Source organism: Rhinopithecus roxellana, chromosome 4, assembly GCF_007565055.1.
Source record: "Rhinopithecus roxellana isolate Shanxi Qingling chromosome 4, ASM756505v1, whole genome shotgun sequence".
Taxonomy (NCBI): Eukaryota; Metazoa; Chordata; class Mammalia; order Primates; family Cercopithecidae; genus Rhinopithecus; species Rhinopithecus roxellana.
In genome coordinates this window covers 164232572-164304660 of record NC_044552.1, presented here as the reverse complement: position 1 = coordinate 164304660, position 72089 = coordinate 164232572, and the positions used below count along the sequence as shown (strand labels likewise).

Here is a 72089-nt window from a genome sequence, read left to right as displayed (position 1 = left end):
AGGATGCCTTCTCTGTTTCTCCTCTTTAAAGAGGAAAGTTTCTCAGGGATCTTCTTTTTGTTCACTGCTCTGGCCAGTCTGTGTACTCTCCCTAGGCAAAGAACTTTACCACTTATAGTTTTAACTAACACCTTATCTTAATGACCATCAAGTGCATACTTTCAACTTTTAGAGTTCCCCTGAGTTTCAGACTGGAAATAAGCCAGTCCAGGCATGACCTCAAAGAAACCACAAAACTGTGTGAAATCATTATGTCTCTTGTCACTCTTCACCAGAATGTCTCCAACATAAGGGCTACACTTCCTATACTTCTTACTCAATTATTGGCCTCACCACATACCTTTTCTCCAGATCAGTCCTTTTTGCTCCCATCTCTCTTACTACCATTTCCCTCCCCAGCATTCAATTAGTAAGTGTTTTAAACCTATCAAATTCATCACAAGAGTTGAAGCCTTAACCATCTTTTACCTGCAGTATTGCAGTATCATCTTCACTGATTATAAAAATTATTATAGCCCAAGGGATTCCAGGCAATACACACAGATTTTGTGTGTCACATAGGGTTTCCTCCCATGAGTTATTTGTACTTCAGCAGAAACACAAACACAAGAACCTGCCTCAGAAAAACCAGTTCAAGTAGGTTTTTCTGTAGGTTTTCTCCTTAATATAACTTTAAAAAGTATTTGCTTGTTGGAGGTTATTTGCGCTGACCGTGAGCAGAAATTTGGATTTTATACCTTAGGAAGGGATGTTGAAGATGTGTCTGAACGATTCCTTTTATCTAAGGGAATGCATGATAAATCTAGCTTTGAAAGCAGAAGGCAGATGAGTTGCTAGGCTATTGAGAGGTGTGTTTACATGGAGAAATAATTTCAAGGGAGGAAGCCATGTGTTTATACCTCATCAATATTAACTGAACTTGAAAGAATGAATTGTATGACATTGCCCTTGATAGTGGATCAAATCATGACCTCCTAGTGTCTGAATTTCACTAAGCATGATTGCTTAATGGTATTTCCCCTCACTTAAATTTTACTTGCTCATGTTCTCCATTGTGCATTGTGTTCATCTTCTCTTACCTAGACTGTTGCCATATTCTCATGCATCCCCCGTCTCCAAAGATATGCCCATAGTTAATTTGAGTGCAAATGAATGTCATCTTTCAAAAGGTCTTTTTTTTTTTTTTTTTTTTTTGGAATTTAGGCCAACAAGATTATTTTGCTATATCTACCCTAAAACTATCACAAAGCAGGTTCTCCTGACATTCATTGTGAATAGAAATATATTAATAGAGTTGTTGTGAAGACTAAAAGAATGTATCCATTGACCAATATTATTATTTTGGAAAGAATTCCCATTTAAGAATATTTAAACAATTTAATCATCCCCTAAGAATTTCACTTGGAACAGTTTTAGTGTGGCAACCCTTTTCCCTATCTCCAAAGTAGGCAGATAAAAATCACTGTGGGAATGTAGTCTTACCCTAGGGATGCCAACTTCCAGACATGCCAATAGGTGGCCGGGGTGTTATAGTGGTTTTGTCTCCTGGACATAAGACATGCTGAAAATACATGAAAAATTTAGCTCATCACCTGGATAACTCCTTATGTTAAAAAAAATCAACTCTGTGTATTTATATGTTGGTGCTCAATAAATAAAATGCAGGGATTGAAGGATCTTCTAGACCATATCATTTCCAATGAACCAGGAAATCACTACATTTATATATTTTTAAGTCTAGAAATCACTTAAATATCCAACAGTAGGGAATTGGTTAAGTAAGTTATAAATATCCATATTTAGAAACTCTACACAGCTACCAAAATTTTCTGTCAAAGGAAGCTAGTTAATATAGAAAAAAAGGTTCACATATAATACATAAATGTAAACCAATATGCATAGAATCATGTTGTTAAATCATATGCGCACATAAGCTTATATGTGTATGTATGTAAAATTATGTTTTATAGTCTTTACTTATGAGAGGTCAGTTTATGCATTTCTGAGCGTCTTTTGCTTTTGTATTATAGTTAGAAAAAATATTTATTTTGTCAAAGGAAAAACAGTTTTCTCCATCTTCTCTAACGAAACATTTATTACTGCTTAATCAGCCTCCCTGGAGATATAAACGTTTGCTAATGAGACTTAAATAATCCCTTAACTCTCAATAACATATATTTTACTCCACTTACTGCTGTCCTGTTCACCTAATATCAATGGGTAAATTACGTTTGAATTTTTGAAACTGAATAGGATCTCTTTTCTTACAGTTTATTTTTATTTTATCTTAATAAATAATTATGAAATATTTTGTTACCAAAAGTACACAGAAAAATATAATAGACATCAATGTATCCATCACTGTACTTGAACAAATATGTAACATTTTATTATATGTTTGTATCTTTGTATCTTTTTAAAAATGAAACCAAGTCTTTGACATACAAATCTCACCCCACTGCCTCCTTTCCCAAAGGTAATCATATACTGACTTGGTTTCACCACATATGTATGTTTATAAACAATAGTTTTATTTTATGGTTTTATTTTTAAATTTATATAAATACTGGACTTTAATCTTTTGAACTTGACTTCTACTCAACATGAACTTTTCAAAATTTATTCCTAATATGTAGAGATTTCATTAATTTTGCCTCAAGTATAGTATTCCATTGTATGAATACTTACCCATTTTGAAAATACATCCGTTGATGGTTATTTAAGATGTTCTAATTTTTTGCTATGAGAAATAATGCTACAATGAACATTCTATCATCTGTCTCCTTGAGCAAAAGTACAATCACTTATTTAGGATGTACACCTGGGTTTGGTGACTTACAAAGACATCTTCCAGGCCTCCCCAATCAATCAAACAAACAATTAGTGCATTAATCAGTATTTTCTGAGAGCCTAGTCTATGAAAATAAATAACTAGACATTAGTTCTTAGAACCCCCTTGTGTTTCAACCTTGCCCTTGATTCAAAATAAAATCAAATCTAAAGACAAAACGTAGGTAAACAAAAATTTATGTGTATATATAACACAACTTTCTTCCCTAAGAAAAGTGTTAGAGTGGTAATTATGCCATGGCAAGTCCAGCCTCGGTAAGTTTCTATACTTTGAGCAATTCTGGTCCCGTTAGATGACAATGATTGTTGTCCAGATTGTCTCTGGCTTCAAGATGTTATTTGGTGCACAGCATCTTGAGTGATGAACCCAAAGGCGACTACTCTTATTCTGAGTTTAAAGGTGTTTACTTGCAATTTTAATTAATCATGTATTTATTGTGGGATTATATCAATAAACATGAAAATTGCCTCAGCCATCCCAGAGCGTATAGTGTAGTTCAGGATACAGAAAAATATCATAAGTGCTATGTTGGGGAAGGACCTAATGGGAGCTTATGGGAGGAACACTAACCTGGACTTTAGAGTTTCAGGAGAGACTTCTTTGGGAATAAGACACCGATACCGGAAGATTAAAAAATCAGCCAAGCACAAGAGGGGCAGAAGAGAGACTTTATTAAATTCCTGTGTATTAATTTTCTTATCTCAGCCTTTGCCTCAATTAGATCTCGATATGCCTTTATGTCATGGGGGTCTATCAGGGTATTTCCTCAGCTTTTCAATATCACTTTGTCACACATTTAAGAGACTGAGAATTGAGCCAAAAACGTCCATTAAATAAGGTTTCTTTCAACGTTGTTTGTGTCAAATGCTAATGTCCTGAAATATTTAAAGCCATTAAAGCTATTGATTTTTATAAGCAATTTCGTCTCTATTGATCCTTTATCATTATATTCCTACACTTTCCACTCTGGCCACAAAACATAAAGGAAATCCCAGTACCTACAGTGATTATTTTTGCCATCCAAAAATTCTGTAAGCCTTCCAGTTGCAGATGAAGTCCTCAAAAGCATATACATTATAATGATTAATACTAGCTCCAGGTAGGAAAAGTGAAAAACCTTAGACTCATATAGATGAGAGTGGGCCTTGTTTTGAGGTCAAAGAGGAGCAGGTGAGCAATCTTGAGCAGAGGTGTAGTTTGTGTTTAAGAAAGATCTCTCCAGATACGATGGAGAAATTGATTGAATTGGGCTAATATCACAGTCCTAACAAGAAGAGTTTGCACTGGGTTATACACGAAGATAAAGAGAGTGAGAGGGCTCAGGAAGATAATTAGAAGGAAAAGATTGACCAGAAGAAGGGGCAGTGAGGGAGCGTTTAGGATAATTTCCAGGTTTATGGCTTTTGTAGCACTATAACAAGGAGAGAAATACATGGTCAGAATGCAACAAGAATGAAGCAAATGACTCCAAGTCTGTACACACTGAGCTTCATGGGCCTGGGGGCATTTTGGGGGAGATTTTCAATTGACCGTTGGATGTACAGTTTAATGGCTTGGGAGACTGGCCTTTTGACTAGGGTAAACGTTTCCCTTATAATAATAAGGAAGAGATAAGATAGCATCTCGTCCCTAAGCAGTTATGAAGGTATTAGAAATGTCCAATTCATTAAAATTTTTTATTATAAATTGAATCACATATGCTTGTAGAACTATGAATTTAAATGACTTTTAAGGAAGAAAAATTAATCCATGAAAAATATTTTTTTATAATAGAAATTTTCACAGACAAATTTCATATTTTTATGACTTTATTGCAGGTCTGTGAAAACAAATACAATTAGACTGAAATAAACATTGACAATTCTCCTTCTAGAATTACTGATTAATAGAGAGAATTTGGATGATTGTATGAAATCAGTAAAAATATATGTATAAAAATAAATTGTTTTAAAATATTGCATGTAATCTTGTTTTCATATCTAACAATTCAGACCATATTGTTACCCCATGAGTATCACCTCTTTGAAACCACATTGGAGTAGTTAATGATTTACTACATTTTGCTTTTTTCCCTTTACTTTTGCATAATGAATTCTTATTTAATTGGCACTGGCCTATGTTATCTTACTAGACAACTCTAGCAATAGAGCAGTTCATGTTACACATAAAGACACAAAAGAACAGTTCGCATTGCTTTTACCACTGCTACTGATTTCATGGGATTTGGACAGTAATAATGATAATTAGCAACCATTGCTATTTATTGAGCCTGTACAATGTGTCAAGAAACATCATGCTATATGGCTTAATTAATTCTCACAAAGACCTTCTTTGATAAATACTGTTATTAAACCCATTTTACAGATGAGAAAAATGGTTCTCTGAGAAGTTTTCTAAATCGGTCCCACAAATAATGTGTCAGACAGATCTGTCTGACTCTGTGGTAAGAGTTTTAAAATGATACATATTTGGTCTCTACTTTAAAATCATATTTTAGCTAATTCTGTCTTTATATTTTAATAGAAACTTCAATAGCCACTTCAAAGCTATGACACAGAGATGACTGTGGGAATCTTGGAGAGGTGTCTTTCCTGGGAAAGCTTGAGACTTGCCTACATCATCCTGACACATCTTAGTGCCTGCTGCACCCCCATCTGACTCTCAAATCAAGGAGCCCGAGAAAAGCTACACTAGACTTTCACTAGGTCAAGCCATCTAGCACTGGATCATGTGCCAAAGACAAGCAATTCTTTCTAGTTTCTAGGATTAATTAGTTAGTTCTTGGCCACTGTTCCCTTTTACTCCCTGGGGAACATCAGTACGTAAGAGAACCACTGATATGCTAAGGGCTTATCTTTCCTCCGAGGTTCAATGTTCCCCCGGTGGGCTTCGTTCTGTTAGCTTGATGTCCAAGTGTCTGTAATTCCCCAGCCAACTGAAAACCCCACTTCCTGTAAAAATGTTGACATCAGGTATCACCTTCAGGCACATCTTCTAGGTGAATCTTCCTTTGGGGAGTAGAAGGTCAAAATGGGCACAGTACATTGTACAGGGGTCCAGACAATAAGAAACAAGTGGAAAACAGCATGTGTGTGGCAGGGAGGGGTAGCAGATAGTACAAATACATTACCCCTGAAATTCACAGGCAAGAAATGTTGCCATTTTTAATGTAAAAATATTATAGCAAAAAACATGAAAAGTTTTATTTTTTCATAAAGGCCATGTGTAAAGCATTAATAAGCTAAAGTACACAAAGCCAAATGACAAAGCTTGATTAACAAACTGCCCACAAAGCTCATATTTGCTTCGGTGTGTTTAAAGATGCTTGCAGGCTGTAAATCTCTGACCCTCATTCTGACTATTGATTGGTAAGAACTCCACCCTTGTTTTTAACTAATAAAAACAATGGTTTCTCTTTACTTTAGACCAGGTATCATATTGGGTAGTTAATTTTTCACTTTTGCAAATGTGTTTCTCACCCAAATCTTACTTGGAGGCTCTATGACATCTATTTTGAGAAAGGAGGTCAAGTCACCACATCACACTGAAAAATCTTGGTTTTGACCTCTTCACCTTTAGTTCTCCTCAATTTTAGGGTTAAAATCAATCATGCCAGAAATACAGGAAAATACCATTTAAAAGAATTCACATGCTTTTTCCTTTTCTTGTTATCTAAGTGTGTTTTTCAAGAAAGGATGTCTGGGATTAAGTTTGTTGGGGGAAAGAATAGAAAATTCTACTAAAATTTTATATTGGCTGAAACCATTTTAAAAAGAGATCCAATTTGAAACCTCCACAAAAAAACTCATGAGATTAATTTTCTTGATTATGTGTTGTCTTTGGACACATATAAGGAATTTACAGCCTATTAAATAATTGTTAACTGTGAAATCTAGGAGAGCAAGCCTGTTCTCATCATGAAAATGTTTCAGCATTTCGGAGTTTATAAAAATCTCAGTTAGGCGTTCTTACCAGCCTCTTCTAATTCTTTATAGATCTTCACAATCACACAAGTTTCTCACATTTAACAATAAATCGCTAAGATCACCGTTAAAGTTTGAAAGCCTCTGTAGTTGCTCTCGCGACTCGTTCTGGCCGCTCTTCCTAGCTCTCTGTGATCTGCCACATCTTTTCAACTTTGATGACCAGTCTTTAGTTCCTCATATGTTGGATTCTTGTCCTGAACAAGTGGTTCTGCTGCTCACCACCACTCTCTCTCCACCAAAAAGTTTCTCCCCATCACCACCCACTTCCTACTTATGCTTCAGGTCTCAGATTGGACATTGCTTCTTCCAAGAAGCTTCCCTGACCAGCTATCCCCGTCCTATACCTTGCCCTGCACACACCTCCATGAGCCTAATTCTTGTTATCATTTCTCTGAGCAGCCTTCACTTTTCACACTTTCAATTAATTATTTCTTAATTGTAATCAACTGTGTAAATGTTGAGCTTATTGTCTGCCCTTCCTCATAACTATTAGCTTCATAAGGGAAGAAATCTTGTCTGTTCTTGTTATCACCAGTATGAGCAGACAGATTCATTAAAATGTGGGATGAAAGAGACTATTTCTTGGAACTTTCAACACATTAATTTCTTAACAAAACTTAACCAAGCCTGAGATCACTGCAATGTTATCTCATTACAATATTCATGCATTGGCTTTTCTAATTCTGTTATTTATTTATTATTTTTTGAGACAACCTCACTCTGAAGCCCAGGCTGGAGTGAAGTGACAGTCTCGGCTCACTGCAACCTCTACCTCCTGGGCTCAAGTGATCCTCCCACCTCAGCCTCCTGAGTAGCTAGGATTACAGGTGCCACTGGGGCCAGGTAATTTTTATATTTTTAGTAGGGACCATGTTTCACCATGTTTGCCAGGCTGGTCTTGAACTCCTAACCTCAAGTGGTTCACCTGCTTCAGCCTCCCAAAGTGCTGGGATTACAGGTGTGAAACACTGTACCTGGCTATTTATTTAATTTTGAGAAGAGGTCTTGCTCTGTCACCCAGGCTGGAGTGCAGTGGCATAATGTTGGCTCACTGCAGCCTTGACCTCCTGGGCTCAAGTGATCATCCTAACTCATCTTCCTGAATAGCTCAACTACAGGTATGCATGTGGCTGACTTTTTTTATTTTTTTGTAGAGACAAGGTCTCACTATATTGCCCAGGCTGGTCTCAAACTCCTGGCCTCAAGCAATCCTCCTGCCTCAGCCTCACAATATGATAGGATTACAGGCGTGAGCTGCTGTGTCCAGCCTAATTCAGTTTTTTAAAAAGAAAGAAAATAATACTCAAGCAACTGATAGACTTTAAATATTGATATCAAATGAAATGTTTGTAAAGAGTGAGATAGTGTTTTTAATAGGAACAAGAATCTAGAGTTATTTTACATTTGTATGTCCAAAGCTTCCCATGCCATTGGATGGACAGAGAGTCTTCTACTACAACCTCATCTTATGACAAGTAAAAGGGTCAAACTGACAAGGGGCCAATTTTATCCTCATAAACTTCATATGAATATTTTTGAAAATATAGATGTTTTTAAAGATATTTGGGAAAAATCAGACATCACTCCAACTGGATTAGATTCTTTAAAAAACTAAATAAAAACTGATTTTGCTTGTTCTGGAAAATAAATTGTTTTTATAATAGAAAACATTTATATGATGGTATTATATAGCCAAGATCAGTCAAAAGCAAACTCTATTTATAGGGTTTTGATATTAGAGAACTAATTAAATCATTTTATCAGTAAGAACAGAGAGACCTTGTTTTGTGGTTAAATGTCTCAAAATTAGTGAATACATCATTCCTCAGAGTCTGCTTACAACTACCAGTCTTTTCCAGTCATTGCTAATGCCTATAATCAAGGAATAACTACAATTTATTTTCTTTTCATTTAATCAGTGTGCTTTTGGAACAGACAGGTTGTGTTCTCTGCCATTTACAAACTCAACTCAAGGATTTAATTTAAAATTCAATAATTGAATGAGATGGTATAATAACCTTTTATATAAATTCATCATTTCTTATCTTTCCCAAAGAACAGAATGTCCTGTATGCCATAATCACTACTGTTTACTTTTCTGGAAGGTTTTGTATAAATTTCTATATCTCACCCTGGATTGTAAATCTGTCCTCAAAATACAGCGTGAACAGTTTACTACTCCAGGCCTTACAAGAGCTCATAGCTGCTATTGTAACATTTGTATGGCAATTAATTCCACTCCCTGTTATAAAGAAACTGAAGTCCCTGTAATATCCCTGTCCGGGGAGTTCATACATATCACTCTCATTTGCCTCCTGCTTTATAAAAAAGTTGGAACTTTGGGTTTGGGTTTCACAAGATGTATCTCAAAGGTTTTCTTCCCCTCCTGCTTCTCTTCACTCCCTTCCTTTTCATTCCCCTCCGCTCCTTCTCCTGCCTTCTCTCTCTCTCTCTCTCTCTCTCTCTCTCTCTCTCTCTCTCTCTCTCTCTCTCTCTCTCTTTCTCCTCCTCCTCTTCCTCCTCTTGTATCCTTTTTGGAGGGGTAAGGAAGGAAAATGCATTACCTAGGCTGACTTTCAAGAATTAGCAGTATTTTTGTCATATTTTAATGGACTGCATTTGTATGAGATTTATTTGTTGAAAAATAAAATCAGTGAACCACTAATGTATTATTTATCAAGATTTTCTGCAGAAGAGGAAACATACTGTAGTATACCTAGTAGTATAGTTAAAGCAGCTGTACTTTGAGTGACTATATGAAGACCAAGTCCATTTAAGTTTCCAAGGGCAACTGCAACTAAGTGGGCAGAAGCGAACTGGGCATTATCATTGGTCAAGATGGCATAGCTGCAGCTCTGGTTTCTACTGCAGGTCTGGGAAGCTGTCATTTCAGTGTCCCATTAGAGGGGGCCAACCATTGCTGCCCAGGGCCCTACTCACAACTCAGCTTCTCTCTACCTCTGCTTCTCTCTGTCTCCCTCTCCCAGCCTTACTCTTCTGCCTGTTTTTTTCTCTAGACTGTGTGTGTGTGAGTTTTGCAGTCACAGTTCCTGAGGAGATTTTTTTTAATAATAATTATTATTTTTTTAAGTTCCTGGGTACATTTGTAGGACATGCAGGTTTGTTACATAGGTAAACGTGTGCCATGGTGGTTTGCTGCACCTATGAACCCATCATCTAGATATTAAGCCCCGCATACATTAGCTCTTTTCCCTAATGCTCTCCCTAATGCTCCCCTTCTTGCCCCCCGCCCAACGGGCCCCAGAAAGTGTTGTTCCCCTCCCTGTGTCCATGTGTGTCTCATTGTTCAACTCCCACTTATACATGATAACATGCAGTGTTTGGTTTTCCCTTCCTGCTTTAGTTTGCTAAGTATAATGGTTTCCAGCTTCATCCATGTCCCTGCAAAGGACATGATGTCGTTCCTTTTTATGGCTGCGTAGTATTCCATGGTATATATGTACCACATTTTCTTTATCCAATCTATGACTGATGGGCATTTGGGTTGATTCCATGTCTTTGCTATTGTGAACAGTGCTGCAATGAACATATGCATGTATCTTTATAACAGAATGATTTATATTCCTTTGGACATATACCCAGTAATAGGATTGCTGGGTCAGATGGTGTTTCTGGTTCTAAGTCTCTGAGGAATCACCACACTGTCTTCCACAGTGGACTAACTAATTTCCCAACAGTGTAAAAGTGTTGCATTTCTCTGCAACCTCACCAGCATCTGAGATTATCTGATTGGATTAGTTAGATGTTAAATAATATGAAGTGTCATTATTGGGCAAAGTTTTGTGGAAACCACCTCATAGCGTGCTGGTTGGCCTTCACTTCCTTATAGAAGTGTTATTGGCTTTTGAAGTAGGACAATTCCTCATTGTGCAAATCTGACCCACACATTGTAGGACATTGACATGGATGGTCTTGGCAACTAAATGCCAGTGTGCCTTCCCTGTGTAGGTATTGTGATAATCATCCCCTCTCCATTTGCAAAATAGGCTCTGGGCATGTTAGACCTTGAGGGTCTCCTGGATTCTTCTTTGAAAGGGGAACAAAGAGAAAGGCTTTTACATCCACAACTATAATGAGAATTTAGCTTAAATTTTTGTTTAAATGTTCTGACCTGAAAGCATACTTGGGAGCATATAACTGATGAGAGCTCTAATTTTTATTAGTGCAACACTACCTGCAGAGAGGAAAATAAACCAGGTCCATTGTGATATGTGATTCTATGTGAATGATATAGCTGGGTTTTAAGTTGTTATAAAACAGGTTCCTGGTCTCTAAATTCTATTACGAATTTACTGAAGCCAGGATTGAAGTGGCTCATTCCTGTAATCCCAGAACTTCAGGAGGCTGAGGCAGGGGGGTCACTTGAGCTCAGTAGTTTTGGGAGGATCACTCGAGCCTAGGAAGTCTAGGTTGCAGTGAGCTGTGATCATACACTGCACTAGAGCTGGGTGACAGTGAGACTCCGTCTAAAAAAGAAAAGAAAAGAAAAGAAAAATCTACTGAGTTAATTGGAGCATTCATTTGTCATTAGGTCTTTTATCTACAGCAGCCACCACACCATAAGATAAGATTTGAAAAATACTACTCAAGGATTGAGTTATAGGTCTGGTACGGTGGCTTATGCCTATAATTCTAGCACTTTGTGTGGCAGGAGGATCACTTGAGCCCAGGAGATCAGGACCCATCTGGGTAACATAGAGAGACCCCCATCTCTACAAAAAGTTAAAAAATTGAAAAAGAAAATTTAAAAAATGGATTATAAACCAAGCATTTTTTGAATTCTGATTTCTAACCTTAATTTCGCATTTCACATAAGCATTAGCAGAAACAGGACACTTTATAATTGATACTTCACAACTTCTAAAAACTACTTGAGGAATAATATACTTACTTTTGGAAACAGAAACACTAAAATGCTAGGCAAGATCCTTTAACCTATTAAAATTAACAAGAATATCAGAAAATGCCTTGAGCACTCAGGCTTAGATCCATGAAGGAAACCATTTTTAAATGATGAGTGTAACTGAAGGGCAGAGAGGTATTATGTTGTCTCATGTCTCATAGTCCTTTAATTCATGCAGAACTAGCACTGCCTCTCCAGAGGCATTTGAAAAACTGTGAGGTGTTTTTGGTTGTCACAATGACTGGGAAAGGGAGTTCTATTGAGATTTAGTGTTTGAGAGCCTGGGATGTAAATCTTGTCCAATATTCAGAACAGTGAGATAAAAGAACTGTCTTGCCTGAAAGCCAAGAGTGCCTGCATGGAGAAACACTGTTATGCATTTAACAGAGATAAACTCAAATCCCACTGCCTGACAAAAACAGCAAGTTAGTCATCTGTCTCTTGGCATCAAGATTGAGCACCTTGTTATCAGCCAGGTGCAGATGAGACCCAGAGATGCTGTTCACTTGTCTTGTAAGCTTCTCCCTGCTCCGGGTCATTTTCTCTCATTTACAAAGAGGGTATCGATATATGGCAAATTATTTACACTGCAATGCTTTACAAATAGGGTAGGGAAATCCTTTGCAAACAGGGTTAGAGAAAATCCTTAAATACATTCTTTTGAAATGATGCTTCTTTCTGTCTCCCTGATCTTATGCCCTCTGCTTCCAAGTATTCTCTGTGTTTGTCCACTAGACATCTAGATGAGAGAAACAACCTCCAAATAGCCTCCTTTTCAGGCGAATTTCTCCCCTATCCGATTCAGTCTCTCTCTCCAACTAGTGTTAGATATTCCCTAAACATCACTTTCCCCATGTTGCCTTTCTACTCAAAAATCTTCTGGGAGCTTCTATTTTCTATCATGTTACCCCTTCGTTGTTACACAAAAATGTATAAGGTATGACAGTGTCTTTCCCATCTTTGTACCTTCCACGTTGTTATATGATGAAGTGTCTGACACATAGATGCTGAACATATATTTAATTAGTATACGTTAAAATTTTGGTTAATTTTCAAGACTTATGGCCAAAAGCCTTTTAAAGCTGTTTTGTTTACTACTTAATTCCAAGTCTTTATTACTTTTCTCCCTGTATTTCTACAATATTTCTAGAACAAAGAATAGAACATTTAATTTGCTATTCTTTGTGATTTGTTACTGTTGCAATCTTTTTCTGTTCAATTAATTAGATTATAAACTGCATACCGTTGAACATACAACTAAGCAAATGGTAGCCATACTCTGACAGGTCCACAGATAATTGGTTGTTGCTTGCTGAAAAAAATTCTACAGTTTGTTTTACCAAATTCCATCATGATGTATAATGAGTATCTGGGGCTTATAGATCCTTTTATGATGTACCTGGGGTTTATAGTATAACCTAATCCTTAAAACAAATAATATGAGGCTTGTCATAAGACTCTAGGAGAAGCCTGTAAAGCTAATGGAAGTCTCCTGCCACAGGCCATGAACTTTACAACAGACCTTTCAGTGAAGACATATGGAAAAGAAAAAGAAACAGAGCTAGAAAGATAGTATTATCAAATTGTATTAATTTATATGTAATGATTCCTTCACTTCTGAATTAGGCTTTGCATCAAGCTAATCCCTGAACACTCATTTACTTTCAATGTGTAAGAAAGTACTTGGTAAAAGACTGCTTCTAAATCTGAAAAGTTTCAAATAGTCTACAATTCACAATTTCTTTATATTTACAGACAAGGATATGATATGCAAATGTTTTAAAATTATAGTGTTTAACCAAACAACTTTACTCCTTAATCTCATATCCAAAGGAGCTGAGATTAAAGAGTAAATCCCCAGCATTCTTCAGAAACAGTACCAGCCCCAAGAGCACCACACCTTTAAAAATATTTCCATACATTATTTCTTTTATTCCTTTTAATCTTTTTTAAATAAAGAGGGGAAAGCACTTGTCATCTCCATTCAGTTACATAGAATCGGAATGCTGCTATGTGACAGAAATCATCACACTAATGCACAGGAATTGAAAGTCAAGCAACTTTGGTATTGGTTGAATTGAATTAAATCTTGACCTTGTAAACATTTCCATTGGAGGTAGAACATACACATTTGACTTTTTGTCAAATAAGGGATAGTAAACAATGATTCTGAGATCCCAATAAATTAAAGGTATTGTAAAGGCATTAAATATACTTTTAAAAGAAACCAAAGATAAAAGGGCACACAGATGTTTAATAAATTAGAAAGTGAAATGTAAGTCTTCATAGCTGAAATGTTTGCATCTTCAAATCTTCACTGGTTTTATTTGATAATTTTTGAAATTATGATTAATAATTAGCTCACATTTTAAACTCTTAGTGTGCAGGGCAAACTCTACAAGTAACTCCATTCACTATGGAGTTGTCCATAGTACCAGTGACTTAAAAACAATGTCAGCCACTGCATATTCATTTTTCTTTACTCTTATAGAAGTCTGAGTGAATAATGATATTTGCACAGTAGAGATTTTTTTTTTAAGTTTTAGCACCCCCTCCCACATTGGTGGTTTAAGTGCCTCCAGCTGCTGTTCCCATGAACACAGTGTTGATAGGTGGTAAACAGGACACCATTTCTCTACTGCTTGTTCCATGGGAGTCCAGGGTTTCTTGAGCTGGATACTGGTTGGAAGTTCCATACATACATTGGGATGAGGAAGAAGGAATTGGGGTTTGCAAACTGGAAGCTGTAAGGGAAGATATAATCAGCAATTGAAAATGGATCGACATTTTCTTTTCTCTGCAAATGCCACTCATTTTAATTCTTTGTATTTATTTTTGCACTTAGCACACATACCTATTCTAAATTTGAGTCTGTATGGTTTACCAGATCTATCATCTTTTCTTCCATTTTTTTCCCACTTGCTAGTCTCCCAGAAATTATTTCCTCTACATATTTCACAAAGAAAACTCAATTTCAACTTAAGTGCTATCACCAAAATATATCCCCCAATCTACCTTCTCTTTCCATCTGCACTTTCGCAGTTGTAGTTCAAATCACCATCTTTTCTCTCCTGTGCCAACACAGCAGCCTCCTGACTGGTCCCATGATCTCCACCTTTGTCTCACCCACTCTCCCTCCTGAGAGCAGCCAGAATGATATTGCTGAAGAGCAGATCAAACTTTCACTCATTTCAAATGCCATAGTGGCTTCCCATACCCATGGAACATGATCCAAGCATCTTACCCTATGTAGATGCGCCCCTGCTTTTTGTTTTATTTTGCTCTACTCTCTCCTTTATTCAACATGCTTAAAACACACTGGCCTGCTCTCTGCCCACTGATTTTTTTTCAAATTTATTGTGATTTCAGTGGTTCTGTATTCACTGCTTCTTCTGCCTGGAACTCCTCCCTCAGATCTTCACATCTTTGCCTCCTTCTCATCACTTAGCTTTCAATTCAAACGTTTCTGCCTCAGGATTCCTTTCTCAGCTGTCCTATAGAAAGCAGCTCCTCCTTTACTATATGTCATTTTACCCTATTTAATCAAGTTCAGAGTACTTGGCATTATCTTTTTAATGGATTTGCTCATATATTTATTGCCTTACTGTCCCTCTACTATAATGTAAACTTCTTACAGGCAAGAACTATGGCCTGATTACCACCATGTCCTCACATCTAGAATGGAGTCTGGCTCCTAGTAGGTTCTCAATAAAATTCACTAACTGGCTCACTAACTCTGTATTTCCCTCATATATGGTTGCTGCTTTCTTATTGCTGACATGACATGCTCTCTGTCTAAGAACCAGGCTTTATAATTAAGAAACAGTTGAACTCAATTCTGCTTGCACTACCTATCCACTTATTCTATCCCCTCATTTTACCCTGCATCACACTTTGCAATCTACTTGTAAGCCAGCTCTGATCAACTAAAGCTTAGACTCCACCCTACTCTCAAACCTATGTTTCGTCAAAGCTTCCACTATCTCTTCAAGTAAACAGAACTAATAGTAACAATAGCAACACAGTACATTTTAGTCTCATGGTGAGAAAACTTCCTGAAGTGGAATTTTCTGCTTCATTAGAGTAACCTAGAAGCAATGACCATTTGCAGATAGCAGGAGATGAGCTGCTAGATTCTGCTCAGGGAGCATGTGTGACAGTGACAGAAAGAGAAGGAGTACTTCCTATTGAATTATTGGAAAGGTACACTGAGTGAGGAGAGATGAAATTGATTTCATTTTCCCTTATGCTCTGGTTGTGTGTCAATGCCCTTTACTTATGCTAGTCTGAAATCAATTTAATTGGAAGATTTTAACCATCTCATATAAATATTAACACTCTGCCTTGATACTTAGTGAATATATACTTGCCCTGTGAAATCTTATTAGTAATTTTAGAAACTAAATCTATAGCGACTAAATCTATGTTATTACTAATAACATACTAATTATACTAATTATTTATAGACTATACATATATATATATATATATACATAGTTTTTATTCCTTTTTTCACTCACTCACTTATTGAGTTTCTACTATGTGGCAGACATTTGGCTAGGTGCTGGTGATGCAACTAGTACCAGTTGCAGAATTTCTTCATAGACGAGGATTAAGAAAGGTAACCTGGTTGGAAGAAGATTCCAGGAGGCTTCATGGCAAGCACATTGTTTTTCTTATTTTTACTTACATGATATGTCAGAGAGCAATAAAAATAGCAACATTTTCTCGAGGTGTTGAATCACATTTTAAATAAGAATGAGAGAATGCTAGTAGCACCCATCACACGACACCAGTTTTTTTAAATCTTGGAGTGATTTTTGGATACTTATGGAGATCATGAGACCTAAAGATACCTCTTGGCACTACAACTGGGTCCAACACTAATCAAGAGTAAGAAAAAGATATTATTACTGCCCTTTTAAAACTTACAGTTTTAGACTGCATTTGACAGGTCATATTAATTTTTTGCCTCCTTAATAGATACCAGCTATTTTTTTGTAAAAAGTAACACATCTAGCAGTAGGTTGCATAATAGAGATATACACAATAAGAAATGAAAAACTGTTACTGTGTAGTCAGATACAAAAAATATAACTTTAGATCCAAAGTAATAATAATAAATCAACCATGGGAACATGCTTGCTCAATTCACCTCAGCATATCTCCCTCAAGTAATGCTGCATACCTGAGGTCAACGACTTCTTAAAATGTTTCCAAGAACTACTAAAATAATGTACCTAGGACTGGAGTTCGACATGCAGCTGGAGATGATGTGTCTGTGTAAAACGAGCTGGTCTGTTTTCTACCACTGTCATCTAAAATGTTAAGTGGATCGTGGATGTCACTGTAGGGGGGCAGTGAGCGAACACTGCTGATGACAGAAACGTGCTGATTCACCATTGATCCAAGCCTATGAGACTCTGGGTAGTTTATGTTGCTTCCATAGTATCCTGTAACAGAAAATGTTGAGAATTGGCTGTTACCTTACTACAAAGAACTTTCAGAAAAGAAAAAAGTGACAAAGTAATTAGGTGACGTGCTAAAGATATCAAACTGCAAGTATTACATGTGTATCTATGCTACAGAACTGGATTTGCACTTGTATGTGGATAAGGTTTACTGTGCTGTTTTTTGTTTTTAATACATAAGAGTTGTAGCATCATACATAATTTAATAATTATAGCATAATACATAATTTAATACATAATAATTGTATTAACTTTAAGACCAGATTACACCTCTGTCAGATTTCCCTTATCTAAATTAACAAGAGCTACCTATGAAGAAAAAGGCACTATCACCTGTCACAAAAATACTACTTTTACATATAGATGCATGTTTAGGGGAGACAAAGACTGGCCTACACTTAGGAGAAAGGCACCAAAGAAGTCTGCACACAAAGCCTATTTTGGTGACTCAAAATCACAGGTCTCTCTAGTTCCCTTAACTTCCCATTTTTATTGGCCCGCTTTGGTCCCAATCTTTAAAATCTGCTTTTAGTTATCAGGAAGAAATATTATCCACTAAAAATGTTTTCAAAAGACAGAACATTCTTCTTTGGGGCTATTAAGGTAAATCTCAAACATATGATGTTACCAATCTTTTTTTTTTTTTTTTTAACATGTGTGGTATTTAGGAAGACAACTTCAGGCCCGGGGTGGTGGCTGGCACCTTTGGGAGGCACCTCAGCATTTTGGGAAGCCAAGTAGAGAGGACTGCTTAAAGGTGGTAGTTTGAGACCAGCCTGGGCAAACATAGCAAGACTTCATCTTCAGAAAAAATTTAAAATTTAGACAGGGATGGTGATGCATGCCTGTAATCTCAGCTACTTGGGAAGCTGAGATAGAAGGATTGCATGAGCTCAGGGGTTCGAGGCTGCAGTGAATCATGATCCTGCCAATACACTCCAGCCTGGGCTACAGCGCAAGACCCTGTCTCAAAAAAAAAAAAAAAAAAAAAAAAAGGAAGAAGGGACAACTTTAGGAAAGCCACAAAAATTAGGAAATGTGTATGTGACAGAAATCAGCTCCAAATGTCTAAGTTCCATGATCTTTGGAAGCCTTAAGTGAAAGGACATGCTAGTCAGCAGAGGTGGAACGCAATGTCTGATTTTGCCTCATTGCCATCTCAAAAAACAAGAAAAATTCTTTTACATATCAATACCATTTGGTGAATTAGGAGGCAGTGTTGCTCCCTGGCAGCTGGCAGCTCCTGTGTTGCTCAAGAAATTGAAGCTTCCTGTGTTTAAAAACTGCATGTTGTGCGAATCCTGGGCTTGCAGGGATGGGCCATAGCTGGATGGTGGCCGGGAGTTATATGGAGACCCCGCACAGCTACCACTGAAGAAGTCTCTTGAAAGCTGCTGTTCAGTCCAAGCCATGCATCGACCATGCTCGGTGTGATGAGGATAGAGTCCTGATGTGGGGTGGGGCTGTGTCCTAAACACAGTCTGGTAGTTAGAGCTGGTGCTGTAAAAGTCATGGTTGGCTTGAGGGAGAGTAGGATAAATGGGCTCTGGGTATGTGGAGCAGTGTGATGGAGCTGACAGTACTGGACCCACACTTGGGGGTCTCCCTGCCATTGGTCCTTGGTTTATGACACTTCCTCGGCTTGCCATGGCTGGAGAAATGGGTGGTGTCATCATAGGACCAGCATTCTGTGAAAGCTCCATTGGACCTGGAAAAAATTACCAGAACATTCCTTTAGTGTCCTATTAAAGTAGATGAGCTCACATCTTTAAAAAATATTCAAAAGATTTACTAATGTATTGTTTTCCAACTTGCTTCATTCCTGCCCTCCAAAAATAACTAAACTGAAAAGCACCAAAAATCCAGAATTTAAAAAATATAATTACAACACATGTATGTATCACAACAGCAGAGACGGATTTGGTGACTATAGAGGAAAGTCTGGGATGGCTTCATGGTCTCTCCACAGGTAGCATGGGGAGGGCATGGATGTCTGCTGCTCATATTTCCCCATAATTAAAAAATTAGCTGATTGCTAAACTGTTTGATTTTTAGGGTAAAAAGAAAAAGTCTCTAATGTCAAAATGGGCATGGCTTCAAAGCAGTCAATTCAAAATGTCATGCAAACACTTCTGATAAGTCATGTGATTTATGAATGCCACCAACTCTGTGGGCCTCCGATGTTCCACTGGTAGAATCGGACCCCTGAACTATAAGGCTCTTCTAGGTTTAAAATTCTGTATATCAAATGAAATAATGTATAAAAAAGATTTCAAAAAAGACACAAGGCAATAAGCAGATTTAAAATACTAAATCTTGGTAGCTAGTTCAAGCCACCAAATATTCATTTTGACACAAAAAGAACCTTAGATCAAAAGGGAGAATTATTGTAACAATTAACCTAAAATGGCAGAATCCAGTTTTTTTTTCTTTGATATGGATTTTCACTCTTGTCGCCCAGGCTGGAGTGAAGTGGTCTGATCTCAGCTCACTGCAAGCTCCGCCTCCCGGGTTCAAGAGAGATTACAGGCGCCTGCCACCATGCCCGGCTAATTTTTTGTACATTTAGTAAAGATGGGGTTTCGCCATGTTGGGCAGGCTGGTCTCGAACTCCTGACCTCAGGTGATCTGCTCGCCTCGTTCTCCCAAAATGCTGGGATTACAGGCATGAGCCACCGCACCCAGCCCAAATCTACTTTTTAGGGGAGGAGAAATAAAGTCTCCTCAAAATCCAAAAATAAGCAACCCATTTTTTTATCTTCAAAGCATCTTAAGAATTTTATGTATACCTCATCTAATTATTTCTTCCACTAAATTAACTAATTATTCATACTTCTAATATAATTTATGGAGTGTGTCAAAACATGATACCTGTGTTAGTAACAGTATTATTACCATTGCTGAAAATGACAAAAATATTATAAATCTTTATTAAAACTCAGTTAAGATCATCCTTTTTTATTGGAACAGGCTTCTCTGAGATGCGCTGGAACCTAAGCAGTTCTCTTTAGCGTACCTGTGAGCGGCATGTTGTCTGTATTCCCAGCAGGGAACGGGTGCAGAGCAGGGCCTAGGCCTCCAGATTGACTGGATGGCAGAGGGAGATAGGTTGTCTCCTACATGGCTTTCATTCTTCACAGAGTCGCTGGAAACCATGCTCCCTTTATTACGGTTGGCCAGAAAGCATGAACTCGGAGAAGCAGTGAAAGCAGCTTTACTCGCACCTGTAAAGGGTTTTCAAAATGGGAAATTTGAGATTTTTTTCTCATATTCCTAGTAGATACACCCAAGTAAAAGAAAATGAAAATGTTTCATTGTTGAGTATTTAATCTGGAAACTACTAAGCAATGTTTCCCATGGGAAGTGAGGCTGGCAGACCTTTGCTCTTGGCAGCGATGCTAGGTTTTTTTTAGCTGCATATTTGTGGATGTGGATGTAGATGAGGAACACTAAATAATGCACTTTGGAGTGAAGTCTTCAAAATGCAAGTTGCCCCATCCCGAATAGATGTATTTCCTTCCTTCTCTAAACTCCTATAGGACCTATTTTTACACCACTTACACATGTAGTATACCATATGTGTCTTGAATTACAGTTATTTTTTGTATTATAGTCACTCCTCCAACTTCACCTTAATTCCCAGAAATTAAGATCACCAATTTTGTATACTTCAGAGTTTCCAGTAAAGTACTTTTGACTACTGTACATATCAATGAATGAAAGAAAAATAGTGCTCCAATAGTGTGACTATGTGGTGAGAAATAGTTTGGAGAAAAACTCTGAGATTATGATAAACCCACTTAATATTTGCACTTACAAATTCTTGAACTTCAGATTTAAACAAAGAAATATGCAAAATAAAATAGTTATTTTAAGTTACCTGAATTATTCATATACTTGTCCAATAAATTCTGTAACTCCTGCTCTTTGTCATTATTAAACTGGGTCTCCATGGCCAGGAGAATGTATTCATCAAGAAGCATTCGAATCAAATGAAAAGAACCTTGTTTATGGATGGAGAATGAAGAGAGGACAGTGTGAAATGTGAAAAGGGGAGAGAAAGAGAAGGAAAGGGAAAGAGAAGTCAGTTATCTTTGTGACCATCTCGCAACACTTTACAAGGAGCAACTGAAATAAACAAATACTTGTTGGACTTTAAATGACCTGCTAAGACCAACATGCTTAACTTGGATCTCTGATCTTTCTGTGTATTGCCTGCCCTGCTCTCTGTGTGTACTGTCCTGCCAGCTCTTTGGCCACTAATTACATCAAAGGAAAATACGGATGAAAGTGAGACATGCTTTATGCTTTAAGAGGGCACACATTGGAGTGTGATAAGCTTTAACTTGGGGAGAATGACTCTACTCTGCTCTATTTCTGTTTACTTTGTACTAAATAATTAGACAATGGCGAACACGGTCTGAAAAAAGGCAAGTAAAGAGTTATCTTTCTAGCCTGAAACAAAATATTCTTAGATTTGGCAAAAACTAAAAGAGTAATTTTCAAGTGAAATATGTTCTGGAAAACTAAAACTTCTTTTAACTATTCAATAGATTTTCCAACAAAAGTATTTTTCATAGTAAGGCCAGACTTCAATGCTGTGTATTTTATAAAACTTTAAATATGGGAAATCTATTTCAAATAGTAGACAATGCATTTTGTTTATTCTTCAATACAAATTCACTGATTTTATTTAATTCTACAGAACATTAAATACAAACAATTTAGTTAATTGTAATCTCTTTCATAATGTGAAGATTTCCTGAAATGCAGCTACCAAATGCAGAGTTCCTACCCATGAGTTTAACATTATAACTATAAAACAGGAGTCTCAGGAATTTTAAGGAAAAAGAAGGTATTCAATTTTATTAAAAAAGCTAACTTAACCCTCTGTGTCTCCCAAGTCATATAGAACAGGAAAGATGGGTCAGAGACATGAGAGTGTGTCTTCTAAGCTGTTTATTGATACCTGGAGTGCAGTTATATGGGTGCTCAGAAAAGATGCAAAAATTTGCCATATTGCAATGAATAATAATTTTGTAAAATAATGTCTTATCGTTTGTTTAACAAAGAAAATTTATCCAAGCACTGATGGAATGTAATGATAATAGCTGCTATGCATCAAGCATTTCCTGAGTGCTAGGCAATTTGTTTTTATATACATCATCTCACCAAAGTACCTACATAACCCTTTGAAGAGAATATTCTTCCCCTTCTTCAGTGAGCAGATTGGCCCACAGCCAGAGAGGATCATTGTTAGGATTTAATCCTGCTTATGGTCTGACTCCAAGACCCAGGCTCATAACTACCATTTTCTCATAGCTCGATATTCAGATACAGTTTAAGAAGTGACAGTGTAACATGTTTAAAAATTGACAGGAAATGTGACTGGGGAACAAATGATATAATTCATGTAAGAACAGTTTTATAATGCACGTATGTTACCAAAACTGGATGCATTGTTCAAGGTGAGATTATGCATTACTCGAGCACCAAAAAAACTCCACTTTAACAGAAAGTCTTGAGCTCTCTTCTTTAATGACCTTCCATTTTGTTTGCTGGTCTAAAAGTAAAGGAACAAAATGAAACTATAAAATCTGTCCTCTTAGTACTACATGCATCCTATGTTAGATCAAGAGGTAAATATACTGTCTAACAAATGGACAGATGGCATGGCATTTATTTCATCAAATAAAACTATCTGTCCTGGGAATTTAATGTTAGCCTGTCTCTGCTGATGTTCTAAGGGTAATAAGTCTGTATTCAATATGGCTCTGTTTCCTAACAGAATTAGACAGCAAAATGAAATTATTTTCAAAATATTTTTATTTTTAATTTTTCTTTGACAGAGCTTTAAAAAGAACAGAAAGTGAGGTGTGAAGGAAGGGCTATATATTTTTGTGAATGATTGGCTTCTTTGGTACTGAATGGTAATCTATTTTCCTTCCAGAAGGAAAAAAGTCTCCAAACTATAACTACTTTCCTTGATATGGAATAGCTAACACCATCTAGTGATGGATATATTTGTTCTTATTGCTTGTTTCATGATAGATGACTAGGTTAACTGAAGAAAATGAAGAAACCACAGAGAAAACACAAAATATTGAGCTTTTGGGATTCAGAAATGCAAATGCTTAGAACTATGTTTTCCATCAGCATTTATGAAATCTTGCTTTTTAGAAATGGGCCAGATCATTCCAGTTTCTAAGTTTATCTTTCTCTACTGATGTTATTCAGCTGTAATGTTATTGACTGATAGGGAAGGCAGAGCATCTTGTAATCTTTGGGCGAGAAAGGAGAAATATAATGGAATCCATGCCCAGTGCTCTCAAATCTTGACATATTCCTAATTTCAATATTTGGCCTGACTTATTCGTAGAGCATCAAAAGCTTTTCAAAGCCTTCACACACACAGCCTTCCAACCCCTCTCCCCCCAGTCAAAAAATTATAGCCAGTTTAGCATTTACTCTTAACAAGAAACTTATTTTCCGAATCTGTCATTAAAAAGTACCTTAATAACTCTCTGTTCTACCACAGTATCCAACCATTCAATAAAAGCCTCCACGGTGGCATTCTTCTTAAGGAGATCCTTCAGTTCTTGGAACACAGTGATAGAGTCATCTACCCAGGAAAAAAAAAAAAAAAAGAAAGAAAAGAAAACAGAATATTGTACTCTACTTGGAATCCAAGAGAAAACCTAAAACTAGGAATCATCAATACTTTGATAGCATGAAAGAGAAAGACAGAGAAATGGTGAAAAGAATTAATATCATATATTGAAAACAGTAACAAAAAAATCCTTAGTACTGTACTCTTCAATGGTGTGTGTGTGTGTGTGTGTGTGTGTGTGTGTGTATGAGACAGAGAGAGAGAGAGAGAGAGAGAGAGAGAGAGAGAGAGAGAGAGATCTTGTTTTGTTGCCCAGACTGGAGTGCAATGACATGATCATGGCTTACTGCAGCCTCAGACTCCTGGGCTCAAGTGATCCTCCTGCCTCAGCCTCCCAAGCAGCTGGGACGCCAAGCATGCACCAACAAGCCTGGCTAAATTTAAAAAAAAAAATTGTAGAGAAAGGTCTTGCTATGTTGCCCAGGCTGGTCTTGAACTCTTAGGATCAAGTAATCTTCCCACCTCAACCTCTAGAAGTGTGCCCAAAATTTTAATAAGTGTATATATCTTGGTATATATTGAAATATAGGTTTAAATATTATATATATATATGTATGCATATACTAGGGAAGATTAAGTTGTTTATGTAAATATTCATTTTGAGTCTAGTGTTTTCATTAAATGGAACAGATTAGTTAAAAGCTAATGAATAAACCTAATCTTGGTGATTTCCTGCTTTCCAAAATATCCTTTACCTTTAGTAAAAGTTAAGTTCTTCATTGCAGAATTGAGCCATTTACCCGAATAATGTTTTATCATGTAATATTTAAAAGGACAGTTTAAGATAATCCTTCTATTAAAGGGTTTAAGGTTTACTGAATCTCAAATGGTAATACTATTTTACCTTAGGAAATAAAAATTGGAGTTGACATTGGGCCCCAGAGAGCAGTCCATAGTTTGTGCACCAGTGTATGGGAGGCTGCAGGTTTTGTCTTTTCAAAGACAGTGGGAGGAAAAAATAGTGGCTGTTATCCCTTGGAATTCAAGACTAGTTGTCTAGCCACACATATTGGCTTGGTAGTCTCTGTCAGATGGTCTACACCTGAGTAGAGAGTCTGCTTTGAAAAGCAGTATTGTGCTGAGATACCATTTTGATATGTATCATACAACACAGCATGACAAGACTATAAAACACATGCAAATTTGCACACATGTAATGTAAAACTGAAAGAAAACTTACAAAACTCAAAACCATTTTGATTATTTTCAGATTATTTCCATTTCATTTATTTCTAGGTAATGAGATTATAGATGACTTTTATTTTACTCAATATTTTCTGTATTTTCACAGTGAGTAATTATAACTATTTTTTATTAGAAGACAATTTTTTAAATTAAAAATATTTTTATAAACCAGGTTTTTTTTAAAATCAGATGTGATTTTTCAGCCCAGAACACCTTTGATGATGTGGGGAAACATGTTTGGTTGTCTCAGCTTGGGGGAGGCTGCTACTGTCATCTAATGGGTAGAGGTCAGGGATGCTGCTAAACATCCTACAACACACTGGACAGGCTCCTCCAACAGAGTTACCCAGCTCAAGATGTCAATTTCCTGAGCTTGGGAAACCTTATTCTAAACAAAGAGAACGGACTTACGTTCAGTGTAGATACCAGATTCAGTGTCTGTGCTGCCTGAAATGGTAAGAAGGGCTTGAGAGCCAATGCTGTTCAAATCAACCCTTTCAATATCAGATACCATAGAATTAACGACATGCTGATCAAAGAGAGCTGGTCTGGCAATCTGCATAGAGAAAGTAAAGAAGACACTACACTATTATCATTTCTAATGTATCTAGAAGAAATTTTTAGGTATCAGAAAAATAGTTCCTTGAGATAAAAGTATCATAAATAACTTTTTTCTTGTTTTAAAGATAAAAACAGTAGCTGACACTCATGATCATCTCTGTTAAAAGTTTGAAAATTATTTTTAACTTAGAAAATATAAATGGATTTTCTTTGTCCATGATCATAAAATAAGAATTTTTAAATGTTACATTTCCTATCTGAAATTATCTCAAGCTTGTCTTTTAAAATTTAGAAGGCAAGAAATCTTCATAAAGCAAATAATCATTTTGGGGAAAGAGAAGTAGATTTTAACAATATACAAACATGTAATTCTTAATTTATGAATGACTTTTGTTCTCCCTACTTAAAAGAGCTATGATTAGTCAGCAGTTTAAAATGTGTTAAGTTTGTGGTTTCACAATATTAAGTATCACATAGGCTAATTTCTCACAACCTTATTTGTAGCAATTAGATTCACATGGCAAATAAATGTTAAATTGCATTCAAGTTTTTTAAATTTCAAATCACAGAGGAGTTGCAAAGGTAGTGCAGAGTATTTCCATATACTCTCCATCCAGCTTCTTATCATCTTCTGTAACTATTGTATATTACCCAAATCAGGAATTAACAATGGTACAACACTATTAACTACAGACATAATTTGAATTTCACCAGCTTTCCCACTAATATGCTTTTTCTATCATAGCATTCATTTTTGGGTCTCATGTTGCATTTAGTTGTTGTCTACTTAGCTCCCTTCAATCTGTGAAAGTTCCTCAATCTGTCCTTATCAGAAGATTCATTTTTTATATGGTAATTCAAATGCTCTCAGCTTAGCAATCAACATACCTGAGCAAGATGTAAGAAAGATGTTTGTCGTTTCAGAGAAGATACAAATCTTCGCACAATAGGTATTTTCTTGTCAGTTAGGGCTTCTGGCAAGTTTTCCAAGGATGAAACAACCCACTGTTCCCAATTTTTAGCAAAATTTCTTATGTCTGCTAATAAGCTACAAAGAAGGCTATGTGTTAAATGCTTCATTGTTAAAAAGTGCACTAAACAATTATATTTTAATTGAGGTATATTATTATTCTATGATTTCATGAGCAGTACTTTTGAAGTCAGACAGCCTGGGTCTGCCATTTATCATCTTTTCTATGATATATTTTTAAAATGTTTGTGGATGCATAGTAGGTGTATATATTTATGGGGTACATGAGATGTTTTGTTATCATCTTGGTCAAAACACTCAAGCTCTTCAAACTCCACTTCAAGTACCCAATTCAGAGTACAGAATAGATATTTAAAGACTACAATTGATAATTAAAAGACATTATTGGTCAGGCTAATACCATCTATCATATAGATGAAATAATCTAGAGGAAAAGGTAAATAAAAAGTAAAATTTGTTTTATCAAGCAACATCTATTTTTGGAGCACCAACTATGTCCAGTCCTATATGAATTTGTACCCCCAAAGTATTAAAATAAATTTTATTATTTCATTAGATTTTGTTTTCAGAGAAAAAGTTGGGGTTTTTTTCAGAATTCTATTGTTCTTATATTGAAAAGTTTTTTTGAAAACTGCTTTTGTAATTAAGACAAACGTTAATAATAAAATATAATAATTTATCCTCTAGTTTTTATTCTTGTGGTTATTTTCCATTAATTATCTTTTTTATCATACTCCAGCTAGTTTCCATTGAAAAATTTCTCGAAGGTCAACAGGGCTTAAATCTATTTTTCATTTTAGCCACTCTCAAATTAAAGGGATTGAAGGATTGTTTCACCCATTTTGTTTATTGAGGCCCAACTATAAGACACATCGCTTCCAGCAAATACAAAGGGACACAAGTAGAAAATAGTCTTCTTGAAAAATGAATAAATTACTACCTAATGTTTTCTTCTAATATAATGTATAAAGTTAAATCCTATACTAGGAATGCTCATGTTTTATTAACTGAACATACCTTTCAGGCATTTCTTGCATTGTTGCAGGAATTAGTACATCTGTAAGGACCTTAATCATAGCAAAAGAGGTTAATACAAATCTTCACGTAGTATTTCTATAGAAAGACATATTATTGGCCAACTACTTTTTATTCCTAGCTTCCTAGAGAATAACATGTTAACTCCTTTCTGAAAGTTAGAATTTTATCTCTAACATGAATGTATGTATGAGTTGTGTGTGAGCGTGTATGACAATAAAAACAAGAGATAACACTGTATATGTATATACTCGGTATGTTAATTACCAATGGATTGGTCCATGGTAATCATATACTGTTTTATGATGAAAAGCTGACCACTTTCTAGAGGTGGGAGGAAGATTTTTTAGAAACTCATCTTACATCGTTCTACTTACAGAGCTCACTGTGCCTGCCTGGGTCCATCATGATGGGGAGAAACTGGGTTCATTTAAAGATATTTAAAGTCAGGATTTTTACACAAGACTAAAAAAATAGATCACTTAAAGGGAAAAATATGTTTTAAAAGTATTTCCTGGACAAACTGAATGACAGTCCAAAAAGCTTTGCTCTGATGGAAATGCGTGTGGATGAGCCCCAGGTCTTTTTTTATACTCACTCACGGAGCTGCCTCCTCTCCCCTTTTGGGAGCCTTTTCAAGTGTTAAGTATTATAAACAATTAATGCAAATTAAACTGTTTTTCTCTAAAGAATGGCATTCATATTCAATCCAGAAAAAAAAAAAAAAGACAATCCTTACTCTTCTTTGAAATTTTTTCAACTTTAACTTGAACTAAAGGCAGAAAATATATTGTACTTTATTCCTCCTTTCTCCTATGATGAGTAAGTACTGGATAGAGGACAAAAATATGAGCTGTCTTATTCAAGCTGTCTCATTAGTTCTTGGTCTGCATAGGGGCTTCTGGACTTAGTTATCTATAAATAGCTTTTGTTTTACTTTTCTGCAAAGCTGAGAATCTGATAGTGGCAACTAACTTAGAAGGATTTTATTTCCTAAATGTTAACAGCGTCCAGCTTGGGTTTTCTTGCCAACTCAGATTATTTTTTAAAAGGAAAGCTTTTGTTTTTCCTTATGATAAGTTAGCAGGCAAATGTAGGCAAACTCACTTTAAAGTACCCACATTGCAATATAGTTGTCTCCGTCAGCTTAGAACCTGTAGCCACTAGGGAAGAGACTGTCAGGAATTAGCCTCTTTCCATCTCCCATTAAATATCTGGCTAGAAGGAAAATCAGTTTGTCCTTATTTAGGATGTCTTCGAGATCCTTCTGTAGACACTTAGGAACTCTGATTTGGTTTGAGAAGAGAACTAGACATCGGTGCATTAAAGTTAGAAGTTTTTGAGATTTTCAAGTTATTAATCTTATGAGGGTGCCTAATTCTGCTTTCTGCCAAAACACTGGCATTGTGAAAAAAAATCCATTGTGTTATTTTAATCTGAAAACACCTTAGAGAGTTAATAAAATTTAACTAATTTTTCACATATTAATAAGTGTGTCACATACAGATTCATTATTAGCTGTAAAAACAAATTGAGTTTGTTTTATTTAATGTAAACTTCAATTAAAACACATACACTATTAAACATGCACTATTAAATTGCTTGCTTTCTCATCAGAAAAAAAAGATAGTGTATCTCCAGCCATAAATAATACATTTACTGAAAATATATTGCAAGAATTTAGATAGAATGCTATGTAAAGAAATAAATGGCTCATGTTTAAGACATATCAAAGTGCTTACCTTATAAAGAATTGAGTCACAAACACAGAAAATGTCAATGATAACAGGATTTTCAAGTAAGGGAAGAAGATGGTCAGGCATTCCTTGCCAAAAGTGTAATAAAAAATGCTGGATCTAATTGCAGAGTAAAAAGTATGTTAAGATTTTTTTCTTTAACATGAACTCATTAAGAACAGAACATGAAAGTATATATAATAGGGTCAATAAAGCATTCTTTGTCATTCTTACCTCTTCAAAGTTTCCATTAATTGCATTGTCCAGGATACACTGGCAGTGAGTTTTGTACATCATTATGAGCGTATCAACCTATTTCAAGGAAGAAAAAGCTTAACCAAAGCATCCTTTTAACACTGCCTTTACTTGTTAATTTGTTCAACACACATTTTTTAAAAGATTCTATTATGTACCAAGCAGTATGCTCAATGTTGAGGACTCAAAAATTAAGGCAAAATTCTTATTTCAAGGAGCTTAGTGCCTTGTGAAGGGAGAAAAGCAAACAAATGGACAACTACAGTATGGTATGAAAAAGGTAATTTTTCAGAGTACTATGGACCAAAGTAACATCCTAGTTTTATGCCTACTAAAATATTAAATTTTAAAATTTAATTTTTAATTTAAATTTAAATTTTTTTAAATTAATTTTTGGGTAAATAAACATAAAGTAGTAAAACTAGTAACAAAGATTCGGGTAAATAAACATAAAGTAGTAAAATACATCAAATCTTCACAAAGTTTTATGAAGTGGACGCTTGCAGCAGTATGGCATAACGGTTTCAAATTTTGGCTCGAGTCAGCTCAACTTGGGTCCCCACCTTCACTGCACTACTTAGCAGGTATGACAGCAAAAGTGGTTTTGTCTCTAAGCCCCCAAGCTTTTTAAGTAAGTAGTAATAACATATTGCTTACATGGTGTTAAGAAAATCAAATAAAATAAGATGTGATACATATGGAACAGTGCCTGGCACCCAGTAAGACCTTACTAAACATTATCTGGAATTAGTAATAATACCAAATGATGCATTTTCAAAAAAAAGTTTCAAACATTGAATGTCTATTATGAAAAGTCTGTATTTTCAAGTTACCATGGATATTTGCATAGCATAGTTTTAAAAGTTTTAAATATATTCTAAAATTTGCAATAGGCTAAAACTAGATAATATTCTGGCAACTTAATAACATTCAAACTAAAACTTTTATTTTACACATTAGAAATTTCCCTACCTGTTGCCAGTTATGAACTCTATGTGAAAAAAAGCAATGTTTAGAGGTTGAATGTGTGAGCTTTGCCTTCAGATTACCTGGATTTCAATCTCAGCTCTAATTTGCCACTTACTAGTTATTAGTAGTTACGTAACATTAGGCACACTACTTGATATTTATGTGCTTTAATGTCTTCATATCTAAAATTGACATGATAATAACCGTAGCTATAAAATAGGGTTGCTAGGAAGACTAAATGAATTACAAATATAAAGTGTTTGGAATAATCCATAGTACATATTAAGAAACTGATGGATGTCAGCTATTTTGATTCCAATAGCATCTAGAGTAGTGGTGGTGATGGAGGTGTCCTATCCTATCCCTTTGCATTTCCCTTTATTCCCACAACCCAATACACATATCTCTGTGGTTTAGCTCAGAGCAGTATAACCATGACATGAACATTATTGATCCATTTGAAGGAGCTGTGCTGATTATAGAATACCTCTAGCAGGATATGTCACCATCAATGCAAGTGAGACTTGCTCTATATTTCAGGCAATGCTATTATATTTTCAGATTATTCCAAGTCATATGTTTAAAATGAGGATGAATAAGACATGAAAGATGGAAGGGGAATCATAACTGTTGTCAAAAATTAACCCTTTCTGTATATGTCCAAAAAAGGAAATGAATATATCAAAGAGAGATATCCGCTCTCCCATGTTTATGGCAGCACTATTCACAATAGCCAACATATGGAATCAACCTAAGTGCTCATCAATGGATGAATGGATAAAGAAAATGTGGTACATACACAAGGGAATATAATTCATCCATAAAAAATAAAACCCTGTCGTTTGCAGCAACATGGATAGAACTGGAGGGCATTATGTTAAGTAAAATAAGCCAAGCAGAGAAAGACAAATGTCACATGCTCTCACTCATATGTGGGACCTAAACAAGTGGATCTCATGAAGGTAGAGAGTAGACTGGTGGTTACCAGAGGTTGGAAAGAGGAGGGGGAGAGGAAAATAATGAGAAGTTGATTAATGGGTACAAATACACAGCTTGATAAAAGAAATAAGATCTGGTGTTTGACAGATCTGTAGGGTGATTATAGCTTACAATAATCTATTGTATATTCAAAGTAGCTAGAAGAGAACAATTCAAATGTTTCTAGCAAAAAGAGAAGATAAATATTTAAGGTGATCAATAACCCAAATTACACTGATTTATCCGTACAAACTATATGAGCATATTAAATTATCACATGTGCCCCCAAAATGTGTACATCTATTCTGTATCAATAAATTCTTTTAAAATTAATCCTTTGAGCCCTGAAACCTATTAAAGTACAAGTAAGCCTTTATCTTCGCAAGTATTTCTATTTGTTACAAAATTTATTGCTTTATATACAAATCATCAACATTTTTAAAACTTACTGTTAGTATAATACTTAATTTGTTTATTTAATACTTACATAGTCTTAGGGCAATAAGTTTTAATTCCAGTGTACCTTGCATTCTTTGTAAACATAATCTTAGTCAATTTTCTGAGAATAGACATTGTATTAGAGTGAGCAGGAGCAGAGGCAAGGCTTAGCTCCACTAAAGACAGTGAGCACATGGTGGGGGAGACAACTGCCTCGAGAGACACTATGAGCAGCAGGCCCCGGGCTTCAGTCAGTACCGTCACTGGGGTCAGCTTTTCACTGGGCAGTCTCCATTCTTTTGGCCTTAAAGAAGCAGGTGCTGGCTTGGCGCGGTGGCTCACGCCTGTAATCTCAATACTTTGGGAGGCTGAGGCAGGTGGATTACTTGAGGTCAGGAGTTCGAGACGAGCCTGGCTAACATAGGGAAATCCCGTGTCTACTAAAAACACAAAAGTTAGCCAGGCATGGTGGCAGGCACTTGTAATCCCACCTACAGAAGCTGAGGCAGGAGAATCGCTGAATCCGGGAGGCAAAGGTTGCCGTGAGCCGAGATCACGCCACTGCACTCCAGCCTGGGCAACAGAGCAAGACACCGTCTCAAAAGGAAAAAGAAAAAGAAGCAGGTGCCTTAAGTGCTTGATTTTAGCCCCACCACCCCACCACACTTTCTAGGAACTGATAAGTTACCTGAGGAGCCTGGCTAATGGCAAAGAAGGTGACAGAGCTAAATTGTCCTCAAAGAGGAGTGTCAGTCCCTGGCTTTCATGATGGAGTCCACTGGGAATGAACTTAGAAACCAAGGGTTATAAAAAAGCACCTTGATACCTGAGAAATGATCTACAGACTAGTCTTTCAAATTGGCAGATATGAACTTCCTTGGAGGCCAGCAGAGAAACATGAAATTCCCGGTAAACTATTGGAGCCTGTTTCTCACCTCTCCTTTCTTCTTTGTTGCTTGCCTTTTTGGTCCCCCTCCCTCTCTCTCACCAGGTATATTTACACCATAAACATCTTCACGGTAAGTCTGCATGGAAGCAATCCTCTCCACAAAAGTAACACAATAAAACCCTCCCTCAGAAGACTGGATCCCCCTGATTTCCACAAGAATCCTCATAAACTGCCACATGTTAACATTCACTGGGGGATTTTTAAATATGAAGTCATCATATCACACATTACATCTATAAGGTAAAAAGTATGTGATAAACTTGAGAAATGTAATGGGAGAGAACAGTCAGAAGTGAACGTAGTTTGAGAGACTTCCTTGGATTTGGCACTTGAGAATTATCTTCAATACTTTGCCTGTTCTTTTTTTAAGGGTATATTTTACTTTATTTTTTTTCCAACTTTTATTTTAGATTTACAGGGTGCACACACGTTTGTTACATAAGAGATGCTGAGGTTTGGAATACGAATGATCCAATTACCCAGATACTAAGCATAGTACCCAACAGTTAGTTTTTCAACCCATTTCCCTCTTGCCCCTTCCCCAGCAGTAGTCCCCAGTGTCTACTGTCGCCATTTTATGACTAGGAATACCCAGTGCTTAGCTCTCACTTATAAGTGAGAACATGTAATATTTAGTTTTCTTCTCCTGCATTAATTTGCTTATGTTAATGGCCTCCAGTTGCATCCATGTTGCTGCAAAAGACATGTTTTCATTCTTTTTAAAGAATATTTTGCCTATCCTTAACTAACAGAGTATGGCTGTCATCAAAATGAACCCTGTAAGTTACTATGCATCTCTACTTATATGCCGATAAACATTTTTTTAAATCAATATGCTATCTTTACTTCATTTCTACAAAAAGCCCATCACTAAAGTAAAGCATCTGGACATTAATCACATTCCTCTATCTTTGTATCTCAGACATATGAACTGACTCAATATACTATAAGAGATGTCTTCTTCAAATGCTAATGAAATATGTACTTTGGTTGAAACAACAATGTAGAAATAATTATGCTCTAATTTAATAATGGTCTCTGCTACTAAACAGCCAACAGATCCCCGACAAATGACTTTAGAAGTACAGAAATAGAATATTTAGTTTACACGCTATTACATAAACATTGAAAAGTCATATTAAGAATTATTTATAAACTGAATCCCAATGAAAATGATTCTTTCTTAACTTTAAAAAAAATGCAAATATAAGAGGACACAGAATTTTAGAAGTAAGGAAAGTTTGTGCTCATCTAGCATAGTCCTTGCATTCATCTAGCATGTCCATCAGTGCTAGGGACAGATTCTGTCCTAGAGAAATGCTTCATTACCATTTGCTGAAATAAAATGGAGATAATTGAAAACATAAAACTTTTAATTGAAGAAAGTGTATGTGACAGACACATTCTAGTATTTTCTTCCTCAATAGAGCTTTAAATAAAAAATAATGTTTAGTCTTTAAGGTTTACTTTACCACCTTCTGATTACACACTATCATGGAGATGGTAAATAATTAATTGGAAGTGTTAATCAATGTTAACAAAAGTTTGCCTCTCCTATAAATCAGTCAATTATGTTTGATTATGCAGATTTCTGATTGCTTCCTGCAGTGCCATGAAATTCCCAGCAAATTGACATATGGAGCCAACATATCAGAAAATCAATAGAGAAGTATCTGTAATTGATACCTTGTCCTTAGAAATGCATCCTTGGTATACAAGGTGTTGAGCGCTGGGGAATTCTGGAAGAAGTGTTCCAGTTTTTGAGCTAAGCGAATATTTACGAGTGAAGCCACCCTATAATTTAGAAAAATGAAAACAAATACATCATTATCAACTATATGCTTCCAAAGTACTATTCTAGTAAAATACAAATCCATAAAATTTAATTCGTCTTCATCCTGCAAACCACGAGAACTTATGAGATCTGAGTAAACTGTTTCAATTGTGTAACTGAATAAACGAGACATGTCAGCCAAATGGTTTTCAAACCTTCAATAAATAGTTTCATAGTTAGAATATTTTTCCTATCACTTCAAATTTTAGTTTTGAATATTTGTCAGTTTTCACAACTTTCAGAAATTTAAGTACACATTTGCTAATGGCATAAGTTTAGGAAGATCTGCCTTTGGAACTATTGAAATTATTTTAACTACAAGAGGATCAGGAATTGTCAAATCCAACCTCCCTTTTTACAAATTAAGTAAATGAGATAATTGAACATAAATTAATTTATTCAGTTTCAGAGGTAAGTACTGCTAAAATTTTTATTGGAGTCTAACTTTCGATTCTCAAACTAGCGCACTGGACTGTCCCACAAAAAGTTTCTTCTACCCTAAATTCAGGCATGTATTGTTCTTTCATATCTCTTGGGGAAAGCATACTCAAGCCATTTTCAGAAAATTAGAAAAGTGACAAATAACTTACAATGCTACTGTGCTGGTATACTTACAAGAAACCCACACAGAAAGAACAAATGTATATTCATGACAGAACCGGAGCCTCAGCAAATCAGTCTCCCAGGCCATAATTGATTGTTCCTCCTCCCCCAAACAAAATTTTAACAAACCAGATTGTAATCAAAAGTTTGGGGAAATAATGAAATTATGAATATAATAAAGGACATAAAGTGTCCCTGGCAAGGACAAAATTTTGTTCTTTCTCATAATTTTCTCACATTTATTTCTAGACTGTATTTCTGGCCGGGCGCGGTGGCTCAAGCCTGTAATCCCAGCACTTTGGGAGGCCGAGACGGGCGGATCACGAGGTCAGGAGATCAAGACCATCCTGGCTCACACGGTGAAACCCCGTCTCTACTAAAAATACAAAAAACTAGCCGGGCGACCTGGCGGGCGCCTGTAGTCCCAGCTACTCGGGAGGCTGAGGCAGGAGAATGGCGTGAACCCGGGAGGCGGAGCTTGCAGTGAGCTGAGATCCGGCCACTGCACTCCAGCCTGGGCGACAGAGCGAGACTCCGTCTCAAAAAAAAAAAAAAAAAAAAAAAAAAAAAAAAAAAAAAAAAAAGAAATGCTTCAAAACTTTCAATGCTTTGGTTTTCCATTTATGAGCACCAATTATCATTACACTGTCAAGGAATGTTACTGTCAATAAAAATAGGAAAAATAATATAGAAAACAAGAAAATAAATAATTTAATCCTTAAAGGAAGGAAGTTATATAACAAAATAGAAAACTAACATTTGTTGGATAAGCATTAAAAAATTTACCTAAATCTTAATTTTAGAAAAGTTTGCACTCTTCATATATTTTTTCTCTTGTGTGGAAAGTCAAGTTTTTTCCTCTCAATATGTGATTTGGTGATATAGGAAAAGAGAAACAGAGAAATATAAACCCCAAAAATGACAATACACAGTATGACACTAAATTAAAGTAGGAATAAAGGAATACTCTTATTTCCATTAAAGAAATATAATTAGTAATCAAAAATATTTTTACAAAGAAAAAATAGACTCAAAACTTTTTAACAGGTGACCTTTTATCAAGCATTCAGGAAACAGACAATTTCAAGCTTAACAGATTTTTTTCCGACAACAGAAAAAAAGGATAACTTCCCAATTCACTTGAAAACATATATATCAAAACTAGACAAGAACAGAAAAAGAAAAATCATATTTCAATCTCACTTATTACTACACTTAAGACAATATTAAACAAAATATTAACAAACAAAATTCAGTAGTGTATAAATACGATCATACTCAAGTTAGGTTTAAATTCATCATATTAACAACAAACAGGAGAATGCTGTATATTATACAATCATCTCAACTGATGCAGGAAAAAGAGTTTCTTTAAAATCCACTACCATTCATTAGCCTCTCTCTCTCTTTCTCTTTCTTTCTTTCTCTCTCCCCACCCCCCGCCCCATGTGTGTGTGTGCTAGAAACAGAGGAAAACTTAATTATCTATCTATCAGAAGCCCACAGCAAATATCTTACTTAGTGGCAAAATACTATAAAAATTCCCTGGAAAATCACAAACAAGATAAAGTTGCCTGCTCTCACCTTTTTTACTCAACACTATACCAGAGTTTATAGCTAGAATAATAATGAACTCAAAAAAGTAATGACAGATTAAGTACCAAAAAGGAAGAGACAATATTAGCATTATTTGCTACTGATGTAACTGATTTCACTGAAAAACTAAAACAAATTACACAAAAATTATGGTTAACAATAAAGTTTTTTTAGCAAAGTTGCTGAATTCAAGATCAATTTAAAAGTCAATTGCAACAACATGGATGAAACTGGAAAATACTGTGGCAAGTGAAATAAGCCAGGCACAGAAAAACAAATATCACATGTTCTCACTCATATATGGGGGATAAAAAATTTGATCACATGAAGTTAGAAAATAGAATAGTGGTTACAAGATGCTAAGAAGTGTAGTGGATAATGGAGGATAATGAGGAGTTGATTAATGGTAATTACTTTAAATGTAAATGAATCAATCTCTCCAATTGGAGGACAGATATTGGCAGAATGGAGTTAGACAAAATAGACTCTAAATTTTAAAAGGTGTGCAAGAGACAAGGACATTATATATTAACAAAATTTTGATAAAGCAAAAAAGTCTAACAATTATAACCGTTTATGTACCTAATAACAGGTATGTACAGATAACAGATAATAACAGATAATCAAAATATATGAAGAAAAATTGACAAAATTAAAGGGAGAAATGAACAGTTTTACAATAATAGTTGGAGACTTTAACACCTCATTCTCAATAATGGACAGAACAACCAGACAGAAGTTAAGTAAGAATATAGGGGACGTGGCGGCACAATAAACCAACTAGATTGAACAAACGTATACAGAATACACATTCTTTTCAAGGACACATGGACATCTTCCAGGATACACCATATGTTAGGCCACAAACTAGTCTCAGTGAATTTGAAAAGATAGATGTCATACAATGTATCTTCTTCAACCAACATGGGATGAACTTGGAAATAAATAATAGCAAAAAAACTGGAAATTTTACAAATTTGTGGTAATTATCCAACATACTCAAAGAAAAGCCCCAGAGTTGGCTTCAGCAGTGAATTGCACCAAATATTTAAAGAGGAACTAATACCAATACATCTCAAAGTTTTCCCAGGAATTGAAGAGGAAGGAGTACTTTGTAACTTATTCTATGAGGCCAATATTGCCTTGATACCAAAGGCAAGAAAACTGCGGACCAATATCCCTTATGAACTTTGATGCAAAAACTCTCCACAAAATATTAGTAATCCAAATTCCACAGCATATTAATAGGATTATACACCATAAATAAGTGAGATTTATTTCTGGAATGCAAGGATGGTTCAATATATAAAAATCAATAAATGTATTACATCACATCAATGGAATAAAAAAATGATAATCTCATTAGGTACAGAAAAAGTATTTGAAAAAATTCCATATCCTTTCAGGATAATAATACTCAACAAACCAGCCATATAGGAAAACCACCTCAATATAATAAAAGTTATTTATGAAAAGTCTATAGAAAACATCATACTTAATGGTGAAAGACCAAAAGCTTTTCCTCTAAGATCAGGAACAAAGCAAGTCTGCTTTCATCACTTCTACTCAACATGGTACTAGAAGTCTTAGCTAGAGTAGTTAGGCAAAAAGAAAATTAAAATTAAAAAAACAAGGCATCCGAATTGAAAAGGAAGAAGTAAAAAATCTCTGTTCACAGATGATATAATTTTATATGTAGAAAACCCTAAAAATGACACACACACACACACACACACACACACACCCCCCACACAACTAATAAATGGATTCAACAAAGTAGCAGGATTCAAAGTCAGCATGCAAAAACTAGTTGCATTTCTATTCACTAATAGTGAACAGCCTGAAAAGAAAATTAAGAAAACAATTTCATCTACAATAGCATCATAAAGAATAAAATACTTTAAAACTAATTTAACCAAGGAAGTGAAAGACTTGTACAACAAAAACTACATAAAAGAGCTGAAAGAAATTAAAGAAGACATAAATAAATAAAAAGACATTCCATTCTCATGGATTAGAAGAATTAATATTTAAGATAGCAATACTAGGCCAGGTGCGGTGGCTCGAGTCTGTAATCCCAGCACTTTGGGAGGCCAAGACAGGCAGATCACGAGGTCAGGAGATCGAGACCATCCTGGCCAACATGGTGAAACACCATCTCTACTAAAAAAAATACAAAAAACTAGCCGGGCAAGGTGGCGGGCCACCTGTAGTCCCAGCTACTCGGAAGGCTGAGGCAGGAGAATGGCGTAAACCCAGGAGGCAGAGCTTTCAGTCAGCTGAGATCTGGCCACTGCACTCCAGCCTGGGTGACAGAGCGAGACTCCTTCTCAAAAAAAAAAAAAAAAAAAAAAAAGATAGCAATACTGCCTAGAGTGAGATATAGATTCAATGCAATTCTAGTGACAGTTTTTCAGAAAAAGAAGAATCCATCCTAAAAGTATCTGTGGAATCTCAAGGGACCCTGGGTAGCCAAACAATCTTGAAAAAAAAGAGCAAAGTCAGAGAAGACTTCCTGATTTCAAAACGTACTATAAAGTTACAGTAATCAAAGCAATATGGTACTGTCATGAAGACAGACACATAGACCAATGGAATAGAATAGAGAGGCCAGTAACAAACTCTCATAGATATGGTAAAATAATTTTTGATAGGGGTGCCAAACCATTCAATGGGGAAAGAACAGTCCTATTAACAAAGGGTGCTGGGAAAACTGGATGTCCACATTCAAAGGAATAAAGTCAGACCTTTACCTAACACCACATACAAAAATTAACCAAAAATGAATCAAATATCTAAATGTAGGAGCTAAAACTATAAAAATTTTAGAAGGAAACATAGAGTAAAAGATTCATGACACGTGATTTGGAAAAAAAATTTTGTATATGACACTAAAACACAGGCAACAACAAAAAAATAGACAAATTGTACTTCATAAAAAAGGCTCACGCCTATAATCCCAGCACTTTGGGAGGCTGAGGTGGGCAGATCATGAGGTCAAGAGATCGAGACCATCCTAGCCAACATGGTGAAACCCCATCTCTACTAAAAATACAAAAATTAGCTGGGCATGGTGGCACGCACCTGTAGTCCCAGCTACTTGAGAGGCTAAGGCAGGAGAATCGCTTGAACCTGGGAGGCAGAGGTTGCAGTGAGCCAAGACTGCACCACTGCACTCCAGCCTGGTGACAGAGTGAGACTCTGTCCCAAAAAAAAAAAAAAAAAAGAAACACTTTTGTTCATAAAAGTTATGCATATAACTGTACATGACACTATGATCAGAATAGAAAGGCAATATATGGAATGACAGAAAATATTTGCAAATCATGTTTCATAAGGGATTAATATATAGAATATATTGAGAACTCCTAAAACTTAACAAAATAAAAGTAAACAAAATGATTCATACTGGGCAAAGGACTTGATATACACTTCTCCAGAGAAGATATATGAATGACTAGCAAATGCATTAAAATATGCTCAATGTTACCATTATTAGGGAAATGCAGATCAAACCCTAAATGAGATACCACATCACACCCACTGGGGTGGCTACTATAAACACAAAAACACACATAAACACACACAGCAAAAATAACAAATGTTGTCAAGGATGTGAAAAAATTGGAATCCTTGTGCATTGTTGGTGAGAATGTAACCTAGTACAGCTGCTATGTAAAACAGTTTGGTTTTACATAGCAAAATTAAATTTAAAATTTTAATTAAATTAAAATTTAATTTTAATAATTAAATTTAATCAAAAAATTTAATCAAAATTAAAAACAGAATTACTATATGACCCAGTAATTCTACTTCTGGGTATATAGCCAAAAAAATTATAGCAGGATCTCAAAGAGATATTTGTACATCCACGTTCATAGCAGCATTAGTAACTATAGCTTAAACGTCAAAGCAAGCCACATGTCCATCGACAGATGAATGGATTAGCAAAATGTGGTACTGTATATACATATAATGGAATATCATTCAGCCTTAAAAGGCAATGATGTTCTGACATATGCTACAACATGGATGAACCTTGAGGACATTATGGTAAGTGAAATAAGTCAGTCACCAGAAGACAAATACTGTATGACTCTACTTAAAGAGGATTCTAGAGTAGTAGAAATCATAGAGACAGAAAATAGAATGGTAGTGGCCAGGCACATGGTAGAGGGAAGAGGGGAGTTATGTTCAATGAGTAGAGAGTTTCAGTCTTGCAAGATGAAAGAGTTCTGAAGGTGGTTGGTGGTGATGGTTACACAATGATACCAATGTACTTAATACCACAAAGCTGTAAACTCAAAAATGGCTGAGACAGTATATTTTACATGTAGTTTACCACAATAAAAAATATCAACAAAAACCAATTACAAATGAAATAACTTAAATGTTCAGAGCAACTTTATGCTTTCAAGTTTATAGAGAATATTATTATAATCTTGGAATACACATAACTTTTTAAAAAACAAGATATAAAAAGCACTAACTATAAAATTAAAAAAACTTCATCAAAAGATACAATAGAGTATTGAGTCATGTTACTAACAGGAAGAAGTTATTTACAACACATAACTTATAGGATATTAGTATCCAGAACATATAAAGAACTCTTAAGGATTAAAAATTCAAAATAAAAAATGATATGATTTGAGCAAACATTTCACAGAAGAGAATTGGCCAATAAAAATCCAAAAATATATTCTAGCTCATCAGTTGTTAAAAACAATTTCCAAATAAAAAACACAGACACGATTTTACACCTACAAGACTGGCAAAAACTAAGCTGTCATTTAATACTAAGTGTAAGAATAGGCACAAAAGTAATGAACACACACAGCTGGAGAGACAGAAGTTAATACAACCACTCTGGAAAATAATTTCAGCTTTACTAGTAAAGTTAAGGATGAGTATATCTTAGGACCTGGAATTCCACTCCTATAGATGTGTACCTGGAGAACTGTTTGTGTCACCACTGTTTTTCAGGCAAAAAAAAAAAAAAAAAGCCCCATCTACAATGGAATGAATAAATGCATTGGGATAGTTTCCTACAATGGAATATTATACAGGAGTACAAATACATTAGAACTTCATATATTGGCATTAAAGAATCACAAAACCTAGCATTGAATAAAAGCAGAAAGTCACAGGGAAAACAAGGAACCTCTTTTTATGTAGGATATAACTGGGCAAATAATAAACAATATGTTGTTGAGAGATCTATTTGTAAGGGGCAAACTTTATAGAAAAACAAACAGTAACATCATATTCTGGAGAGTGGTAACTTCTGATGAGTAGGAATGAAAAAGTGATTGAAGTGGGTGCACAGAGGACTTTTCTCTTTTCAGTTATGAGAAAGGGCTTGAGTTCTCAAATTATGATTATTTTTAAAATTCTATGCATGTGTTTGTGTATTTGGGTGAGTGTGGGTGTTGTGAATAATACATTTCCCAATAAAAAAGTTAGCATGCTAAAGAAATACATATTAAGAAATAAAGTATGTAACTTTAATTCTAATACTTTTAAAAACTCTCATATTGGTAAATAATCGTTTTGTGTAATCAAAGCTAGCAATATGTGCAACATTAACAAGGGGCAAAAGGGCCCCAAAAAACCTTAAAATTAATTTTGTTTTGGATATGTTAACAACTGGATACAAAGATGATGTAAATTGCATAAATCAAATAATATCCAGTAAGTGTAACACAAAAAGAAAGGGAGGAGTGATTATCTTTAAAATAGTAAAATACGCTCATTTTAACTTCACTAATATGCTTGCTATTACAATCGTACTAAAAGAGATGCCAGATCATAGGCCAGCTACAGAGGTCTGGGTTTGTTTTATTTTTTTCTTTCTCAACTGATAATTTTGGTACTCTTGGGTAAACTATTAAGAATTGTATTTCTAAAAGAAAACAAGAAGGACCCTACAGAAAAGAAACAAATATGACTAGAATGCAAGAGGGTCTGATTTATGAGGAAAGATTAAAGGACTTAAGCTGCACAGCTTGGCTAAGTGATGACAAAGGAGAGTATGATAACAGTCTACAAATATTTGAAAAGCATATACCAAGGAGAGAGGATTTGATATTTATCTTGGTACAAGGTTGTTCAACTGGCTGTGAATTGTTGATGTTAAAGAGAAGAAAACTCAGGCTATCAAGGAAACTTCCTGGTAGAAGTGTATGAAATCAATGGACCCATTCCCTAAGAAATAATGTCAACTTCAGTAGCTGCTTGAAGCAAAAATTTGGCCCACACTAGAAGACCCACAGGAAACGAAAAGCTTTCTTTGATGGGGAGAAAATATTATAATTAAGTTTTGTTCCTTTGTTTCATTCCTGTGAATTAACAGATTCTGAGACAATCTCTAAGACATTTCTGAAATTTAAACCACTCCATTTATGAATAAAAATTTTAAAACAATAACAATTATTAATACTGAGTAGTAACTGCTCTTAACATCCTTTTCCTGTTTTTTATTTTGTTTCTGTTGTTTTTTGCTGTTGTTTTTGTTTGCTTTTATATTTTGAACTCTTTAAAACTTTTTAAAAGATACAGAGAAAAAAATAATAAATCCCCACTTACCATCCTGATTAAGACATGAGACATTTCCAATACTAAAGCAGCCTTGCCTAATCTCATTCCCTTCTTCCCCCACAAGAAATAATGTTCTGGGCTTGGTTTAGATCATTTCTACTCAAACATTAAAACATTTACCTAGTATGTAAATGTTCTTAATATTATATACTGTTCTTTAAAACTGGTACCATACAGTATGTGTCCTTGTACTTTCAATATGTTTTTTTCACTCAACTGTAGGTTTTTGAGACAACCCTAATTTGATTATTATAACCATCATTCATTCGCTCATACCCAAAGCAGTATAGCACTCCATTGTATAAATGTATAAAAACTTATTTCCCATTATATCATAATGAACATTTAGATTATTTTCGAGTATTCTGCAATTATAAACCATGTCACAGTGAACATCCTCATACACACCTCCTTGTGCACAATGTGAAGGTTTCTTTAGGAATGCAGTCATAAAGTGTGTAAATCTTCAACTTCACTAGGTATTGTCCCTTCCACTCTACATGAGAGTTCCTTTGGTCCATATTCCTGTCAACAGTGTGTCTTTAGACATTTAATTGTTGTTAATGTAATATTTGTGAGACAATCACACATTAGGGTTTTAATTTTCATTTCCCTAATTAATATTTAGATTGAGCATTTTTTTATTGGCAAGGGGTGGTATTCAACATAGGTTATGGACACTGGTCAACCAGAATGCCAACTAGCACTGTTAGTCATTCTTTGTTTACCCTGAATTAATTGCTTCTTCATATACTTTGCTATATTTCTGTTGGGTTGTCTTTTCACATTGACTTGAATTCTATACATATTCTAGAACAGTGCTGGCCAGTACAGCTTTCTGTTATGATGGCAATGTTCTGTATCTTTTGTGTCCAATACAGTAACCACTAGCCACATATAACTCTTAGGCACTTGAAATGTAGCTAATGTGACTGAAAAACTAAATTTTTTACTTTACTTAATTAATAGTCACATGTGGCTAGCAGCAGCTACCATATTTTACAACATAGTAATAGATATTTATTATCTGTCATTCAGTGCTTCTCAATTTACAATGGGGTTACATCCCAATAAAATCATTACAATTGGAAAATATTGTAAGTCAAAATGCATTTAATATACCCAACTTACTGAACATTATAACTTAGCCTAGCCTACCTTAAATGTGCTTGGAACATTTACATTAGGTTACAGTAGGGCAAAATCATCTAACACAAAGTTTATTTTACAATGAAGTGTTAAATAACTCAGGTAATGTATTAAATACTATATTGAAAGTGAGAAGCGGAATGGTTGTATGGGTACTTGAAGTACAGTTTCTACTGAATGCATACCCCTTTCACACCATCACAAAGTCGAAAAATTGTAAGTCAAACCATTTTAAGCCAAGGACCAACTGTATATAGTTTATAAATATCCAGTTATGTTTTACCTATTTTACATATATTTGCTTTTGTGTCCGTTTTTCATAATTAACATTTCTCTATATCATTAAAAGAGCCTTTTAATAAATAATATTTAGCCACACAAAAGTACAATAAATTATGTAACCATTTCTTTGATATTAGTCATTTAGGTTACATATAGTTTTTCACTGTAATCAATAAAAATTTTGTGCATAATTATCTGTCTGCATTTCCTATTTTTGGGGGGTGTGGTGGCTCACGCCTGTAATCCCAACACTTTGGAAGGCTGAGGTGGGCAGATCACCTGAGGTCAGGAGTTCGAGTCCAACCTGGCCAACATGGCAAAACCCTGGCTCTACTAAAAATACAAAAATTAGCCAGGCGTGGCAGCACACACCTGTAATCCCAGCTACTCGGGAAGCTGGGGTAGGAGAATCACTTGAGCACTGGAGACCCAGGTTGCAATGAGCCGAGATCATGCCACGGCACTCCAACCTGGGTGACAGAGTGAGACTCCATCTCAAAAAAAAAAAAAAAAAAAAAAAAAAAAATTTCATACAAAATCCATACAAAAGTAGAATTAGTAGGAAAAGGATATAAATACTTTAAAGACTCTTGGTGAAGATCTTCCAAACATTTTCCAAAAATTCATTCTGCCTTCAGCAAGATATGAAAGAGTTACCTCATTCTGCCTTCACCAACTTCACAATAATTTTTACATATTTGAAAGTTTCATATTGTAAAATGTTATCTTAATTTTTGTTTATTTGGTAATCCTTTCTTCATGCATTTATCAGCTTTTTCTTTCCCCTGTGAATCATCTATTCACATCTTCTACTACTTATTGTGCTCTTCATATTTTTATAGGATTTTTATGTACTATGGATATAATTTTATTTCATATTTACTGAAGGTATTTCCCCCAGTTTTTCCTTTGACTTCAAATTTTGTATATGATGCTTTTGATATGAAGAAGTTTCCAACTCTGTGCCTTTCTTTTTCCTATGAAATTTCTAAACTGCTCTTTTACTTAGAAAGTGAATAACTCCTTCCAGACGTGGGATAGATATATATATTTCCTCCTAAGTATTATTTTTATATTTAATTGTTTCTATGAAATTCACAGAAGTTGTTAAGTTTTGAGGTATAGAAATTTTTTTGCAAAATAGTCAATTTTTCTAACATTATCCCCGAATAATTTTATGTATATAGTACTCCACCTTTCTCCGAAAAGGACACGGAAAAATATTTTCTTTCTTCATTTGTTGTAATTTCTCCTTGGTCATATGCTAAAACCTTATAAACACTAGGGTCTTTTGTCAGGTACCATATCTCTGCTGCAGATTTGTTCCATCTACAGTTGACTCAGTATCATAATGTTATAATATTTTGATATGTGGCAGATAAATCCCCTTTTCACTCTTCTTGTTTACATTTATCTTAACTATTACTTCCTGTATATTCTTCTAGATTAAGCTCATAACCATATTCATCTCCAAAAATTAATCACCCACTCAAATTTTCATTAGAATATAAAATGTCTACATTAATTTAGGAAGAATTGGAGTATTTATAATCTAGCATTCCTATCCAGGCACATGGTATGTCATTTCATTTGTAGTTTTCTTTTACACCTGTACTTTTTTTCCAAAAAGGCAGTATGCTTCTCTTATTATAACTGCTCCTGAATATTTTGCATTTCTTCTGGCTCATACCAGAATTTTACAATCTTCTACCTTTCTTGTCTTCCACAAAGACTGTTGCTACCTCTCTCAATAAATCTGTGAGAAAATTAAGTCCTACAGAAAATGATTTGAACAACCATTTTGTCAATTCTCTCAAGGATGGTGCTTAATCAATAGCATTCTAAACACTCATGCATAAAAGAGTTTATTCCTTATATTCAGTGGGTGTCTAAGGGCATTAGGGCTACATTCTCTCTAGGAAACCTGCTTGAGAATAGCTAGGACTTTCTTTTAAGTTCCTCAGACTCCTACTTTCTTTCCCTGACTTTTGCCACAGCACATGACCTACACTACCATTCCTGAGAGAAATGAGAAACTACCATACAGAAGCTACCACAACTTTCTGCCAAAAAAATCTACAAATCTGCTTGCATCCGAACTTACCCTTTCTCTTTCTAGTTTTCATGGAAGCACTGCTCCTCCTCTCTAGGGCCAATTCCTCTAATCTGACCTCCTCAGTGACCTTGTGCTCTCAACTTTCCTTTCTTTAATATTTTCAGGCTTCACTCTTTACTGTATCTGTTTTATTAGCATTAGACATTAGTCTAATCATCCTTCAAAACTAAATTCCAAAAAATTAGCTGGATGTGGTGGTGTGTGCCTGTAGTCCCAGCTACTTGGGAAGCTGAGGTGGGAGGATCACTTGAGCCCAGGAGGTTAAGGCTGCAGTGAGTCAAGATTGTGCCACTGCACACCAGCCTGGGTGACAGAGTGAGACCCTGTCTCAAAAACAAAACCAAAAAAATCCCAGATCCCAAGTCCTTTTCCAATTATCACCCTGAACTTGACTAAATGTTCTACATTCAATGCTACTTCCCACTCATTCACAAACCAAACCCCAGCTCACCACTGAAAAGGCTCTCCCTGAAATCATTAGTTATCTCCACTTAACTAATTCCATGGATCATTTCCACTCCTTATCTTGATGACTTTTCAGCACCATCTGAGCATTCCTTTCCATAGGGAGCATTTTTTTCTCCTGACTCCTATGACACTGTATTCTCCTCCTTCTCTTCTTACCACTCTAGACTCTCTTCTGTTATCTCGCTGACACTCTTCCTCTCATTTTTCACAACTCTTTTTTGGTAACCTCTTGTCTTCTCATTCATTTTTTCCCTAAGTGTTTTTATCCATTACCATGGCTTCAATCACCATCAAACTAAATCTTGAAGTCCTCCTTTCCAATCACGTATATCCAACTGCCCACTTAAAATTTGTGTTAAATATTTCACAAACACATCAAATATGACAAGTCCCAAATTAAACCCATTATCTTTTTACTCTTTCTACCTGCTTCTCCTTCAATATTTCCCAACTAAAATCAGTTACTTCTCACCATCCCTCGGATTACTATTCTGTCCAGATCTTCTCTTTCACAGACTATCCAGATAGCCTCCAATGGATCTACTGGATTCTTGCCTTACACTCTTCTAATGTATTCTCCATGTCATGGTCAGAATGAGTTTTATAAAACACAAGTCTGATGGCGTAACTCTCCTTTAGTGGCTTCCCATTACAGAATTCTTAACCTAATGAGACTACATACAATCCAGCCTCTACCTAGTATATTACTCTCTACCTCATTCTATACTATAACTATGCATAAATTTTTTTTATTTTTGCTACAACGTGATGCACCTCTGCTTGCCTTCACATATGCCAGTGGTTGACATTTGGCAATGTCAGAGACATTTTTGGTTGTCACGACAAGGGGGTGGGGGCCTGCTACTGGAATGTAATGGGTAGAGGCCAGAGGTGCTGTGATACTACTAAGCATCCTACAATATACTTGATATATTCCATAAATATTATTATCTGAACCACAATTTCCATAGTATGGAGGCTGAGAAACCCTGGCCTATGCTATTCCATCTGTCTTAACCACTCTTCTTCCCTCTTCCCCTACTCCACTCCTCCTCCAAACTACCACTATATTCTCAGTTATTTCCTTAATATCACTTCCTGTGAAGAATGTCCTTAACTCCCTAAACCTAGTTACTCCCATGACACCCTTTAGAATTTCTTATAATTACTTGTTCAAGATATACTTTCCTGCTATACTGTAACGCTCTGGAAGGGCAGGACCAAATCTCTTCATTCACCATTTTGTCCCCTAGTACCTGTAATATCATATGTCTGTTAATTAATATCTTGACCATGGGTTTAAAAAAAATAGAATCTTTCTCTGACCTCTTAGAAAAGCAAATACATCTCTCAGCCTCATTTTTCTTAGCTGTAAATATGCTGACACCATACCTCACAGTTATGAATGTTCAAATGAACTGATGTATATGAAGATTTGCACTGAAAATCTTGTGTCTGAGCACACCAATGATGGTTGGTCATCCTAAATGCAATTTTTTTTTTGAGATAGGGTCTCACACTGTTGCCTAGGCTAGAGTACAGTGGCACAATCACGGCTCACTGCAACCTCCCCACCTCTTCGGCTCAAGAGATTCTGTTGCCTCAGCCTCCTCAGTAGCTGGGATTACAGGCGTGTACCACTATGCCCAACTAATTTTTTGTATTTTTAGTACAGACAGCATTTTACTATGTTGGCCAGGCTGGTCTTGAATTCTTGGGCTCAAGTGATCCACCCACCTCGGCCTCCCAAAGAAAATAATTTTTAAAAAATTTCAATTGTGTTATGAAAATATTTTATTATCATTTTAAACATATTTAGAGTAGTTCTGAGCCTTTAGAAAGCTCTTAGTTGTGTTAATTTCTATAATCATCAAAGTAATGGTACACTATTATTGCCTTCAGGTATCCATAGAAAATGGTTAGGCCATAGAGTTTAATCAGAATATTTTATTTTAATGCTAGTAATAAAATCTACAACAGTATTTGTAGCATCCTCTTCTAAGAAGGAAAAAGTAGACCTGAGAAATATTTTTCTTTTGTTCCATGAAACAAGGCTTGCCATTTATCGGCTGAGGGCTTGCTAATACCACCAACCTCATCAAACTAGTAGAAAGAACACCTGAGAGAAATTATTTAAATTCCCTATTGACATAAACTTTACTCAACCAAAGTGTATCTCTAAGTCAATATTTTTGCAGTTTCACAATTGTTTATCTAATAGAGAGCTATTATTTCATTGATAAAAAGAGCAATCTGGAGGATTTTTATTATGTAATTAGCCATTAACTGTATTAAAAGCACTGGTGGAAAGAAATTGGCCATTTAGTGGGTTGGGGGCCTCATATTATTTCTTAAAATATGCTTGCATCATTTCACCAAACTAATGGAGTTACACTTTACCTCAGGTCCAGATTTACTACACAACACATGGTCATGTGTCCTTAGCTTGGCAGCATCTCTTCTTAATGATTAGTTAACTTGAGGATAATGAAGGCCTTATCATGTGTCTAATTAGCCATGCAGTCCCTGATGGTAGTCTAACTCATTTAGATAAAGTCTGTTCTTGAAGGAGGGGGTGGAGAGGAAGCCTAGGGAGAAAGATTGTATACACGTGTGTACGTGTATGTGCGTGTGTGTGTATGTGTGTGTACACAAGGTAGTAAAACAAACCATAATGTAGCATAGCATTTGGGCTCCTTGATAACTAATAAATGTTTTGTCTAAATGGGTACAGTGCAAAGACCAATTCTTTCCATATCCTCAGCTTTAGCTTTTTGTTTATATTTAAGTGAAAACTTTCTGGATAAATGATAGTCTTTTTTTTACAGTCTTATAAGTATCTGATATTAGGTAAAGATAATTAAAAATGTATCTCTCCTAGGTTAACTGAAAGTTGTTTGGTAGATACAGGCAAAGATTCATTTGTTGTCACAAATCTAATTGAGCTGTATCTGAAGTCCTTTGTCAAGGGATTCCTAATAAATAACATTTATTTCTACATTTGCCAAAGGGAATAATTAACATGTATTGCTCAGCTTGTGAGACATATTATAGCAGATGTAAAATTGAGATGAAAAGAATTCTTACCTCATTCTTTAGCTTGCTTCCAGAAAACCTTAAAAAATTAGAATATTTTCCATTAGTTCAGTTCAAACAAAATTATAGCTATAGCATTCAGTGATATGTAGACAACCTAAAGAAGCAGTAATTTCATACCATGATTAGGGAAATAAGCTGGAGAAATTTGCTTTTTTAAAAGAATTCAAGCATCTTTCTCAACTTACTAAAATAAAATAAGTTCTTTAGAAAAAAAGTAAAATGAATAATATTTTTAAAAGTCAGGTGAGATTTGAGACAAGTAAAGGACACTCGCTCTTAAACATGTGTGTGTGTTCCAGCCTATATTTACATTTTATAGTGGGGTGGTGGCTAGTAAGCAGCCTTATGTTCCTTGTAATATCTAAATTTATCTTAGTATGACTCAGTGACTAAACATTTTTTTTCCACAAGATACTTTACTTTTAAAAATAATTTCTTGTCCTCAGAAATAATACCGCACATCTACAGCCATCTGATCTTTGACAAACCTGAGAGAAACAAGAAATGGGGAAAGGATTCCCTATTTAATAAATGGTGCTGGGAAAATTGGCTAGCCATAAGTAGAAAGCTGAAACTGGATCCTTTCCTTACCCCTTATACGAAGATTAATTCAAGATGGATTAGAGACTTAAATGTTAGACCTAATACCATAAAAACCCTAGAAGAAAATCTAGGTAGTACCATTCAGGACATAGGCATGGGCAAGGACTTCATGTCTAAAACACCAAAAGCAACGGCAGCAAAAGCCATAATTGACAAATGGGATCTAATTAAACTAAAGAGCTTTTGCACAGCAAAAGAAACTACCATCAGAGTGAACAGGCAACCTACAGAATGGGAGAAAATTTTTGCAACCTACTCATCTGACAAAGGGCTAATATCCAGAATCTACAAAGAACTCAAACAAATATACGAGAAAAAAACAAACAACCCCATCAAAAAGTGGGGAAAGGATATGAACAGACATTTCTCAAAAGAAGATATTCATACAGCCAACAGACACATGAAAAAATGCTCATCATCACTGGCCATCAGAGAAATGCAAATCAAAACCACAATGAGATACCATCTCACACCAGTTAGAATGGCAATCATTAAGAAGTCAGGAAACAACAGGTGTTGGAGAGGATGTGGAGAAATAGGAACACTTTTACACTGTTGGTGGGATTGTAAACTAGTTCAACCATTATGGAAAAGAGTATGGCAATTCCTCAAGGATCTAGAACTAGATGTACCATATGACCCAGCCATCCCACTACTGGGTATATACCTAAAGGATTATAAATTATTCTACTACAAAGACACATGTACACGTATGTTTATTGCGGCACTATTCACAATAGCAAAGACTTGGAATCAACCCAAATGTCCATCTGTGACAGACTGGATTAAGAAAATGTGGCACATATACACCATGGAATACTATGCAGCCATAAAAAAGGATGAGTTTGCGTCCTTTGTAGGGACATGGATGCAGCTGGAAACCATCATTCTTAGCAAACTATCACAAGAACAGAAAACCAAACACCGCATGTTCTCACTCATAGGTGGGAACTGAACAATGAGATCACTTGGACTCGGGAAGGGGAACATCACACACTGGGGTCTATCATGGGGAGGGGGGAGGGGGGAGGAGGGAGGGATTGCATTGGGGAGTTATACATGATATAAATGATGAATTGATGGGTGCTGACGAGTTGATGGGTGCAGCACACCAACATGGCATAAGTATACATATGTAACAAACCTGCACGTTATGCACATGTACCCTAGAACTTAAAGTATAATAAAAAAAAAAAAAAAAAAAACAACAACAACAAAAACAATGAAGTACAACAAAAAAAAAAAAAAAAAAAAAAAAAAAAAAAAAAGAAAAAAAAAAAATAATTTCTTCTTTTAAGAGCTAAGAGCAGTTATTGGTAAATTATACCACAAGGCAATCTCAGATACAGATCTAGTTATTCTGAGTTTCAGTTTAAAAAACGAATGATGTGTTATCACTGGCTTCATTAGATGTAACCTCACTTACTAATATCCTCCTGATAGTTAACAGTGGCTTACAGCAATATGCTGTTTATTTTCATTCATGTTTTACCTTTCACAGAAACCCAAACAGGTCAGTAGTTTCACCTTCGTAAGGTAAGATCATGGTCAAAGTATATATGATTAGAGATTATTACAATAAACTTTCTATCTTGGTAAGTGCTAGTCAAGCCCATAGATCTTTAAAACAGGTTGTCTCTGAAAAAAAATTATATTTACATTTACTGCCTTTATTTTACTGAATCCAATCTGAAAATAGACTTTGCTTTATTAGTAAATACTAATTTAAAAGCAATTCTGCTTACTTGATTTCTCCTCTTCATCTCTCTGGAACACCTAGTACACAATTAATTTCTCACTAATTATGACAAGTTATATAATTTGCCCAGGAAGCTAGATTATATAATCATCCTTACAAAGTGGACATTAAGGTCCGATGCTTAAATGGAAACAGTTTGATAAGGAAAATTAAGAAGTCATTTTATTCAATAGGTATCATGCATATTTAAAGAAACACAGAGAATTTGTCTTGAAGATGGTGTAACTCTACCTTGTCAAGCCTTTTCCGGAATAAACGGAGTGGTAATATGCACTGCTCTCTTTGATGCCAATCCCATAGTAATGATACCTAGAGCAAAGACAGGAACCAGCTCTGTGTTAATGAAGGAGATTTTTGAAGAGGAAAAAGAGACTAAGGTGTAACTGAAGGAACCATGAATAAGAACTGCAAACCCTGATGACCTTTCTTTTCTGGCATTTTTCAGGTAGGTAGCATCTTAATGTGCTATATCCCTCTTTGATAGCCACTACTCCTACTCGTTGTTGTTATTTCTGACTCTAGGCTTGAAAGGGATAAGAGAATTACCTACTGACAATCCTCTTACGTCCCCCAAAACATTAGGTTCCAAATCCCAAGAATGTATAAATGTAGGCATTGGCTCTAAGTATATGTACTGTATGTATTTACAAATTGAGTGATTCAGCATGAATTTAGTCAATTGGACAAGAAAATGCTACGGTTTTCTTTACCATATCTATTGAATGGAAAAAAGAGTATGACATTATGTGTGGGGAAGATCAATCTCATGCATGGGAATATGCATGAAGCATGTGACCCTTTACACATTATTTTCCTCATGAGGACTCAAAAGTCCAATTCACTATTTTCACTTCAAACTTTCGTGCAACAATGGGGAGAAGGCTATGGTGTAAATCAATGAAAATGACATGTGGAAAGTAACAGTACCATAGATAATTTATTATAAATGTGCCAATGGATCATGAGTCACAATACAAGTATAGCAGCTCACTGATTCTCAAATTATAGCTCATTCTCCTAAGCCACAAACTCTTGACATATTACACATCCATACATAAACACTACAAATATTATACACATGCTAGTGGAATAGTGGACGTTTAGTGAGGATAGGCAGAATCCTCTAGCATCTGCTTTATGTGGTCAGTCCCTACTCTCTGCCATCCTTCCCCCATAACTACCTACTGTTTACCAACTCCTTCAATTTGCATTCATCTAAGATCAGGAAAGGAATGAAAAAAAGAGAATGAGGGGCTTTCCAGTGGACTTCAGCCTAATTATATTTTAAAACATTGTTTCTGAACATCACCATCTGAGTTTAAAGTGGATCCTCTAAATTGAGGATCCACCATCTGAATCCACAGTTCATCCATCTGGTTGAATGGATGAATCCTCAGTTCATCCATCAAGGTCCCCATCTCTGGCCTCAGCAGGAAAGAACTACTGGCCAAGAAGTTCCACTCCTAAACATTTTCAGGATCCAGGACAGGAGTACAAATGGAAGCCTACATATCATATGAATAGCTATTTGAAAAGTATAAATCGAGCTAACGAACTGCTAACAAAAATATTCCTCTTCTCTTACATTGACAATTTACCTCCATAATGATCTGGTAGGTAAATATGAATTTAGCCTTCTTAGACTCCTGGAGTTCCATATGGGAACATGGTGGTGGGGGAAGACCCACACCTTCACCCCATTTTTCAGCTCTGGCTCCTTTGTTCACTGTGAGGGAACTGGACTGCACATCAAAGATCCAGCTGCATCTGCATCACCCACTAACAGCTACCCCCTGGCCACACCTCAGTCTAGGGTTATGAACACTAGTGGAGCAGTGTGGCCTTCTGAGGATGGACTTGGGACATGCCCAATACAGGCCCAAGAAGTGGCCCTGGGGCAGTTTGGACAGGGAATTCCAGAGCCCCAGGGGCCCAGAAGTGCGATGTGGTTTTTGGATGGACACATTCACTCAGGCTTTGGACTCCTGCCTCGTATGAGGACAGCATCTGGAGGACAGCCAGAATGAGCCCTCCAAATTGGGAGGCCCAGAAATGGCTTCTCTCTTCTCAGGTTCTAAGGGCAGGACTGTGGCAGCAAACTTGCCTCTATTGATTCAAGGTCATTGGAGATGAAGGAAAAAGGATTTTTAAACATCAAAACAACAACAGCAGCAACAAATATTATAACAAATGTTTTCAGAAAGAGTTGTTATATTTGGGAAACAATAATATATGGTGGTCAAGATAAATGAGGATATTTTATGATTCTGGAAGACTGAGAAGATGTTTTCAAGTCCTCAATTTTGGTAGACGTATAATTATAGTCTGCTAACCTGAAAAAAGGAGCCTCATAACTGCTTGTTTTTACAGTACAGAAAACTAAATCCTGTGGTAGATGGAAAAAAAGAACCTCTAAGGTATAATGGAACAAAGGGAGAAATGAAGGAAATAGAAAACTTAATGGAAACTTCAAAATATTGAACTGAGTTATGTCTCTAATTAAAAATGAAAAGAAAGAAGCTTACTTAAGTCATAAAGACTTTACCGAAGGAGCCATATTAATAGATATAGATAAGGGAAATATTTAAAACTGTGAAAATAAACAGCAGATTTAGATGATAGTCACATATATTCATAGAATTAGTTAATAAGCCAGAATCTGAAATAATTACTAATATTTCATTTGTTAGATTTTAGAACTAAGATACCAAAAGAAATGTTTATATATTAGAAGAAATAAATCAAGTAATGTTTGAAAACAGAGATCCATTAGAATGGAAAGATGTTGTAATTTCATGTTCTTTCTGCAAAGCTTACTGTTTGTTCATAAGCGTTATAGCTTAAATAACTACATTTTAGCCACTTGCTAAAGCAATACATGTTAAACATTGGCTTAAAAATGTATAAGCTTCTTTTATTATAACTTCAATTTTCTTGCTTCTCAACTCTGATCCTCTTTTCAGTGTGGTAAAATGGTTTGCCATGCAGATTGAGAACAAACTACACTGTCTTCACAGGTGGTATACAAAAATCACAAGACAAGTCAAAGAGATGACCATGAGTTCAATAAATATTAGAGTAGATACTGTGCCCTGACCACTATGCTAGTTGTTAGGACAATGATGAACAAAACAGACATTGAAAATCTGATCAGGAATATTCATGTTTCCAAATCCTTCCCAAGTCTATGGCCTCCTGATGCCTGCTGTCATGGAAGAGTGACTACACTGACCAGCACTGAGGCACATTTTACTTGCAGTTTTTAAAACCACCTGATATTCACATTTTTAAAAAATTGCTACGTTTTAAGACCAAATAAATTCTAACTAATATAGATGTGTAACTTTTTTCTTACGACTTTTAAGGATAGAATGTTTTATTATGCAACATGTTTCTTATTGTTATAAATGACTATATTATTTGGCCCCCTTATTTCTGTCCCCAGTCATTAGGACAGAATATCTTTACAAATAGAAATATTTACTGCCTCTACCTATATCCAAAATATTTATATTCCAAAAGTAACTATTTTATATATACCTTAAAAAGGTGCTTTTTAATTAATGTATGCATTTTATGTATCAGTCAAATGTAAATAACACCATAAACCCACACACAAACTGACACCTGAAGAAAATGACTTGGTCAGCTACATTCGGCTCTACAAGAGAGAAACGGCATATCCTTTTCCTATTAGCAATGCCTTAGATTTTAGATATGTTGATGTAGCTGAGCATATACTATCAATACAATCTTATATACATGACAGGAGATAGAGAACCAGTGAAAGAGTACACTCTTTTTTTTTCCTACATGTATTCAGTGCTTACTGTGTGCTATGTGCTGAGGATTCAAAGAGAGGTGGAGGAAGTCTCTGGAGGAGTTGACAGTCTTGTGAGGGAACAATAATGCAAAGAGAGAATTGTAATACCAAATTAATATTTGCTACCATTGAAGCAGGTGATAATGAGTCATGATAGAAATAGTTACCATTTTTGAACATCTATTACATGCAAAGAATTGTATGTATACATGATCTCAAATTTTCACAGCAGCCTGCAAGTAGAGCAATATCCCCAATCCAAAACAGACGTTCAAAAATTATGTGATTTGTTTAAAAATGTTACAGGTTTGAAGGCAAAATTTAAACCCATGATTCCACAAACCATATTGCCTCCACACTCAAGATGCAAAAGATATCTCTCTTTTGTATTGCAATTTTATTTACAATTAGAAAGTTCTAGTGAAATGTAGTTCAAATATATCTGCCTTCACGCACACACACTCTTTATTCTTGTTTGGCAGGAGTAATGTAAGCATAGATAACTAACATGAATTATTAAGACCCACACCACTGATCTGGATGTTTCATATTTGACATTCCATATATAAACTCCCAGAATGTAAGCTCCCTATAATAGGAAATTAATAAACATTTGTTAGATAAATGAATGAATAACTTGAAAAATTAAAAATAACAATGTGTCACAAAACCATAAAATTTTGCCCATCAAGAGAATTCGTATAATATCGTATACTTAAACATATCACCACAATTTAAAATTTGGTAGAAATTAAAGAATCTCTTATCTAACATGATGCAAGGAAGTCTACTAACTCCTTTAACCCTATCACAAGTACTATATAAACTTGACCATTACTATTAGGATGACTGGATTTTCATAAATAGCTTGCCATAGCCATGGTGTTGCCTTTGGTTTTTTTAACTCTCCATTGGGACAGCCCTTCTTCCATCAGGTCCTCGTTTCTGAATCATACTTTAAGGCATATTTTTAACACATGAAGCTTTGCTTGATATCTCAGGGAAAACTCCTGAACTCCCTGAACTCCTCTCTTGGTCATTTACCCTATACAACTTTGTCCTTGTATCATTGGCATATCTCTAATAATACATGGCTTACCTCCCATACTAAACTCTAAGATTTAGAGGATGAGAATTTTATCTTTCCCTTCACTGTATTCTTCACTAAAAATTACTATGAAGAAAAACCCTCACACATTTACTGGTTAAATCAATCTGTTCCTCTAGGAATTTAGAAATCAATAAAACAAATTTTCTTAAAGCTGAGTGTTTTCAATAACCACCTTCTGACACTGCATTTCCAGGTCATCAGTAAAACACTGAGATTGAACAAAAGTTGTGTACCTAAACAATATATATAAAGGGCATGAAATTGGTGTACTCTGGTGGAAAGACTGTTGCTAGCAATACAAACCTCAGTATTTTGCAATGACCACTGTAATGCTTTAGCACATTTCATACCCTGTTTCTTCTGGAGCCAACAAAATAACCTTTTCCCTTTAATCTTCCTTTTAGTCTAACTAGGTACATGTTGTCATCCGAGTGATTTAGTGTCTTTGAGAACAGAGAAGAGATAATAAATGAGCAGCTTTCTGTCTTCCTAGTCACTAAAGATAAACCTCATAAAACTGGGGAGAGACAGTTCATGCAAAGTGTACACAAATTTTTCATCTCACTTGCAATATTTTATAGCATTATTTTGTAGTTAATAGACGACCCTAAAATAAATCTTGCTAGGGAGTATTTACCATGCATACTGTAATATAACAAGAAGATATGCTGGTGTATGTTAAATAAAAAGTGAGGTTTGTCTCACTGTGGAAGAAATAGTTGTTTAAATTTATGTAACACTACCTAATGCTTATCCTATAGGTTACTCTGAATAAAGATTCCCAAACATTTCACAGTTCCTTCTCCCTATATGATTATTATCCATTTCTATTAAAGAAAATATATGATAAATGCTCAAAAAATCCTGGGAATGATTAGCTAATTTTTCCAAGAAAATGTGTCACAAAAGCAGCTTCTATGATTATCTAAGAAAAGTGTGTTCATTTATTAGCAACTTTCCTCAATCTTATGTCAAATGACAGATCTGATTTAAAATTTATGAATAAAGAAAAATAATTAATGCTTGTAGCCACATTTTAATATGAACATGTTATTAAAATATAACAGACTTTTAATATGACAAATGAAATTATTGCTGTTCTTTTTTACTACTAAAATATTTACCTCATGCCTAATACTTTTCTTCATTTGCTGAGCAATTTGTACCTGCATCTATATTTCTTCTTTTCCATTTCAGTCTTTATATAGAATTCCTGAAACATATGTTCCCACTAAGCTAGTAGCCCTGATGTTAGTTTACACTACACAAATGATAACTGATAAGGAAATGATGGGATTAAGCTGTTCAGGGACTTGCAATAACTCGCTACGATAAGAGCAGCTGCCATATCAGTTTTATTAACCCACTAAATCACTACTAATAAATAAGATAATAGCTTTTGTCTATCATGTCTGAAAACCAAGATTTGGCTGATCAAAGTCTACAAAAAATTAAAATGTAACTTAAAATCAAACAGTCTACCATGTGCGTAAAATCTATTTGTGGGCTCCATTATGTTCTCCCTTACTTAGCCAAGCCATTCTGAGCAAGGGTAGGATACAAGGTTTTTGCTTATCATTGTATCTGAGGGCCTAGTTAGTAACGGGACCCTCAGTAAAATGCTTATTAAACAATTAAGATGAATAGTGAAAGTTCTTTGCCAGCAGGCACCCTATTTTACAATTCTTTGCATCTCAAAAACTCTTTAGCATCACACTTTGTACATTAATGTCAGTAGGAATAGACTGATTATTCTCAATGCATTCATAACCATAAAAGATGCATGAATTATTCTTCCTTATTATACTTACAGAACTTTGTTTCATTTTTATTTATTTAAAACCTGAATTAAAAAATATTACAGATAATAAAACCAGGTATGTATTTTTGGGATTGGTAGCAAAATTAAAGGGAAGAAAAGAAGAAACATGAAAGTAAAGTCAGTTTTTATCTTGGTATTGGGAATGTAGAGTGTCCACTGCTGGGGTTGCTGGTTTTCTTGGCTGGCAGGGGATGGTAATTGTGAAGGAACTGGATAGAGAGCTGAGCTGCTAATCTGCCTGCAAATTGACTGGCTTTGTCCCTAAAGCACTCTTGTTAGGTGCCCTAGAGTGAGGCTTCCTGAGCCCTCATGTTCATCTTCAGAGATTATTTTTCCATAAGCATCAGAGCAGTGGCCTCCCATGTGGAACATTGAACTTGCCACTGAAAACAAATTATTCCATTTTTAATTGTTCCTAATTTTGACAGTGGATGAAATCTGGGCCTACATAGTGATCCTGTGTGTTTAGATTTTTTTGTTTTATTATTTTTTTATTTTTGTTTTGTTTTGGTTTGAGATAGAGTCTCTCTCTGTCTCCAGGCTGGAGTGCAGTGGTACGATCTCAGCTCACAGCAACCTCTGCCTCTCAGGTTCAAGTGATTCTCCTGCCTCAGCTTCCTGAGTAGCTGGGACTACAGGTGCACACCACCACACCCAGCTAATTTTTATATTTTTAGTAGAGACAGGGTTTCACCCTGTTGGCCAGGATGGTCTCAATCTCTTGACTTCATGATCCTCCTGCCTCAGCTCCCAAAGTGCTGGGATTACAGGAGTGAGCCACCATATCTGGCCTATTTTTTTGTTTTAATATACCTGTTTTAAATATTTTATCTCTTCCATTCAATTGAATAAATTTTGGGCTCATTTTATACAGTCAAACTTTTTCATCTTTCACTTTTAGTGAGGGAAAGAAGTAGCACATGCACAAATGTGAGAGTTGTGAAGACATTACTGTAATTAATAGCCAGTTATTTCAAAACTTAGGAAAATAGAACTTGAAAATAGACACCACATTCATTCATGATTTTTAGGCCCTACTAATCGTCTCTTTGTCACAGAGATTAGTGTTTTCCAAACTTTGGGTTTTATATAGGGACCAGTAAAATTTGGAGAGTGACATTGCTTCATGAACCTCAAAGACATCTAAGAACAATTTTTAAAAAGGAGGTGCTATCTCATGCCCAGAGTACAGGAGAACTTTTTGAGTCAATTATAATCTAAAATAAATTCTGTCTGATAGTCCCCAATGAGATGACTGGACATACTCTAGCTATCCTATAATAATTTGGCACAAATTGAAAACTCATTTTTTAAGTAATCATCATCAGAACAGTTTCACAATGTTTGTATATGTTAGTATGCAATCCAATGATGTTAAAATAAATATCACATTTATTTATATTTTTTAAATAATTCAATGAATGTTTAGTAATACTATGCTAAAAGTACTGTATTAAACACTACAATAACAATAAAAGACATTTTGCAAAATTACTAGTAAAATTTGGAGAAATTATGATTCCCTGATTTTCTAAGATATGCTTACTTTATATTTCTGTCTTTCATTCAATTGTTTGTATTTCCATAGACATAAAAATATTTTTTATAAAATGTAAGTTTATGAAATAATAAACAGCCATTAGAAATGTTTCCAAAGATAATATGTAACAGAGAAATGTTTAGAACTAACATTAAAAGGCAGAAAATAAAATTGTGTTTGTGCTACAAATTTGCTGTTAGATAAAACACAAACACCTCTAAATTAAACGCCTTATGATTGTGGCGTGGTAAAGTGTTTGTTCTCTGAAGAAGAATCTAATGTATTAATAAAGTTTAAGAACTGTTAGATCTGTAAAAAAAAAAAAAAAAAAAAAACTTAATAAAACTTATATGTCAGAAATAAACAATTATTTGTTGATACGATTGATATTGGAAAAAAAGTAGTAGGCTTCCCAACTTTTACTAGTAGATAAAACATAAACTTTAGAATCAGGTAAACTGATTCAAATGCCAACACTGTTATTGTGTATTATCTGTGTGGCCTTGGGCAAGCCAATAACTTTTGAAATGCAATTTACTCATTTGTAATACAGGAATTCCTACCTTCTATCGTTATTGCAAGGATTAGAGATGAGTGCATGTATCTGTGTGTGTGTAGTACTCAATAAATAATAACTTTTAATTGTATTGCAGATTTTTTTAGATTGAGTCATTAATCTTTTATGATTAAGGATAGTGGGGTTGAAGGTATATTCACTCCTATGTTCATTCCTGTACTTTATCTCATTTAACTCTCACAACAATCTTATAAGGTATTGCATATCCACTTTACTAGTGAAAAGCTGAATAATCCTACAATAAATCACCAGCTGGAAAGCTGGTGTCACACAGCTATACATGGAAACATCAGATTCATGTTTAAAGTTGTCCAACTTTAAAGTCTATATCCCTAACCATTAGGCTATACTGCCTTTTGATATTCTATCTTCCAAGATAAAAGCTAAGCATATTTCTTAGAAATAAAGGCAGAAACATACCTAGCTAAGAATAATTATATCAAAAAATTATTGTTTACAAGATATACAAACTACATTTTGCTATATTTTTTACCATATGTAGTTTAAATATGGAAAATTAATTTTTCTCTATGATACAAAGACACCAAAAAAGTCATGTCACAAAAATCAAATGGCATATCAGTACAGCAGGAAAAAAAATTCAAATTGTTAATGCCTTGCTGTTGGGCACATCTATGGCTCTTGGATTCGAATAAATTGCCCAAAGTCACCCCATGTTGTTACATCAACCTAAGTACTAGAGCCCCACTGTGACACAAAGGACAGGGTTAATGATTCATCTCTAATCCTAAAGGCTCCTTCTAGGATTAATTGACTTTCCCTGCAGCCTGCCAGCCCACTCTCTTGTAGATCCTGTCAAGAGGGTTTCTCTTCATTGCTTTGCCTCTTTTCCCTCTATCTATTTACTTTAAACACTATCTGATCTTTCCCCAACCTACACAATTCGGTAGGAATCAAATTGAGTAGACACCGGTCAGTTAAACTGATCAAACTTTGAAATAAAGTTGACTTGGTTAGAAAGAAGGGACCAATTTTGCCTTTTCGAATCTGGCATTTTATTTCCTCTTTCCAGGCCACGATAATGTTAACATTAATTGCAATCAATTAAATAAGTATTAATTGGTACTCTATCATGTATTGGCCAACAGAAAGGATATAAAAGTGAATAAGACAAAGTTTCTGTCCTCAAAATATGTATTATCTGTTTCGAGTAGGAGATAAGTTAATTTCACATTAAGATAGGTACCAACAAACTGCCATAGGGTGCAGAGAAGGAGCCTACAATAAATCAATGGACTAAGAAAAGATCTAAAGGAAGAAGTTCAAGAGACATTCTTTCAAATGGGTAAAATTTCAACACACATATAGGGGAAAAGGCATTCTCCAGGGGGAGACAGCATAAACTTAAACAAAAGACTGACAGTTGGAGTGAATCAAAGGTTACTGGGATGATTGCTTGGTGAGCATATAGGCTACATGCTAGAAAGTGAGAAATAGGTGACATAGTAAAATGAACTTGGACTAAATCCTGACGGACCTTGAATGTCAAGTTGAGGAAAGTTTGTCATTAATAATAGAAATTATGAGCCAGCAGAGGTTTTGAACATAGAAGAGATATGATTGAATCTGAACTTTAAAAGGTTAGTCTGGAAAAATCGCATGAATGGACAAGAAAGACAGAGCCAAGGCCAGGCTATGAAAGTAGCAATGAGGAGAGGCATATTCAAAAGAATTCAAAAAGTAGGACCTATTTTTTGGCAAGTGTCTAAAGCTGAGCTATCCAATAAAGCAATAAAGCCACTGGCCATATGTGGGTGTAAGCACAGGAAATGTGGCTAGTCTAAAGTGAGATGTGATGTAATTGTAAAATACACACTAGATTTCAAAAACGTAGTATGGAAGGAAGAATGTAAAATATCTGATTAATGATTTTTATATTGATTCCATAGTGAGATAATAATGTTTTGAATAAATTGGATTACATAAAACATTAAAATTAACTTTGCTTTTTCCTTTTTACTTTTTAAATGTGGCTTCCAGACTTTTTTGAATTGAATATGTGGCCACATTATACTTTCATTTGTCAGTGCTGGATGTGATGTCAGGGCAGAAAGAGGCAGTGAACAAGCTAGAAACAAGCAGTAGAAGAGGGAAGAGGGCCTGGATAATACAATGACAGAGAAGCTATAGAAGTAGTTTTCTGTATTTATTTATTTTAAGAGGGCATTATCAGTTGGTTCAAATGCTAGCCAGGAGCCAAGGAAGATGGGTAACAGTAAAAACCAGCCATTGGATTTTTGCCCAGGTAGAGAAATGGACTAGGTCAGAGGGATGTGATCAGTGGTAAGGGAAGCAACAATTCAAAGGCGGAAATACTGGAGCAATCATGAAGGTTGGAGCTTTTTTCCTTCTCAGCATAAAGGAGATCTGGACATGCTTATAGGCAGAAGGAAAGGAGAAAGTAAAAACACAGCACACAGAGAAAATAGCTGTTGAATGAGAAACTGTACTTGGGCATTCTCCAGAGACTGCCACAACACAGAGGAAAATTTAAAGATAATGTGTGACAGCTTATTTTATGTTTATATTTACATTAAGAGATGACCAAACAGGTCATTTGTGTATGTCATTTGTCTTGAAGAGAAAAGAAGGAGATATCAAGAAATTATTTTCTGGGAAAGAAAACTAGAGGAAGAACCCGAAGCTTGCTAAGGCACTTCCTTCCTACTCGAAGCTCTTTAACCCCTGGTTTGGGCCTTGCTCTTTGGGAGCCTTGTGGAATCTGCTTGGTTCACTATAGTTAGTCTCATACATTCCTCCTTCGTGACACTGGTGCCTTCAGTAATGACTTCAAGATTATGAAAATGACTCATTTAAATTATTTCAGCAGAAATAATAATATATTATTATTTTCATATGTAAAATTTGCCTTTTAAACATTATTCTAAAATCTACTTTTTGTTTTTTTCAGTTCTCACAGTTGATAAAAGTCTGTTTCATCAAGAGAATACCTGGTTCTCTTTGTACTGACAAAGACAATAGTTATTTTACATTTATGTCAATCTTCATGCACAAGAGCAGAATCTGACATATGTTCATTAGTATCTTACTTTGAATGACCTCTTGTTCCAAGCCGCCTTGTTGTTAGGAGGGGAAACTTCTGGCGAATTGTCTAAAAAGAAAAAGGATTACTTTAGGTTTTAGAAAGTATATGGTTCTAATGTAAGCCACTCATAGCCAATTACTTGGGGAAAGTAAATGTTGACCTCTGAATGAACTGTGAGTGAATACTTAGTCTGGAAAAAGTAATAACTTACACATATTGATAAGCAATACATCGGCAGAGGCAGGGAAGTACTTTTTTTATTGAAGTGCTCTACTGACCTTGTCTTGATTTCCAAGGCAGATGATACTAATATCTGCTTTTGCTTGATGGTACTACCAAAGCAATTATTACTTTATTTATGTATGGAGTGAGAAGATTTGGGTCTCTTCATATAATTCCATACAGAGATGTACCCAGAATTTAAAATCTATTCCCAACCCAAAAGGACATATAAAACTCTCTCTGCCTTACTGTATCTCCATTGTAATGTTATAAAATTTTTGGTTTGTATGTTCCTTTCTCTAAATTTGCTAAAATTAGGATCTGATTAAAAATTGTTTAAAAAGTCTTCTACAGAAAACCATTTTAAACTCAATATTTGAAGATCCATACATGAACTTTAGAGAGCTCGATGGCAAAATATGTATGTGTTAATTTATTGGAGGCTGGGTCTATAGTTTTACCAGGTTTTCAAGGTGCTTCATGACTGCCAAACAGTTAAGAATTATTCCCATAAGGTGGACTCACAAAATGGTAATGTTAATATGGATATTAGAAGTTGTCTTATCCAAACTCCTCATTTAATAGAATGAGTAAACAGAATTTTAAAGAGATTAAGCACTTTTCAGAAGGTCTCACAATAAATTAGTCCAGTCTAGGCTAGAACCTAGATTACCTCATTACAATGTATAATATCACACTCGCTCTGTAAATAGATAGGTTAAAATAAACTATTTTTTTTTTAATGAGAAGCTGGACCATAGTGTTCATTATTTTCTGGACAATGAGTCCCTCTACAGGTTAGAATCTGGATTTCAATTTGTAAAAGACAATATTTGAGACCCAAGCTTCCTAAAGTTTTTCTGGGATATCCTAGGTTCTCAAACACAGTATGACATGAATCTTAAAGAACAAGGCTTTCTTAAGAGATTGATATTGATTCTCAAAATGATCTCTCTCTCTCTCTCTCTCTCTCTCTCTATATATATATATATATATATGCATAGTAATGTCAGTTATACAGATTCCCATCCTAACCATACTGGTTGGGTAGAAGAAAGTATTTTTAAATGAGAGAATTCTAACCCATCCCATCATAAAATCTTGGGGTTTGGGATGTAAATATAGAAATGGAGAATTAGGAGAACTTTTAGTACATTTTAAAACCTATTTAAAAATTCATATATTTGGACTAGCTAAGTAAGGATAACCACTAACCACTAATTGCATTAGCAAGAGACTTGTCACTTCCATTTAATTCTGCTTCTTAACACAGGCCACTATACACTTTAATGCATCCCTCTTTGAAGGGAAATGCTACTGCTTAAATGAAGCTTGACTTAAATTTACATTAGATCTTCTAATAGTTAGGGTTCTAATATTCAAAATCAAGTTATAAACATACAGCAATTCCAAACAGAGTCCTTAAGACAATGTCTGCCTGCAAAACAAATGTCTCAATATTCTCTAAGAGAACTTGCACAGATGAATTTGTTTTCATGCTATCTGCCTGACATGACTTTAGTTATAAGTCACTATAGCCAATATGTGTCGTTTACCTTTCCAAAGGTGGCCGCACAGGCTGGCTCTAATTTCTCTTTCCTACAGAAATCTAAGTAGTGTGCATAAAGAATGCACCGTGGTAAGCAAACTCCTTCACATACAATGTAATTCTCTTCAAGCCTAAGAAAAAGGAACAAATGTTAGGCCAAATATTTTATTTCTTTTTCCTTCAACTTTCTCATTGACTTATTACCCATTCTGAATACGGACTCTATACAAATGAGGTAATGAGTAGACATAAGTAGACTTCCTTTATTCTGGATATTTTTAAAAATCAAATTATAAGGATTAATGTTAGAAGTACAAAAACCCCAGTGAAAAATCTGCTAGTACAGTTAAAATATCATGGTCAACATAAAACCATGCCTGGTCCACATCACAAATATTAGGTCTTCTATATAAACCTCATGGTTCATCATGATTTGCTCTGTGACATATAAATATGAATGGTGAAATTGAAGATGATGGGTATTTTAAAAAACATTCTTAGTACTAAAGGGCTGCCAAGCTTCAGGCTGGCAAATGCTTACATTCTCTCACTTTCATTTAAAACCTAGTTCTGAGCCCTAAATAATTAGGGAAGGACAATGATGCATTTACTTGCAAAACACAGGAGAATCAACCATTTTACTTAAGTCTCAAATGACATTGATATATTTCTATTCCTATACTTTTCACTACTGTGATCAGTACTATAATTATCTAAAACATCCTATACACTTAAAAGATAATGTAATTCTCTATGGATATCTCCAAACATAACATATACACCTTCAACTTTATATTATAAAAATAACTATATAACCTTTGAAAATTTGGAGTAATTCCATTTAATTTGCAACTAAGCATAACTTATATAAATGTAATAAATACATATTAGTGTTACAACTTTCTAAACAGCATGTACAAATTAAACTTTTAGATTCCATTCCCAGTTTTCCTAACAGTTCAGTAGGTGATTTTGACTAAAATTTACTTATACCAATTTTATGTATAGTAAGATAATATTTGTTATAATGCGGAAATGATGCAATATAGAGTCTGCAGATTAAAATTGGATGAAACCCTTCAAAGACTTGATTTAAAATATCCTAATGTATACAAGATAAAGACTAAAGAAAGTATTCCCTGAACAGGTAAAATATCAGTCACCCATTTTTTTTAATGAAGAACAAAAAAAAAAAAAAACTAAGATCTAGTGTTTCAAAATATGAAATCAATATATGTACATAAAATCAGATGACATACTAGTTGATAGAGAAAACTGGAATTAATCAGCCAGCTTTTTCACTTTGATTTTCAGTTCTAGTTTTTAACAGCCCTGAAATAATCTATAACCTTAAAAAAATTCTCAAAATATGAGTAACTCACTTTTTTAAAATGTATAATATTCATTTTTAGAACAGAATGTGAAAAATTCAAACAAAAATGATGTGTGATAATTTCAAAACTTTGAAAACTTTTATGAGAAATGTTTACCTTTTTAAAAATTATATTTTAATTACAAGTACATAATGTTCACATTTCATTTTGCTATTTTGAGATTGTTGTAGTAGGCATTGTCCTTGTCTTCAAAATATTGAATCATCCTAGACATAAGTATGATGTTCATTTGGGGTACAACTTTTTCTTTGATCTTAATTTATACATATTTATGTATACATTTATTCATAAAAGAAACATGTATATTTCCACACACTCAATTTAAATGGAAAAAATGAGTTATCATTCAAAACAGCTCAATAATATATCTGAAATCAAAATACTTTTGCCCCAGTTATCCTGCTGCAAATAGTTGTATCCTAAATATCCCTGATATTTAACTCAATTACTTAACTGCTCTAGTATATTCATAACTAGTAAACACGACGTCAACTTCAATAGTTAAACTCCAACTTTAGATGATACTTGGCTTATATTTCAAATATTTGAAAGGGTTCAAGCATATAATCACAAAAAAAACTATATGTAAATTGTAATTTAATCTTTAAATAAATAATAAAAATAAAATTTACTAGTTCTTTATATTGTATTTTTCTAAGGCTCCTTAGGTCATACTCTACATAAAATTAGGTTATGTAACTAATCAGTAAATATGTAATCCTTTTTATTAGTTTGTTTTTTACATGGAATTTGTGAGGAAATGTATGCTCCTATTTCTTCCTACTATGTAGGGAAGTTTAATATAATGTTTTTACTTTAGAGCCCTCTTTCTTTTAGATAGATATTACAAAATGTTCACTCTATGTGGAAATCCTACTGATAAATTCTTGGTTTTAAAATATTTTCCACAAAACCAATTTGTAATATTTTATTATTATAAATCATATATGAAGATGCTATAAAAATAGTTGAACATCTATTTAAATTAGTAGTGATATCTTAAGCGATTTTTCTATGTCTTCTACTTCAAACACATTTCGTCTTATAGAGTATACACTATTTTTAATTTGCTCTCTTATGAATAAAGACAGTGTCAAGATCCTTCCTCGTTTTAAGTTGTTTTTAAGAATCGTATTTTATAAACTCAAAAACTATCAAATAACAAACATGTAAGGACTGAACTGATTGCATGTTAAGCCAATACATCATTAAAAACGTTCATCAATGCTTACATTTGAAGAAAATGTGGTTTTAGTAAATAAGGAACAACGTAATGTGGTTTTTATTTGTAATGCAAATCCTTCATCAGCACTTGTATCAGTCTCTATACTAAAAATTCAGTGAAAAAAAAATCTGGGTTAAATTCTAATTGGTTTTTAAACTTTCCCAAAAAGTTTGAGGAAGAAGTAAATTGTGAAAAACAAAGATCCTGAAGACGCTAGCTGTTCAAACGTCAACAGGTGCTTCAGTGTACCCTGCGGGCGAGTCTCACCACTGCAGCGTGAGCTGTGTCTGCTTCTTTTTATCCTTCACAATCTGCGTGATGGTTTTCTTCTGAGACAGGTATTGATCTGCTGCTTTGGTTTTGCTGTCGTGGTTGTCGGCATCGTCTTCTTCAGAGGAAAAGTTACCATTGTTTAAGTGCATTTCTGATTGCCAGTTGAAGGAATGATAAAGAAAAACAGAATATAAAATCAACTAAGTAGCCTCTAAGTGTACCTTAACTTCAAAGCAGTAGCCTACTGGGGTGGTGGCGGAGGGGAGGAAAGGGGAGTTATGCAAAATCCCTTAGAGTTGACAGTCTCTGCTTGACATTTTACTGAGGAAATACAAAGATTTGGACAGAACATTCTACATCTGCCTTATGTTTGGGATGCGTTATGATTATTGGGTGCCCTTCTTAGAATACGTTCTCGTCCCCTTCGCAGCTCCGGATGCGGCAGAGCACTCACCTGATTTCACTGCCCCCGGCAGCTCCAGGTCTTCGCCTTTCTCCCCGCCGCCCTGCTCGTCCCCGGGTTGCGCTTCGGCCTCCAGGTACACTCTTTCTTCCGGATAGACTAGCAAGCCCTTGCCCAGAAGCTGCACACAGCAGTCTTCCTGGATCCCCGGGGACAGTTGGGGCGCAGGCTGCGCCTGCAGGAAGGTGTTTTCTAGCTCCGGGACCTTGGCCATCCTCCTGGACGCCGGACACCTCCGCGGCGCCGCTCGGCCGGTTCCCCAGCGGAGCCCCAGCCCGGGGCGGGGCGGGGCGGGGCTGGGACCGGGGGCCGCAGGGGCGGGGAAGGAGGCCGCAAGCTCCGGAGTGCCCTGGCTCAGCGAAGGGACGCCGCGCAAAGGTACAGCCTAGACCGCCCGGGGGCCGCGGCGGGCCGCGGTGGGACTGCGTTTCTCCACCTGTCTGCGGTCCGGGCAGATGCTCCCTCGGAACTCACTTTCTCACCTGCGCCCGTCACGCCCTGGACCCCCCACAGCTTCCCCCTCCCTCCCGTTCTCTCAACCTGGGCTGGTCGGAGGACCGTTTTCACACTCAGAGCTCCCAGAAAGATCCTGGGAAGGCTCACTCTCTTCTGCAGGGAAAGTGCAGCAGTAACTGGCCCCATCCCTACTTTCAAGGTACACTATTGGGGCACCCGGCCGCGCGGCCTGGACTCTGCACCCCCGAAACAGGGAAAAAGTATCCCGGAGTACCGCTCAGTCTTTGCACAGCAGGGACCGGGCTTTTTATTCCGGGAACCTTCCGAGGGTTTGGTGAGGGCTCTTCTCAGCATTTGAGGAAAGATCCCATCTCATCACGCACCCTCTGCTTGTGGACGCACAGTGGCCCGCACTCCTGGGTCTCCCAGCCCTGGAGGATCTTGCCTCAACCCCGAGGAAAGATTCTTTCTCTCCCGTTTACCTTTATTTTGTAATTTAAACGCGTCCCTGACGATTACTCATCTCATACCTAGCAGTAGGGCAACAGAAGTTTGTTTGTTTAAGTGAAAAATGAAATTGCGACAATCTTCCAACCCAAAATGGCAATCTCATGGGGGCAAACTATAATCTGTGCTCTCTTTAGGTGGGAGCGGTCAGTGGAGACTTGGGGTTGGTGTTACCTGACTGCCAGATCATCTTCCTTTCCTTCCACCCTCTGTTCTTTTGACAAATACGCCCGGAGTCTTTATATGCCCAGTGCTCTCCAACAAAAGCAAGGATTCTGCTTTGACTCACATTGCTTCATCACAACCTACAGCCTGTCATCCTCTCTTGCAGCACTAGAGAGAGAAATCAACCTTCGACTTTGACAATATTAAACTACATTACATTGAAATTTAACATAGAACAAACAAAATGGGATCCAAGGTGATGGGTGACTGAAGGGTGAATTATGGGAAGGAGTGATGCAGTCTAAGTAATACAGCAAAAGCAGCTAAGCTTATGAGTGGATTTGAATCTCCCCCATTTTTAGTACCACTTGTTGGGAAAGGCAGCAACTCTTTGTCAAAGGTTTTCACCTTACCTGGTACCTCCAGCAGCTAGATCCAGGATGGGGCTACTCACCCCCCCACCCGCCCCACACTCCTAAAACTCCTAAAGAGGGTATACCCCTCCAGTGCCTCAGGACGCTACCCAGTCCTCTGAAAGCCTCAGAGCCTGCTCAAGCCAGAGGGCTTAGCTGTATAGTACTAAAGTTTAGAATATTGCCTCTTTACAGAGATACCCTCAGATTCATTCTGTAAAGGGAGTCCTAGTGATTAACTGTGTCTACTTATATGAAATGATAAGAAGAAAAATGTTCAGGAAAATTACTGGAATTTCTTTTTTAAAAATACTGACCACATGATAACGTGTTTGTGTGTGTGTGTGTGTGTGTGTGTGTGTGTGTGCAAGTCA

The 72089-nt window shown here is 35.6% G+C and overlaps 1 protein-coding gene across 1 annotated transcript; it reads right to left on the bottom strand.

Annotated features, from left to right (window-relative positions):
- Positions 1 to 14329: 14329 nt before the first annotated feature.
- On the bottom strand, positions 14330 to 70388 carry RFX6 (regulatory factor X6). Its single transcript, XM_030929289.1, is given in 20 exon segments — positions 14330 to 14505; positions 17002 to 17214; positions 18428 to 18940; positions 20249 to 20348; positions 20350 to 20456; positions 21113 to 21235; positions 22678 to 22795; positions 23745 to 23854; positions 25499 to 25643; positions 26537 to 26696; positions 27657 to 27706; positions 29417 to 29530; positions 29645 to 29722; positions 34686 to 34793; positions 50735 to 50762; positions 53340 to 53417; positions 65053 to 65114; positions 66827 to 66950; positions 69706 to 69862; positions 70166 to 70388. Coding segments are annotated over 20 exon segments (2787 nt in total).
- Positions 70389 to 72089: the final 1701 nt, after the last annotated feature.